The following is a 67,484-nucleotide window of genomic DNA, read 5'->3' as shown; positions in this document are numbered from 1 at the left end:
TTTAAAAGAGGGGCTCCTTTATTCATTCATCATTATAAAATCATATAAGTGCCTACATATTCCACAATGCACCAGTGCAGCACTTCTTTCACACATCATATGGTCCACTCCCCTCCAGACTCGATTGTAGTTTCCCAGCCTTGATGATGTCATCTGTTGTAACTCTTCTGATTCCTTCAGTATAAATGATAAGAGTCTGTTCCAAAAGAAATTGCACAGAGATTGAGTGAGAAGCTTGCATTCCTTTCATACAAGTGTAAAAATAAGTGAACACATGAAGAAGAGAGAATTGTGATCAGAATAAATGAAACACTGTGTAAATACTATTTGAAAACCTATTTTTTCATACAACACATCATTAAGACTGCTTAGAATGTTGTGTGGCTGTCATACTTCATAATGGATAGTGTTGAGTATCACAAATTATCATAATTAGTATATATTAGTATAACTTAATGGAATGCTTCTGTGACAATATTATATTAAGAATAGGAGTGGGGGGGGGGGCAAACAGATTGCCGAATGTTTTTTTTTCTTTGAGTTAGCTCAACATCATTCCATTAAGCGAGAGTCATTCACTATTATGCACTTTAACGCTCCCGCTGAGCAAAGTCATTTAATGACATTTTGGATTTTAAAAATAAACCGCAACCCCTCATATCACTTGTGGTGCAGCATCAGCATCACACGCACTCACACACACTTACACACACACACACACACACACACACATGTACGTACAAGAGAGCGACTATCACAAGCCTCCAAGGAAGAGTGAAACATTAAAGACATGCAACGTGAGAGTGGTCCTCCTCAATTATTAATCAAGATACATTTCAAATGTAACCCAAATGTATAATCAGGGCAACTGGGGATTGAATTAATTGCTAGTTAAGTGTACACACTATTAAGATGGCCTCATTGTGTACGTATGAGTGTGTGTGTGTGTGTGTGTGTGTGTGTGTGTGTGTGTGTGTGTGTGTGTGTGTGTGTGTGTGTGTGTGTGTGTGTGTGTGTGTGTGTATGTGTGTGTGTCTCAAAGGGCTTTCAAAGTAAAGATGTTTTCACAAATGGCAGGACATTCATGTTGGAGTGTGCCGTTTAAAGCCTGCTGCTTTGCTTGTGTGAACCACAAAATTGTGAATGAAATAGATGGATTACATTTTTTTCCCATAGGCATAACTGGAAACTGGAAACACAACACTACATAGTCCAGGTTAGGGTTAAATTGTCGCACCAAAACATTGGTATGTTATAGACGATGTTTTAAAGTCACATTTTAGCAGTAATGGTCTCACAAGTGTAAATTCATTTAATTTCATTTACCAAACTAGCCCATATAATTTTTTTCTCATTGGTCTGTGGCCCACACTATTTTTCCCTACAACTTATGCCTTGCATAAAATGATCCAATTTATTTATTTATTTATTTATTTATTTATTTATTTATTTATTTATTTATTTCATGTGTGGGGCACACTGGATTTTGCCCCACAAAGCCTAGTAAGTGAAAACATGACATTTTTATTTTAATTACCAAATGAACCAGATTGGCATATCCACATTTTTATTATTATTGGTGAGCACTGGGTAAAGTAGATAAGAGTTTAATGTAGCTTAGCTAGGTGGTTGGTGACCCACCAATCGTTTCCATATGAACCCTCACCATGTATATTGTGATAGCGTATTTAATAGCAATTTTTTTGCAGATCCTTATATTTATCACAGAGAGTATTTTGGGTCATGACAAATCTCAGGATTTGTGCTGCATATTTGTGACTTAGGACAATCAGACCACAGCTAACATTGGACATGTTTGTGCATGCTAGTAAAGATCAGCGACACACACAAAGCTCTGCCTCCCTCTCACACACACACACAAATAGTTGCGTGTGCATTTATGCATGATAAACCATACTCTTGGTGTAACAGTAGACTGGCAGAATTCCCACCCTGAGTTGCATTCGACATGCAAGATGAGCAAAGCTGTGTGTGGTGGACGCTCCCACCCGAACGACAGGGCACGTCTGAAAAAGCTGCAATCCACATCCCTGTCACACGATCACAATCGCACGTATGGCACTGGATGAAAATGATGCTTTGCGTGCGCGCGTGTGTGTGTGTGTGCGAGTAATGCTTCTTTCGGCCCATCTGTTCGCAATCCCTCTTTAAAGCAAGATGCCAACATTGACTGCTCACTTATCATATTACCATCTGCATTATTTAACGCTTCCATAAACAATTTTTTGCTAGATTGTGGTACACGCAGGATGGATATCTTGCCGTTCCACTGATAAAGCTCCTACTTTTGGCAAATTAACATGGAGCTTGAATTCACAGCAATGAAAAACCTTCTCAGGGACAAGTCATAGAAATAATTCTGGAAATGAATTATAATTGCAATGAGGAGAGGAAAAAAAAGAACAATTGCTAGTCAACGAGTTGTCATCCTCTGATCTTAAACCAATTTACCCATGGGAACTAAACGACTATTTTTCATCTGATTAACTGATCAAAATTGTTATTTTGGGGATGACACGTTAAATGCCAAATATTATTTTCTTTTCAATCACACTCGGAGTAATGCCTCATTTTCCACCCACGATAGTTACATTGATTAAGAAATACAGTAAAAAAAAAAGTTCAGTAAGGTATCAAAAGGAACCTAATAATGATCCCTAGTCATCAAAAGATCTTTAAAGACAACCCAGGGCATTTCATTTTCAAAAATTGCTTCCAGAAGATCAAGCAAATCAAAACTCAAGACAGTGTGAAATAATCTGGGGAAATCAATGCGGACCAATCATTTTGGCCCCATGCTGTGCATCAAAGGCATAACAGGGATGTGGCATTGGTCATAATGACATAAGTTTGTTTGACACGGTAGCAGTTGTAGAAACACCGGTTGAGTGCTTTGAGTTATGTACAGCAAGTGAGGTCAGTGAGCAACGCGTCAGCCAGACCAATCGTCAGTCACTAGATTATCTCGCTGTGCACTGTTGCCATGAGTACCAAGGCAAAGGGGCTCCTCACACATTCTCGTGCATCAGGATGCTCCCACTCTTTATACGATATGTATTATGATTTATTCCATTTTTTTAGGGTACAATTCATATCACTGCGGGAAAAAAGTACGATACATCTAAAAAGTGCTGGTATCTTGGTTTACGCTCGCAAGTCAAAGCAAAGAACCGGCCGGGTCACTTGTTTATCAAGGCACTGTTGTATAGATAAATAATTTACACTTGGTCTCACACCTATGAGTTTCATCAATGAACCTAATGTGTTTTTGCAATGTGGGAGGAATCCACAGTACCTGGGAAAAAAAAAAAAATCACACGAAATAAGGTTTGTAGTGTTATTGCTTGGGAATGGCGGATCACGGTACCCAATCCCTCCCCGCTCTTGTTTAGCGTCGCCTGCAGTCGTGTTGTGGCACTCTCGTCTGCGGCGGCTGATTGTTAGCCACGTGGCGAGGACTAAAACAATGTTTATTGAGCGGTCATTACCCCCCATCCCCATCCCTCTGGTGAGCCCACCCACCTGTGTCTCTCCATTCCACTAAAGTGGACTGTTAAAGACTAATCAGAGACGAGGACAATTAAGACGCTTTCCTAATGAGAGCGGGATTTACGGCGAGACGTGACGCGGGGAGACGGGGACTGATGATGATGATTGGAGTCGGGGAGGAGGGAGGGGTGTGACCACCTTGCATGATGCTATTCCTGCCAATGAATGCTCGCAGACAGGAAACAATACATGCACATATTCCTCAGCCCATATTCCCCCCTGCTTGTTGCCATGGGAACGGAAGCAGACGGAGTAGGTCCTGTATCCCTCAGGTCTCACACTCACACGCAAACACACACGTACGCTTCTGTGCTGTCAGAGCTGGCTGCTCCTGTGTGGGCCACTGATACACACTGATTAAAGCAAGTTATAATTTGATTTTCTCAGCAGGCGCCGTTTAATAGAGCAGTTTAACTAAAGCTGTGCCTTCCCCCGAGGCTTAGAGGGAAGGAGACGAGAGGGAGCGAGCGTAAGAAAGAAAAGGCAAAAGATAGAGAGAGAGAAAGAGAGTGAGGCGCTAATCCCAAACACTGTTTTCTCCTGTTTATTAATACTGTATGTGCATCCCTTCTTTCCCCCCCTGGTTGTAATATTGGTCCATTGTGGTTGTGGCGTTTAATTAAAGTCTCATCTAAAAAAAAAAAAAGTACTTCCTCCCGTCTCTGCCGTGTCGCTCTCTCTCTCTCTCCGCTTCCCACCTCTTTCTGCTCCCCTTCTCCCACTATTTCAGACCCATTTAGCGGGATAAGCATCTTGAGACAGACAGTTTTTTTTCCCCCTCCACCCTCGCCGCCACCCCTTTCTCGCATCGCTTTCAGAGCGAGGGATATGGAGACTGGCATCCCGGTGCCCGCCTCGGAATACCAAGCAGGGGCTCGGGCATGTTAATATGCAGTGTGTGGGGGGACAGAGGCTGAGATCAAAGAGGAGGCACAGACAGACGGACGGACAGATACAGCAAAGGATGGGCTGGGGGTGGGTGGAAAAAAGAGGAGTGAGACCTCCTTGCCTTCGCATCATCATTCCCACGTCATTCCCTTGACCCCCCCACCCCACCCCCACTCCTCTGCCATCCAAGCAAAGGCTTCATTACAAAGCGTGTTCCTACAATTGCATTGATGTTTTGAATCGTGGTCAGAATACATTTCTGCGTCCGCCTTGCCTCTGGTTCACTTAAGACGGTCGACGGCCAAACCCCGAAGAGGCATCAATGGGCGGAAATTTTAAGAAAAAGAGGTAGCACGTGTGAAACATGAATCATTATAATGCTGCAAAAATATGCCGTTAGCGTGGGTGAGGGTAAAGGAGGAGGGTGGTGATAAGGAGGAAGAAAGGGTGAGGAAGAATCAGAGGGCACATAATGAAAGATTAACTTCTCTGGCGGAGTGCTGGAATTGCAAAAGCTTTGATTCTTGCCTGAAAACGAAGGAATAAATGGAGTAAAATGTGAGAACAGCGGCTTCTCATCTGGATGTAAACATCGCCTGAATGCAAACACATTGCAGACAGGATTAACATAGACAGCGCTAGCGTAAATGTCAACCGCTAGACAGCTAGACTAGTCGCTAGTCAATCACAGGGCACGTATATGTCAAATGGCCATTCAGACGTAATGGGTTTCTTTTTCGTACACAGCGTTTATGCGCTCGTGCGTAAAAACTAGCCTCCTTTAGCATGTTTGGGAATTTGCATTGCATTTCTTTTACGGTACATGCCCTCGGCGCACCTACTAGCACATTATGCTACCGACAGACGGCTCACCTGCGCTGAATATTAAGAGAATGAAAGGAGCCACTTCCATTGGCTGGGAAGGAAGTCGGCTGTGTTCGTTCCCACTACGGCGCAAACGCCCGTTTCTAACAGTATGCGTCGACACACGTTTGTGTTCAAACAACTCCTTCCTTAACGGGCAATGACACGGCTACATCGATGCTAATTGTTAGTGCGTGTCCCTATGGAATTTCCCATTGAATGTTAACATTCCAGTAGCAGAGATAATGTGGTTGTTTTAAATGCACAATGTGTAATTGGCTGTTTGATGTTGAGTTTGACAGTAACCTTCAATTGAGAGTGGAAATAAACAGCTTGAGGCATCCTTTTTGAAGAATATTTACTCATGTTAGCTGCCAAACTGTTGCTTGCTGTGAAGTGAATTTAGTCACCTACAGCGTTCTCTCACTTTGCAAGTAAAAGAAGAAAAATCTACTGATTAATGGCTCATATCTTTATGTCGGCTAACTTGTATCTCAAGGCACCACTGTGTAATATTGTTGAGACGAGTGATGTCACACGGCTTGTTGTGAAGCATTTTGATTTTTTTGGCGTGGGGTGAATCATTTTCCGAACCCAATTCCGAAAGCTAACAACAAACTAAGGGGGCTCCACGAGTGCACTCAAGGCTTCTCGCTGAGGAGAAGGGAGAAGAGAGCGCAGATGAAGCGAAACCTGCTTCTCCGATTCCAGGATAATTTGTGGCAAGATGAAGAGCGGTGAGGATGAACCACCTACACAGCACATACACACTCTGATTTAAGTCTGAATGGCGCAAGGGCACAATGACACACAGCGCATTGACATTTCTTCACATGGATCTGCCTCACCCTCTGCTTGACTTCACATCTCTCTGTTTAGTTCCCTCCACTGTACTTGCTGTTCGGCATCTTCCCAAAGACACATCATGATGTCTTGGAGAAAGAAAAGAAAAAAGTTGTGATAGAATCGCAGTAACGGAAACAAGACGACACGCGTGGGGGCCAAGTCCTCCCTCATTAGCCCTGATTCCCCCTGAGTGACATCCTTAACAAAAGGATGCAGCCTCTGCCGCCATGGCAACAGCCTCCTCTATCTCTGCACGCTGCATGTGTGCATGATGAGATCTCACTCTTCCTCTCACTCCATCGCTCCTTTTTTCCCCCCACTCAATAGTTGTTGTTTTTTCCCCCCAACTCCTCTTTTCTGTTTACTCCTCCATCTCGACTCATTGGATGCCTACGGTGCGGTAACGACCAAAATCAATACATAAGACGCTTCACTTTTTTAAAATAATGGTTGTTCCCCATAGAAGATAAAAAAATACATGATTGAATTTTTCAGCATATTTCTGCACCATTTTATAAACCATTGCTTAATTACAGTGAAAGTAAAAAAAATATATATATATGCAGTAATATGTTGTAGGTGCCCCTACGAGTCTGAGCACGGCATTCTGATTAATATTGCATTTGTGGGATTAAAAAATAAACAAAAACAAATCCACCTGATAATAGTATCTATCTCAGGAGGCGGCCATTTTGCCACTTGCTTTCAATTGATCCTAAGTGCTCAGGTAACGACCAATCACAGCTGAGCGATTTTCAGTTTGGTCGTTTGATGTTTGCAAGCAACAGAGATGCTATTTAGCATTTTAAATAAAACAGTAGACTGAAATTTACTTGGTTGTTAATTTTTCAAGTATTTTGTGAGGCTCACAATGTTAATATTTGACAATGTTGTCTTTAATAGAGCTGTGTGCATGTGTGTAATCCATGCTTGCAGGGGACTCTGACATGGAGGCCTCTGGAGTCCAAGGCAGCAGCCAGTGTGTCTGGTGTCACAGCAAATCAACTGTCAGCTGTACACCACCTGCCCACCCACACGCACCCTACACACACACAGTCATACAAACTCTAAAGAGAGCGACTATGAATAGAACAGCCATAGTGTTGCCATTTTCTCCCTCCTCTTCTTCTCTCTAACCCATGCCAGTGTCACCATTGTCATTTTGCAAATGGCCTCCAACATGTCTTCCTCTTTTTTCCTTACCAATTCTTTCTTGCTTCTGACATCTGTCGGTACATACTACACTAGCTAAGGTCACCTTAAGACATCATCTGCAGCCATCATTATTGACAAGAGAGGGAGGGAGGGAGAGATGCTTTGAGTCAGATTTGATCCAGGGGGGCACTTGGGGGAGGCCTTGTCTGGGGAAGCGTCTCTGGGGAGGATTTCCAGTGGATGCGTGCCCATGTGCAACTAGAAGGTGTTATTAGACAGTTATTACACTGTGTAGCTTCCACATAATACTGTGTGTGTGCGTGCGTGTGTGTGTGTGTGCGTGCGATATTCTGCTCTGTCTGGTCCCTCTGTTTCTCTGCTGTCTGTGGCCTCCTCTTCCCTATGAATACTAATGCGCTTCAAACCCCAGAGATCAAGACTCCTCCTCCTCCTTCCTCCACGCGCCTCCCTCCCTTCCTCCATCCCTTCCTCCCCTCGCCGGCGCCTTCATCCGTCTCCTCCTCCTCCTTTAAATTCTCTCTCTTACTAGCCCATCTTCTTCTCCACCTCAAATGCCCGCCCAGTTCTTCCTTTCCTGTCCTACTTCCTCTCCCTTTCCTTTACATCCACTGTGGGCGAGAACATCAGCGTCATTTCGAGTGTGCGTGCACAAATGTAATTGCATGCGCATTCAAATCCTTCAAAAAAAAAAATCATCTCCCGAAGCTGTACACCAGTGGCTCAAAGTGCACTCTCACCCCCAATACATTGTGACATGCTGGAAATTATTCACGGCCTAATTCGTTTAAAATTGCCTAACCTGTCAGGCTCTTTATGTGTGATATAGAAGAGCAGCAGCACTTCTGTAGCACTTTTCTAGACTTTCTAGATTCCATACCAACACCAATTTAGTCTAGGAACGGAAACATGCGACCATTAAGTGGGAGATTGGGAACTTTACCCAAGTTTTGAGGAAAAATAAACATTTAAAGAAGGAGGGCAATTGATTTGCAAAGGGGCCACATGAGAAAATGGAACATTTGCCAAACAAGTAACAGATATTATTTTTATTTGGTTAGTGTTGGGAAATAAGACTTTAATCCAAAAGGAAATTGAGAGTGTCGGACAAATGGACTGCATCAGCAAATAGGAGACTGAGGAGTCGAATACTGCAGTGTGTACAGCTAAGGCTGTGTAAACCCATTTTTGCTATTTCAGCTTTTAGTCAAGAGGAGACTAAGGGGCGAAACCCATTTTTGCTATTTCAGCTTTTAGTCAAGAGGAGACTAAGGGGCGATGGAGAAACTGTGGAGACTAAGGAGTTTAATAATGATAATTTTTACTAAGTGGGAAGGAGCTGAGAGGAGCCAGATGAGGTGGCTCGGGCATCTCATCAGGATGCCTCTTGGAACACCTCCATGGGGAGGTGTTCCGGTCATGTCCCACCGGTAGGAGACCCCAGGGACTACCCAGGACGCGTGGACGCCTCCATGGGGAGGTGTTCCGGTCATGTCCCACCGGTAGGAGACCCCAGGGACTACCCAGGACGCGTTGGAGAGACTATGTCTCTCAGCTGGCCTGGGAACGCCTTGGGATCCCCCGGGATGAGCTGGATGAAGTGGCTGGGGAGAGGGAAGTCTGGGAGTCCCTCCTAAAGCAGCTGCCCTCGCGACCCGACCCTGGATAAGCGGAAGAAGATGGATGGATGGATGGATGGATGGATGGATGGATGGATGGATGGATGGATGGATGGATGGATGGATGGATGGATGGATGGATGGATGGATGGATGGATGGATGGATGGATGGATGGATGGATGGATGGATGGATGGATGGATGGATGGATGGATGGATGGATGGATGGATGGATGGATGGATGGATGGATGGATGGATGGATGGATGGATGGATGGAGCTGATATACTAAAACATCTGAACTGTGAAGCAGATGTGCTAACCACTAGTCCACCATGCTCTTTGTGCCAGTAACAATATTAGTTCCGCTGTATTGCGTTCTGTGAGGAAACGATTACAGCTGGAGTGTGTTAAGGTTGCAGGAGATACTCAATTTGGGTGTCAGCAATCTAAATATGCGGACATGTTTTTCCATGCTTGTGTCCATGGCGGCATTTGGGAATAATGAAGCAGGCGTGGAGGAGGAATTCTGCAAGATCTACCGACTGCATTCCTCCTGACGTAGAGGAGGGGTGTTCTTATAGCTACAACGCTACAGGTTGCCTCACACACACAACACACACTCGAAACAATAACAACCCCTACCAGGAACAAAACACACAGCCAGACACAACACCCACACATAATAATAATAATAATAACAACAACGAGAGCACACACAAAAACACACAGTAACACACGATCCAGATGCAAGCAAACAATTCACACTGCGGGACCACTTCGGGTTTCATCATCTTTCCTTTTTTTTCCCCCCCTTCCTCGGTTGCTTTCTTTCTCTTGAGAGCTGGGGAAGGGAAAAGGGGGAGTAGAGAAGAGGGGAAACGGGAGGGGAGGAGGGGTGTCTCATTCCCCATCTTTTGTTGCTTCTCGAGAGGGAGAGAGTGAGGACATATCCACACTCTTCTCCAGCCCCCATTCACACACACACGCACACAGGCACACACACACACACGCATGCACACAAAAGCGGCACTAAAAGCTCATTTGTGCCACACACACACTCCTCAACGCTGCTCTTGTGGAACCCCCCCTCCCGAGTCGCACTTGGTACGATCTGAGCATTCCTGCCAAGTAGCTTTCACACACAGAGGCAAAAAGCTTGTCTCAGGCAATTGCTGACAAGCTACAAACAAGGCGAGCCGCTTCTCCTCCCCTCTCACCCTTAGCGACCCGTATGTTTGCAGCTACCCATCCTCGCTTTTTTTTTTAACCCTTTACCACCCCAGCGCCGCTTCCACCACCTCCCCCATGCTCTTCCTCCTCCTTCCCACTGAAAATGAGGGGGCCCCAGCAGCATAAATTGTCAGCTGTTCTTGGGCGTACTCTCTGTAAGCCCACATATGCAGGCGCTAGTGCTGCGAGGGTAACCCGAGTAAGCAAGACCCTGCTGGTTTCCGAGATTTGAAAAGGTAGACGGAGGCCCCCCGAATAATGCGGCAGTGTGAAGCCACTACTTACAGTTGGGCCTAATGGCGCCATTGGCTGGCATTGTGTTGTTCACGCAAGTATCTACAAACCAAATATCAATCACAATACAATGTTTAGACTATTGCGGTGTCGCATACAACATATAATGAAGACAATTTCTGAGTTGACTTCTTTAAACAGTTTTGGTATCGTGATTCCATGCTTCATTTGAATGGACATTTTTGCTGCCTCTGGTGGGCGAAACTTCGCCAGCATGGAGCAATGTAATATATTCATAAAGCAAAAAAAAAAAAAAAAAAAATCTCAAGGTCAGTAAGATGCAGGAAGATGAGTCTTTTTACAGAGAATAAGGAATAAATTCCAATGAGTATTTGTATATTGTCTGTCTACAGGAGTTGCTGCACCATTTGTGTAATCTGGGTCACTTGAAATCCAAGTACCAGCGGAATTGTATAGTTTAATTACAGTGGAAAGTGCACCCCCAACTTTTTTTTTTTTTTTTTTAAACAACTCACTCAGTGATGACGAATGACCAAGTTGACACTCATTCCCAATCAACATTTTTAACTGTTGTAGACGTTGAAACATTATAAGACAACCATTGTGTTATAAAACAAAAAGCCACTGGCTCTTTCGGCAAAAACATGACAAAGCATCATGAAGACATTTGCAGAGCGGTACTGTCATCTAGTGGATTTGCACAGACACGGCTGTATTTACATTGTCAAACTATTTATGTGAAGTGGTGAAGAGCCAACCACTCAGTGAAAAAAAAATTACCAATATAAGATAATGTAGAGTGAATTATTTCCTTCCAGGGCCATCATAAAATTGAAACAGTGTATTTAAGCAAACATATTATAATCAACCACCATCCATCCCAATAAAAATAATTGAACTAGTTTAATAGAACAAAATAAAACTACTTACTCCTTGATGACAGATGTGAAGTGAGGAATACCGAAGAAGTTGACCTCTTGCATTCACCTCTGTTCTTAGCTGTCACACATACAAATGGAAAAACAGATTACCCAATCAGTAATAAAACGGAAAACTTGTAAGTAAAACTACTCACCTTTTAAGCAGCATATAAGCGCACTCTCATTTCGGTGCCATGGCAAACAACGCTACCACGTGGATACTTTAGGTACTGCAATGGTCGAGAACGTATCACATTTGAGCACAGACAATGTGGAGTCCAAAATATATTGCGGAAGTGGCTTCTGAATGTGTCATATTTTAAATATTCTAGTTCCTGCATCAATTTTTTTATGTCCGTATTTCCTCCCACATCCCAAAAAACTCGCATATAAAGTTGATTGAAGACTAACTATTCCATATGCACGTGGTTGTTTATCTATATGTGGTGGGCCAGCGACCAGTCCACGGTGTACTTCGGATGTTGCCCAAAGTCAGCTGGAATAGAATCGAAATACCCTCAAAGGGCATGAATCGCTTTACAAAAGCAGAATCTTTGAGACAATGTTATATACTCAGATTTATTGATCAGATTAGAACATCCCCAGAGCAAACACATAACCTTCCCAACCACAAGAAGCACAGGAATGGATTTAAACTCATCTCATTTTCAATAAAACTCGCAATCACTTACTTCCCGACAATATGTTAAAAGGTCCCAGCATTAATTATAAATACTCTTGTATTTTTGTTAAATATTCTATCATTTGTCATGCTGGCTCAACACATGAGGTTGAGACTATAGCAAAAAGAAAATAAAGGTAATTAAAGCAAGTATAATAATATAAAAGTCAAAAATGTATTCAGTCTTTTAACAGACAGTAATATTTTCAAAAATCAATTTGTGAACCATAAACTCTATGTGCACACATTGCATGTATTCAGTAGGAGGGAAACGGGCTTAGATAAAGGTGGAGGATAGGATGGCTCAAGTTGCCATTGTGAAGCAGTCACGTTGCGAAAATCCATACGAACGTACTGCAGATGCACATGCGGTGTTGTCGGAACGGTCGCGTACGCTCCTTGTACGGATTAGTAGGACGCGAGACAGGCAGATCAGAACGGAGGGTGGCGCCGGCGAGTGAAGTTATTACAGAGTTGAGCACACCAAAACGGACACTGAAACACCCAAAGGACCGCCTGAACCCCCCCCCCCCTCCCCCACCCAATAAAACACTTCAAGTATTCCCACCCATGGCTTCGAGTCTTCCCCACCTTCAAATTCACCATCAGCTCTTAGAATGACAACGTAAGTGCACTCACTCCAAATATCAACTGTACACGTAGGATTGATGACACTAGATAACGGGAACCAATTCAAACAATCACGGTTTTCATTTTTATACACAAGCATGTTGATGATGACGTGGGATCGATGTTACGCGGCGGCGGCGTCATGTTCCCCCGCCCCCTGAGTATAATATTCAAGTTTGGATCTTTTTTTTTTGGAGGGGAAACGGACAAACGGCGACCTTGGTTTGGCTTTCAAACACCACAAGACTTAGATAAGAATCAAAACAACAGTCACTTGTCTTTACAGACCCCGTTGTGCTTGTGGGTGACGGCTCCATTATGTACACGCTTCCGATTGCTCGTGTCACTTCCTTGTCAGACTCTAGGTGGGGGAAGAAAAAAAAAAAAAAGTTGTAGATGACCTCAGTGTGCCTCTCAGTCTTGAAAAGAGAGCCACCCACCTCACCTTACCTTGGTTCAGCAGACGCTTTGGCCAACAAAGTGGCCTCAGGAGCCAGCAACAATGCAGCTCCTGCATTTGTACAACTTGGGGTCATGGGTGCGGATGTGATTCCGTACATTCCTCAGTCGGAAGAAGGTCTTGCTGCAAAGCTTCAGAGCAAAAGGTGGTCAGACAACATAATGAAACGCAAAAAAAATATACTGTCTTGACAATACCCTACGACTTCAGTCTGTCGAACAGTATCATCTCCAATTTCTGTAGTCTTCTAATAAAAGCAAACACCGTCGAGGATGGAGAGAGTCAGGACTTACCAGACACGGCCAGTGCTTGCCCTCGATGTGCCGCAGGCGATGCAAGATCAGAGCATCGCAGTCCTGGTAGGAGGTGGAGCATTGCACGCAAGAATGGGCCGCCTTGGGGGCTTTCGGGGCCTGGCTGCGCGGGCCCCGCAGCTGCTTTAGCCTTGCCCGGTGAACAGAGTCCAAGACGACGCAGCCCCTGCTGCTCAAGGGGATCTCGGTAGGCTCTTGCTGATGGGTTCCAAGAAGAAAACAGGGAAAGATTGTTGGGGGAGAGGCTTACACAAGACTGTACATGCAAAAAGACTCAAACTAAGGCTGGACATTTTAAAAGATTGAACTGTGATTTTTTTCCTAACAGATCATGCAATTTTAATTCCTAATTTTCTTCAAATCTAGCTTGAGTGAAATATTCACTATACATAAAAATGAGAGAAAACTACATCAAGCCATTAACACTTAAGCAAGACCTGTCATTATGAACTATTGGCCACCCCCTTCACCTACCTTTGGTATGACAGGTGTAGCCTTTGTCCTTTTGGATCTGGCCGAAGGAGTCTTAGGTCGAGAGCTAGCCCTAGGTCTCTGAACCCTGTTCTGGCTCACACTCGTCTCCTCCCTCTCCCTCTTCACCACTGCCAAGGTGGGTGGTGGTCCTCTGGCTCTCAGTGCCCTGTGGTTGGACTGACCCGTTCCAAATCTTTCGTTGACTTGTGACACGGAGCGTGTCAAACAGATATCCACGCTCTCTTCCTCTTTCTTGATTCCCACCATGGGCGCCCCGGACGGCCGACAGAAGCTGAACAAAAAGCCAGAGTCCAGTAGTTTGATGGGAGGCTTGCTCTGGCGCTTACCCAGGTCTGGGGAGGGCGGATCCAAGAAAGGTTCGCCGACTGGCACGGGATCTGCCGGTTCCTCTTTGATGACTTTGTATAAAGGGTGGTTGTAGATGGCCGGGGGAGGAGAGTTCTCTGAGAACTGGAACCCGCCAGGTGGATCGACCTTTATTTGACTCCCTGTGTCGTCCATCTCCTCCCTCAACACTTTCCTGGGCCGACCCCGGGGCTTCCTCTCCCCTCTTGCGCTGCCCCGCCTGGGCTTGGCTTTTGTCCCCGGACGGCTGGTGTTGTAGCGCAGTGTCTTGACCGCCTCGACGGTGATGTTGTTCCTGGCCTGTGTTCTCTGAGAGGGTTGATTGACTGACGCGAGAGAGAGACCTGAGACTGAGTATTCGGCTGGTTCTGATTTGATCCTGACTTTGTTCGCCGCTGGAGTTTTGCTGGCCGTACGGCGCAGGGACTGCTGGACTGGAGGATGGACACTAGCACCGTTCCTCACAGATCGTCTGAGCTCTCTACCACTGAAGCCAGGCTGGCAGTTCGCTCGGAACATATCAGGTAAGACTCCTTTACTTCGCATGCTTCTGTCGCTAGGAGGGACTTGTTTGTTAGGATTACGTCTTTTTGAAATTGCTTCAGTGACAGGTGGGACACCGGATTTGGTCTTCCCACCCTTTTTGAGGAGGAGATTGTTCACAGGGTCGCAGAGGGGAAGAGAAAGCGTCACAGGCCTGTATGGTAGCACTGGCGGAGCGGGGCGGGGAGTCCGTCGCTTGGTCAGAGAGTAGTTGTTGGCTTTAAGCTTCCTGAGTCGTTTCTTCTGCCGCCAACCAATCAGATCTTCCGGCCGAGGGAGAAGGACTGTCCTCTGGAGGCCGAGAACCATCATCAGTTTGTACTTCTCCTGGGCTCTTGCATAGTCCTCCTCGTCCACTCCCAACTCTTCCTCTTCCTGCTTAACCCTGACGGGGCTGCAAACCGGACTGGACCTGGGGGCTCCCGACTTTCGGTTTTGTCGAGGGCTTTCAGGCATAGGCAGTGTTCTCTGAACCTCCTGAGCAGCACCGGGACGTGATCGGAGAAGACGAGTGTTGGATGGAGATATGGCTGAGTAATTTTTGGATTGTGGGGTGCCAACATTTCTGGATACGGCAATTTTCTTTGAGGAAGGAGATTTGAAGTCCATGAGCTTCATCCGGTGTGAAGGACTCATGGGGAGCCCGTTAGGAACTTTGGCATTTGGTGTCCTGCACACATTGCAACTTGGACCCACCTCCAAAGACTCATCAGATGCATCCAGTTTGAAGTGGAAGCTGCCATTGTTATCCTCTAATTCTCTTTTCCTTTTGGTTTCTATCTGTTGGTGATGGCGCTGACTGCAAACGTCGCCATAGCCCAATTTTAAGTCCCGGCTAGGATGAACAATGTTGCGGTGGTTCTCTTTCATTAGAGCAGAGCAGGCCTCCACAGCAGGCCACATGCCGAGGTGGCGGGCCATGGTGATGACTTCGGGAAGGTCCTCCCGGCGCACACACAGCGTGGAGGAGTAGGAGAAGTCCAGGAGAGACAAAAGACTGTCCTCGCTGAAGCCTGTGAGCAGGAGACAGACCTGTTAGTTCGGTACGAGCAGTCAGCGCTGATTGGTGAGCACTTAGCGGAAACAGGGAGCTAATAACAGCAAAAACATTGAAAAGTGCTTTAAGCCATTTGCTCCTTTATGACCTCACCTCATGCTAACATTCAAGAGATGGAGCCCCAAGGTATAAGATGAAAGTGAGCCTTTTCTTCCTAAATAAATGGACGCAATACTTTGAACAGCTAAAAGAATGGTCCATTTGAGCTGAATTGAGTTTGAACGGTTTGCGAAGGGTGGCTAAATCAAATGGACTGTGAACTATGCATATTCCAAAGTATGACATTTTTGACAGCTTTGATGACATCGTGAGCTCTGTGAAAATGTCATTTTACTTTGTAAGATTGTTACACGCTGAGGAAGATTAACGATGCTTTACCAATTTATCATAGGAAGCGACGATAACATTTTCAGTAATCCCCCACAAATATGTGAAGCAGAAATCTTAATTTGGGGAGGATTGAGTAAAATGTCTCATTTTTGTGCTCATTTATGGTCCTGGGTCAGAGCTAATCTTTTTTTATTTTGGGTATTTTAGATGCTTTTGCACGCAATTCTATTTTGTAGGCTCACTGGTCTGCAACCCCCAAAAAAATTCTCAATGTGTTTTTCAGAATGAAGACAAATGGGATGTTTTTATGAAATACTTAACTGTAAATCAAACAACACGACATATGCTGATGTTGACCTACCAGTGAGATCTATGTCCGCCTTCATACTGGAATCCATCTCGGTAAAGATTTCCTGGAAGTGGTCGCTGACGGCTGCCAGCACGGCTCTGTGCGCGGCGTAAGACTGCCCGTTAGTACGCAGAGTGATGTCACAGAACATTCCCGCCTCCCTCTGACTCCTCAGCTTGTTGAGCATGTCAGAGCTGTGCGTCGCCATCGTCTTCGTGACGCATCCTCGGCTGCCGAGCTCCTACAGGATAGGCAGATTTTAAGAGGATAAAAAAAATAAATAAAAACAACAGGGTTAGATTGTAGGAATGAGGTGAGAAAGGTGATGTCAGGGACATCCAAGTTGGACAGAAAATGAGAGCACGCAAGTATGAACCCAAACTGTGTCATAAAAAAAGAAAGGGAACATTTTGCATTCCCCACCCCCCTCAAAACTGCAATCCTTACTCACCTCTCTCTTTTTGTGTTGCTGGCTCTGACACTCAGAACAGTCCAGAACAAAGTCTCTGATGTGGAAGTACATCTCTGTAACAACAATAATGGAGAAGATTTTTTTTCTTCTTCTTGAGGTTGGTCCACAGCTTCTAACACGTCTTATTTAAAGGGTAAAAAAAAAATTACCCCCCAGAATTATCATATGCAGTTTTGCAATCTACAATTGCTATAAACAGAAACAGTGACTGTGATCTCATCAGCAAACGGATACAAGAATAGTGGATGACACATCAATGGGCTCTTTTAGAAAATACTTTTTTCCCTGCTTTTCCAGTTTCAAATATGTGATAAGATGCCAATTGGGTCACTTTATTTAGCTACAAAGAGAAAATATTCATACCGCACAGTTTTACCCTCATAGCAAACTACAGAGGCCATTATCCACCAAGGTGACCCAAACAGGGTGCAGTTCTGGGTTCAAATCTCAGCATACGCCTTAGTCATCCATCTATTAAAGTTGACCATTTGGTTATAAAGTTTGCCAAACTGTTCTGAGGTTTGAGGTTCGACCCTTGGCTCCGACCTTCTTGTGAGGGTTTTCGCCAGTACTTCAGAAGCCCATTAGTGTTAATGTGAGTGCGAATGGTTGTAGTCCCCTTGCTATTGACTGGCAACTGGTCCTGGGAGAATCCTACTGGTACTATTGAAAATGGATGGATGGATCCAAGTCTGTGTCAAAACAATGTACCTTTCTCCATCTACAATTTGTGTGATTCCTACGCTCATTCTGTGCTTCTTCCTTTATAAAATCACTTATTAACCGTTGTGAAACGTCAAGAAAGGCCGTGATTTATTTTAAAATAAACAAAGGTTGTTAAGATGACGTTCTTACCCTCCCACCAGTAGTTCTCGGCCACGCATTTGTATGTCTCCTCCAGGGAGAGGTGATGCTTGCCGGATGGTCGCCGGTGAAAGGTAGCAACCGTCTCCAGTCTCCGGTCCTCATCCAAAACCTCCCGGTAGTTTAGGAAACCCTTCTCCAGCTTCTTTCGGTAGAGCAGTCCGTCGATCCACTCGAAGTTCGACGACCGGCTCCTTTCGCCGGTAAGACTCGACCACGGCTTGAGGGGGCAAGTCGACCCCTTAACGGCCATCGTGACTTGTTATATACCCTGATAGCTCGGATGGAACTTTGCCCGTTTTGAGGAGAAAAGTCCCTCAAGTCTAACTTAACACACTTTGACACCCTGATGCCACATCAGTTGTCTATTGGTAAAAAGTATAAGAAAATCTCTCTTATATAAATATTGGTGGCGAAAGTGCCAAACGACAAAATTTTAGTAGATGCTCCTGATTTGGAACCTCGATGTCATCACGGGCATCCTTCGTTCTCGTCCAAACATCAAATATTTATATGGCTATAGTTCATGTTAAACGTTATGGTCACATTGTCGTTGTTGTTGTAACGTTCAAACGGCGACACACTTGTTTTGGGGGACTGTTCGCTCGAGTGGAGACAACAATTGCAGCCCAGGAGGGGGAATCGCGCCAATAACGCCAAGTGATGTAAAGTCAGCCGCCTCGCTAGACCCCCGGCCGTTAGCAAGCTTTCCCTACGGGCAGCGTTCCGCGTTGCATCTACCTCAGGTGATCGGGAGTGGCCCTCGGGACGGAATCACAGCGTACGGCGTTAACTTGAGATTTGTTTCGACCAACTCGAGTCGGAAGCAACATGATGACGCAGCTATCAGCTCACCATCGCTACCTCCAACGACCTAAAAAAAAAAAGCGAGGTTGCCCTGCGCTATCGGCGCTCTCTAATGTTACAAATAGTCACCTGGCCTCGCCGAAAAGCGTGCCAACAAGACTGTGTAACACAGATGCGAGTTCATACCGCTCCGGTTGCGGCAAAATCCAATCCGGTGGTCATATAATCCAAAATTTAAACTCGCAACCTTCTGTTTGTTGCTAATCAGCCTAAAAGAGCCAACTCCTCCCCGCCTTCACACTGCACATAACCGTTAAAGAGCCCGAATGAGCTCGATTATGATTGGCTAATCGACATGTCAATCTTTTATTTCCGTCCCCCCCCCCTTGAATCAAGTTCGGTTGACCGATATCAACATCATTTGGGTGACTCAAAAAAAAAAGCTTAGTTTAACGTTTAACAAATGTTTTTACAGTGTATATTTCACTGCTTTTAGTTTAGGGTTGAAGAATTCTCAAAGGTAAATGGAAAATCGGTGGATAAACGGAACATTCTTAATAAAAAAAAATCTAATTTGGTTTGGCTTTGTTCTGAATGAAGAAAAGTATTTCAATAAACATTAAACCTCTGACTATAAAAAATCTTTTACATTACAATTTTAGAGCTCAAACCCCATTCGCCAAAGCTAATCAGCAAGATAAGACTGAGGAAATATAGCATAATCAAAGTTAACACAGCACTAAATCAAGTGCTATTTTATTACTGCAAGTTTTTTACTTACACCATTCGGAATCTAAAGATCCAAATGTTTTGCGCTAATTGATTACATCACGCAGCAACTAATTATCATACAATACTTCTTAAAGTCATTCATGCAAAGTATTTACGATAACATTTGAATACATCATGCATGAATGCGTTATTACCCTCTCAATCACAATGCTGCTGTGGTATAACACACAAGAGGATTATTTGATCACGACGGTAGAGACAGTCATGCTTAGATTATGGCAGCACTAAGGCTGAATGATGCTGCTTGGCGCAGTGATGTTGTCGTCCGTCTTGGGTCGCTTGGACTCCGGAGGCTGGCAAAGGGGATCGACGGGAGGAGAAGGGCGTCCTGAAGAAGGTAAATGAAAAAATAAGAAAGATGAGAATGACACGGGACTATTCTAATTAATTATTTAAAGGAAGCTTCCAAAAGCAGAAGCAAAAAAGGGAAGAGGTGGCCATACTGTAACGCACACTGACCATGTTTAGCTTTCTCAGTAGATGCAGGAGAACTGAAGACCAAACTGGACGAATGCAACCCGACAGGAGTCAAAGAAACTCGCCTGGAAACAAAGAGAAATAAATCAGTTGCAGAAAGTCCATTAATCATCTATTCATCGTGTTCTTCACTTATTTACTGTCCAGCCATAAAACTATCAACAGTCAGCTGAGATAGAGCCGTTCCAAGCCAGACATTTAAATACAAAAGCTCGCACAGACCCTCCATTGTCTGTCAGGATCCAGAGTGATTATTTGATAATCAACAGGGGGTCCAACGAACACCCTAAAACCAGACAAGGCTTTTGTTCTGAGCTGAACACAACCAAAACAAAGCAATTGATGTCAAGGCTTCCTATTTTGACAACACTGACTACCATTTCAGACATTTTACAATCATTTCCACGCGTATTTACTATGTACAGAAAGTGAGAATTTTATGCTTCAATGCCGAGTAAAATAAACCATGAGTGACAATGTTTACTCAGCTCCATATTATTCGTCCTTCCCATTAAAAATCCAGAGACTTGTCGAATTGTACCAAACTTTGAATATATTTTTTATTGTAACTTGCAAAATTTGGCGTAATCTGATTATTTTTTCCCCTCAATATCGAGGGGGGAGCATGTAATCTGTGTAGTTCTCTCCTGTAGATCTTTTCTTTCGTACACTTGTTGATGCATCACATCATACTAAGTTGTTGTTAATATTTTGATTCCCTCATTTTGCCACACAATGACAAAATTTTAAGCACATCTCATAGTGTGATGCTCTACACCCAAACCTCCATTGAAGTAATAATCCATGTATTGTAGACCTTAATATATTAATATATATATATTTTTAAATTGACATGGTGTGCCATATTTTTGTTTGTTTACTTCTGTTAACAGTTCAGCCTTGGCAGATGTCTGCCCTATTATTATGATGAAGCAGATGTACTAAATCCCATTAGATTGTGCTGGACCACCTCATGTAGCAACTACAGCTATCTGCAATACTGTTTTTCTTAATCTTTTCATGGCTGTAAATGATTGAGGGCAATTTAATAGAATAAGATGGCAGACTCACAGTTTCCTACTTATATTTACCTTGGAGTGGGTCCTTTAGACGCTATGGTACCTTTGGGAGTGGTGGGCAAGTTGGTGCTGTTGAAGACTTTGGGTGTTGTGGGAGCGAGCGGGGTGAGGCGGAGGCCCTTCCGGGAGCTGGGTGTGAGTGTGTTGACGCGGGGTTGGGGAGTTGGGGGTGCACTCGTGGTTGCGGACGTTGGAGGAGTAGAGGGAGGTGTGTTTTTTAGAGTGGAGGGCTTCCCCCAGGCCTCCAGTGTATTGAGGGTGATCTTTCGAGGCTGAGGCTTGGACTTTGTCTTCGACTCATCTGGGGTTATGCCGCCGTCTCCTCCCGGGGTGACGTGGGATGTGGGAGTAGAAGCCGAACTTGGCGGCTGGGGCACGGGGGATGAGGTTCGGGCTGCTGGTGTCTTTTTGCTCTTTTTCTCAGCAGCACTGGTAGGTGTGAAAACTTCCAGAGTGGGGGGCTCCTTCAGTGGAGTTCCCAGCTCCCCTGGAGAGAAGGACAGGAAGGAGCAGTAGCCATCTGTGGAAGACACTGCCAGGAAGGAACCATCTCGAGACCTGAGACAAAATGGAAGCAACTCATAGAGTCACAGGCTGAATACACATTGCCCTTTTCAGCTATCATTACATAATATTTTTACTAAAATGTGATTTCCATACAAAACAAAAGTAATCGTGATGAGTATTTTCCATAATCGCCCAGACCCTAATGAAGAGACTCAATAATTCGGCCCTAGCAGTACCTTAACAGCTCACTTTACACCAAAATGGAAAAGAAACGAGGACAGATGTTTGGATTATTATGGAGATGATAGTTCCATTACCATGTAAGGTCACTGAGTGTGTGGTAATGAATGTTGGACACCAGGCCAAACGGGAGTGCCTGTTGCGTGTCGTACAGAAAAATGGAGTCCTCGGATGCCACGGCAAACACCATACGGTAAGGGAGATTGAACAGATTAGGAAGGGGCTCGGTTGAACCGTCTGTGATGGGAAGACAGAGAAACATTTACAAGACAAAATGGGAGATAGAAGAGAAATCAAAATTTAAAGTGACAGTCAAGTATTCTTACCTTCTGCCTTCTTGGTTCTCAGCTCAAAGTAGACTGGACAACAGCGCACAGCCAGTGTGGCTTTTGTTGGACATGGCAAGTGAGCAACTGGTCTAAACGAAAATGAATTCATGTACATTAGATATAAAACAAATACTTGTAACAATCTCAACTCGTGCATTTTACCTCTTGAGGCTCTTCCTGGAAAAAATGTAGGTAGTATTTGTGATGGTTTCCCCGACCTCCACACATCCGGCTGAGGAGGGCAGGACAGTGAGAATATTTCTGTTAACACCTCAAATCAAATCTCTCAAAATAACAAAACTATTACAATAACTATTGTGACAATTTTCCGTAGAACTACCTGGAGCGAGTAAGAAGGTGCCATCTGGTGTGAAGCAAAGACGCCGGAAAAAAGACCTCATACTGTCGTCATGGAAAATACGGTGCTGCTTGGCCTGCAACAATATGAACAAAACAATGTTACACGTGATGAGCAAATGTATCTGATAAAGTCGCACTTTGGACAAATTACACTGTAATTAAATTATACAAACACATTTCAGTAGGTAACTAACACATCAGGTGACAAAAACATGATGTGTGTGTACTAACCTCTCCATCTGCAGGTGAGGCCGAGCTCATTTTGCTTACACAGAAGGCTTTCTTCTTTGTGTGAGTGCTGTACACACGCATGACTCTGAAAAGGAGGAATATCAAAACATTTTAAAGGCTGTCAATTAATTGGACCAAATGCTTTTGAAGTGCTTGTGGGTAATGATGGCTACCTGTCACAACTGAGAGTGGCAACATACTGCCCCAATGGATCCCAAGTGACACCCTGCACATAACTCTTGTGGTCATTCAGAATGCACAGTTTTTGTCCTGAAAAAGAAAAATTGACAAATGACAATTTTGACAGAAATGTATTTTGATATAAAATTAATTTGGATGTTTTCGCAGCAAACCTTTGTTGATGTCCCACATGATCGCCGTGTTGTCTACCGACCCAGACACCATGCAGTTCCCGTCACGAGTCCAGCAGATGTCATACACATCCTCAATGTGTCCCCTAAAAACACCGTGCACAAAGCTAAGCTAGAAAAATCAACATACAGTGACATTGTGCTCTTTCCTGATTATTTTGGTTTGCCACATTTTGGGTGGCTGTGGGGTTAAAATGCATACAAAGCAGCACTTTCAGCCTTGCTGGGAATGAATGCCATTATTGTTGTTATGTACCTCAGTGTCTTGACAACAGACCAGCTCTCTTTGTTTAACTGAGAGTCTTCTTCCTCTTGGAACACTGGTGCCTGTTCCGGCTCCTTGTTGTCATTGAGCTTCCACAACAGAACGGCTGCGTCTGAACCAAGCCACAAACAGATCGAGGTTATTTGCTAATACAATAAAACTTCCGATTGTGAGCAATGTTGATTTCATTTTTCACAATAATATTATCTTCCTTTACAACGTAAAAAAAAAAAAAAAAAACAGATGCATGATGACAAAAACTATGACAATTTCATCAACATTAAAAACTATTACAACTATTGATAGCTGATCTATTCAGATAGGTAGTTATTTTATGCTTGTGTTAACATTATTCAAGACTCGAGCCAGAGAAACAATCACTCCTTTAAAATTTAAAAGACACTTCTTGCTCTGGATGTTTGTTACATCAGTGGACATGCAAATTCATGCAATAGACATACCATCTCCTCCTGAGGCAAGAAGCTCTCCACTGGGGCTAAAGCGGACCACATTGACAGCCTTTGTGTGTCTGGCTAGATTGGACAGAAATTCCACCACCGCTTTTCCATCTGGGCCCATGTCGACTCTCCATAACTGCATAAGTAAATAATAATAAATATGGTGTTGCAGTGTTCCAGTCTTTGGGACACAAGACAAATGTGTACCGTGACGACAGATATCTCCATCATATTGAATATTTTAACATTTTGCACGATAGAAATACTAGCCAAAATTAAAGCTGACACATTCTAAACATTATGTGGGACTCCCCTCCTATACTTAACTAGTTGAAAAGGGCACCTTGTTTAGTATCTTGGCAAAATAAGAAAATATAAAATGGAGTATCGATGACCATAAGGCCCAGCCTTTGTAGAAAAGGTTAACCTGTCCAGCACTTACCCTGACTGTGGTGTCGACGCCAGCCGTGGCCAAACGATGAGAGCGTCCATCGGAGCTGTGCTGGAAGTCCAGACTGTAGACCGGCTCTTTGTTGTGCCAGGCGATCTCACAAGTAACAACCTTCATCTTGTTTCAATCCAGCACCGACCTTCGAGGGAAGCCATTTTAAGAGACATTTCTTTCATTACTGTTTTATAAAGACAACCAATGGCTAATAAAAGTCGGCGGCGACTTAAGCAAGAAAAACATCTTATATTCGACCATGTAAATTAAACTAAGACATGGATGTATGAGCACTTTATGACAGTTCGCATACACGTACTGAAATTTATAAAAACAACGTTTTAATGGGGTTTCTCGGGAGAGTTCGGTATTTTACCTTTGCTGTCGTCCCGCTGAAGAATCTGAACAACTTCCCGCGTTTAGGCCGGTTCAAAACTTCCGGTCCAGTGCTCATCGGTGATTGGACAAAAATCCGGAAAAGGCGGTGTTGGGGGAGATGAACCAACCCACTCACGATGCGAGTTACACCCACGGACTTCAGTTCCTGTTTCTTTTTTTTTTTTTTTTTGTTATGGTTCATAATTAATTGTACTTCAATATATTTCAGATATCATCATCAATTTACCAGTGGCGGTAAAACTGATAATATAGAATGACTCACAAAACACTGCAGAACCGTGGTTTAATGTCATTAAATATGCCACATTACATATGGCAGTCCTGGAAACAAAAATGTATGACATGGTTTCTGGTCATAAATAAAAAATATTTTAAATAATAGTATCAAACATGTCACCGGGAAAATATAGCAACATTTGTCAAAACAAAGAACTCTAACAGAAGCAGCTACTTATTTATGAGCCCAAAATTTGTCAGCGTAAAAGTGAGACAGAGTTTCTCCTCTTAAGTCAATTAACTGACTGTTAAGAATACCATTGATCATGTTTTAGGGTGAAATGGGAGATCCCTGGATGACAAGCTCATCATTAGTTTCTTCATTGTTAGTTGTGGGAATTGGTCTACTCAGTAGTAGTCCCCTACACAAATGACAAAACCATATTTCTTGTAAAAACTGCTGCGAAGAGAACAAAAATAATCAATCAAAACGCTTGAAAAAGAAAATAATACCTTTTGGGGTCTGATATTGAGAAAACATCGATAATAACTGGAAGCCAGCTCCTGGTAGAGTCGCTGCGGGCTAGTGAGAAAAATGATCCTTTAAGCAGGGTGATAATTGGGCTTATTCTGATCACAATTACTCCCTTCCGATTAAAATCAGGATTATCAGATGTCTCAAATATCCTGAGTGATTATCCATTGGTGTAGGTTGTGCTGTTTTTTTTAATTTCCTGGTAAGTAATTTCAACTAATTTCTTGAAACGGCATTCCAATAACTATTTCCATCATTTTTTTGGGGTAATGTAATCAATAACTAATTTTCACATCACATACAAACTACTACTTCTTAAATGCACTTTTTCCATACCAGATGATGAGAGAATGTCAGACTTGAGCCTTTTTCTGCTATGTTCAACACTTGCAGACGAGGGGCATTTGAGTGTTTGTCCACTGGTCTGTCGACAAAAAAAAAAAGTCAATATCTATATAAGAGGGTTACGTTTTTCAATTAATCATTCCACCCTTAGTAAACTGTACACTTAAAATACGGTCATAAGGGTTAATAAATGCTAAATGGAGTGCACTTTGTTTTATGAGGACAAAAGTTTAGATCTCGAGGTGGTTCAATTAATTTCCTTTGTTGATACTATCTCAGAAGTAATTGAGTTCAACCTTGCACTTGGTGAACAAGAGGAGGGGTGAGCATACCTCTTTAGCTGAAGAATGCAAGGGAGCGTCTGTATTCTCTGTAGTGCTGGAAAGAATCGCTGGTTCCGATGTTTCTGCTTCCTAAGAAAACATCAATATTTAAGATGTGGTGTATAATCAGTTGCAGCTTCACTCTGTTTTGTAATTTCCTACGAATTTTCTGGGACAAGCGTGACAAACACATGACCATTTGTTTTCTGACTGATTACATAAAGGCCAGAGATGCCGGGCTTTTGTTGAGCATCAACAGAGTCATGAGAGGGTACAGTTCTGGGTGAATGTCAAATCAAATAATACACAGATCGAAGCTTATGCAGTAGCCACCTTATCGTTAGGTCCAGTACCTGCTGTGCCAGCATTCTGTTCCTCTGATGTCGAAGCTTTGCAGCTTGAGAGCGTTTTCCCTTGCGGGGCATCTTGGTCTTGCCTTCCTCTGAAGGCAGTAAAAATCAATAAAGTGTACCTGGTTAATTCATAAAACTCTGGGGTAGTGTTTCCCAACAACATATTCCGATAAGGAATTTTTTTTTTCCAAGAGTGCACAGCAGCCCACAAGCTTTTGTTATGGCACAGACTAGTAGACCAGTTTAACATCAAGACAATTTGGTGAGGCATAGAATAAAAACAAATGATTAATACAACGCGAAACTCTAAATGTTGTGATTAGTGGGAGGCTACGAAATACTTATTGCTCAATTTTCTCTTCAACAAATGTGACATTGTTCTGTTTCACTCTCCATCTTACTAACATTATGATCAATGTCGTAAAGCAACACAAATGTCACAATGTTGTATAAGTTCCGACTTCTATGATGAGTAAAGTTCTCCTTTGCAGTTGGACAGTCAGTTGTTGTCTGTGCATGATTAGATATTTTACCAAAGAAGGTGGGTGTTTCACTTTAAACTGCTGCCCTTCTTCCTCACCGCCATTTTCATGGTACAGCTGATATGCATCTTTTAATTTAATCTTTTAATTAAGACTCGTGGCAACGGACGCTAGCGAGCCAAATGCTATAGTCTTCATCAACCATCTTATTTTTGTACTGTCGGATCGCACAGACGTACAAAGACTGTGCTGACCTGTTGGCCAGATGCACAGAGTTATAGTTTGGTGACAGCAGCATAAAGGCGAGTCAAAAGTCCCTGTAAACTGGATCTGACTGGAAGATGAGATAAAGGACACTTAATTAGTCAAGTCAAGTCAAGTCAAGTCAAGTCAAGTCAAGTCAAGTCAAATTTATTTATATAGTGAATAGTGGTCTTCAAGTGCCAAATGTCGACGCGTAATACTGAAGTCGACTAATCGGTTCAACTCATAGTTCAGATTTTATTTGGGGTGTAAATATCGATGTGTAATCCTGAAATTGACTAAACGGTTCAACTCGTAGTTCAGATTTTATTTGGGGTGTAAATATAGTTGTTCAAGACCATAATTAGAAATGTGATTCCTCCCGAGGACCCAAACCTATTATCACACCATATCACTTACACACTGGAGATCAATTTAGGACATAAAACACAGAAACTAAGAACTGAAAACAAAGGGCACAAGGCTTGTTTAATTTGGACATTTGGGCAACCCAATTAAAATGAAGACAAAGGCATGTCCGTGAACTATAACAATAATATTTATTTCCACACCAAAACTTAACCCTTAGATGCATGAGTGACTGAACCCTACACTCTTTCTGGCTGTGATCATTGCACACAGAAGATTGCATTTCCCACACTTACTGCTGACCTTGCGGTCTTTTCTGCTTGGGCAGATGTGACACCTCTTCCTCTTTGGTTGGCCCAGGCTGCTACTTTCCTGTGTCTGGGTTGTGGGTTTTGTCACCCCACACCTTTCCATTGCTTCTATAATCGGGATTTGTAGCTGGGGGATGCGTTCCAGCCGACTCCTCATGTATGGTGTGCCAAGCTCCTTTGACAGCTCTTTGAGGAAGAGCCGTCGTGCATTGGTGATGCCACTCTTGAGATCTGGGTGTTGAGCTGTGAAAAAGGTGTAGGCATTCAGGGCGGTGATGTCCATCATATTATACCACAGCACCATGGGCCACCTCTGTGTTTGGCGCATGCAGGTGTATGTGCCAACCATCTGGTCAGTGGTGCTGACATCTCCTTCTGTCTTATTGTAAAATGTGATCACTTCAGTTTTTTTCTTCACGCTAGTTTCACCCACTACTTTGTCGTGGTGCATCGTGCTCAGGAGCACAACATCTTTGCTGAATTTTTTCCTCTAGCTGTTGCAACTCTCCGTCTTTCCAAGTTTGTGCACTTCATCACCTCTTGTGTTATATCATCAGTGATAAAGAGCTCCCATGCATCTCTTGGCGAGACAGTGGTGCTAAACCCCTGTGCAGGCCGTGGCCGACTTTTGAGGGTATTGTGGCTCTGTGTAGGTGGTAACTCGCTACAGTAAGAGCCCTTCCGACTCATTCTGCTAGATATAATTTGGACACTTTCTTCTTCAGAGGAGAGAGAAGAAGAATCTTCTGTGTCAGATTGATCCAGCTGGATTTCCTCATAATCTGAAATGTCAGACTCGCAGTCCAACCCCATTACTGCCTATCCATCATCATCATCATCATCATCATCATCATCATCATCCAGCATCTGTAGGGCCACTTCAGCTGTGTATCTAGCAGCAATGATAGAGGCTGAGGAAATATAGGAGTAATGTTCTCAATATATTCAGTAGCTAAATAAATACACACACACGTATACTAGAGTAAGGTTAGCAAACATAGTTAGCTATGAAGTGTAAGCTAGTTTTATTATATGAGATAATACTTAGATGTATCAGCTCTTGATATGTAAAATATCTTTGAGTGACACTTCTCATTTAGATTGTGTGGTCCACAGTAAATTTACTCCTGACAGCCACAGTGACGAGGATCAAAGGTTCCCATTGGATTCCATAGAAAATGCACTTATGGAAACTTGGGGTAGTAATACAAAAACTACAATTTCTCAAAATATATAATAGGTAAGTTAAAAATGTCAATAGCATGATGTCAAAAAATGTTTTTTGAGGAATTCCTGGAATATGAAATGATTTTAATTACAAAGATATTAAAAAAAAAACAAAAAAACGCACCGGGTCATTATGCATCTAAGGGTTAAGAAGGCGTCAGATGCGAAAATCAAGCTTGGTGTGGTCTTACCTGTCCGAATCAAGTTATTTTGACAAATGTTAGGACTTCCACAAGGTGGACGACTGCGTTTAAAGTTCCGCCAACAAGTGTTCTTCTTTTGTTTTCGATCATTGTAAAACTAGCTTATAGGTACATTACCGCCATCTATCGGAAGACTTGGAACGGCAGCATATACAAAATGGGAAAAAATAACATTTTTTAATATGAAATTATTTTTGCTCCTCACGAAAGCAAGTGACTGAGTACATTCAACTACCCTCGGACCTATCTGCACTTGTTGCACGATGTTCAATACAAAAATGATGCCATCCTCGTAATAGAATATTATTTTCATCCCGTGTATTTTTGTCCGCAGTAATTTTTCTTTTTGTGTGCCGTGCTTAGCTTTACCCTATTTTACATTTGATGTTAAAATTCATACAGTATTACATTAAACGGTTTGAGTACAAAAAGACGAAAAATTAAACGCTTAAAGCGAAACAAAATAATAAAAAAATACTCTTAAAATTGTGTTAAATGAACGGTGTCGGTCCAATGGCTAGGTGAGAGGTTTGTAAACACGGCACATCCTGGAATGTACCATATTTGGGAGAGGGGTTGTGACGACGTGTTCTACTTCAATTTAAGGCTGTGTCCTTACAAAATGCTTTATCTTCTATTAAAAGGCGACAATAAATATAAAATGTTAATGCATTACATTTTTTTTGGGTGGTTTTAATGTCAGATTTATTTTAGAGCACACGTCATCCGCTCATTCCACCCCTTGTGGACTCTGACATGGAACAGTCTGCTCGTCCACTGTGTATCAGCTGAGTTGAAGAATACCACTCAGTCATGACTGCCCTGATAGGACCACTTAAGGAACGCTACTTTTGATGCTCTCATCTACTGACGGAAACAAGCATATTTTACCTCGGTGTTTAAAAAAAAATACACATTGAGGCGAAATCATGTAAATTGCCTCGTCTTCGTGCTTGGCTTCTTCGAAACGACTGCGCTTGCACCCAAACCGCGGTTTATTCGGTGAGTCATTTTATTGATGCACCTGATACACGGCTAGGTTAGCTTACGTATACCCATCTTTAATACGCTCCGAACATTCACTCACAATTAAATGCGCTGAATGTATTTTTATGCTAGCTAAGCCTTCTACCGCAGTGTTCCTGTTATCTGCGGGGAGTGGCGTTTTTCACCCCCCGATTAATCCACATTGCAGTTACATAATAGACTCAACTAGGGATGCTGCTATGTGGCCAAAAGCTTGTCTCATCATAATGAATATTGTCGACAAGTGCGGTGGGAATTTAGTGTCAGTCAGGTGACAATGTCTGCTGCGTGGTGTTGTGGTCGTTGTGTCCTGAAACACTCAGGCATCTTTAAATTTATGGCAGTGGAAGCAAGCTGGCTAAACCGAGGCGTCAGGTTCAAACTTGGGTCCCTGATTGTATTTTTAAATATTCTCCCTTGTCCTCACTCGGGTCACTGGTAAACTAAGATTTAAGTGACCTCATGAATTAATAACAATAATTGATCATTTAAGTATTATTTCAGATAGATCAACTGTTTGCATCATGCAAATTGGATGGAACTTTCTTTGCTAATGATATCAAATACCATAAAACTACATAAGATATGCCAATAAACATAAAACATCAATCAACTTTTGCATTTCTTTTTTTTTGGGGGGGGGGGGGTCAACAATGAGTTAACCCACTAGTGCTTGAAGGAGCATTAAAGTACGGATTGCAAATCCACCAACTGAAAATAAGGCATTTGATGAAACACCAAGTTTTTATGAGCCAAACTGCATTTTTCTGACGTGATGCAATCACAAGAAAACTCTACACAGGCCGTAGCAGACATTTGAGCCTCGGGCAGACATGTACTTGTAGTACTAATGCTCCCCTTTATTATTTTATCAATAATACAGCTATCCATTTTCCATATTGCATATTCTCATTAGTATTTTGCATTAGCTGGAGTGTTTACCGGCTGACTTTGGGGGAGAGGCAGTGTCCACCTTCAACTGGTCGGCAAGGAACATATTCAATCATTCCCACTCGCTTTCTAAACTAATAAGAATTTATAAATATGTTTTTTTTTTGGGAGGGGGCAATTACGCTCGGAATTTGCTCTTTACTTCACGCTTGGTTCCCTTGTAGATGTTCACTACATTAACGGTCATGTAAATGTCATTCAATAGACCAATTGTTCTATTTCACAATGTCTTTCTCATAATCTCGTCCTTCTTCACGCTCCAATTATGAAACCTTGACTGGCCTGTCTTTGGTGTTGCTGTTTGTTCCTTTGTCAAATTTTCCATGAAATTCAATTAGGTAATTTTTAGGCGCGCATAAACATTTCAAGTCAGAAACAAGTTTCTCTGTTGTAAACAAAAACAGAGGGTGGCATGACAGTAATGAATTTAATATCATGTAGATTAAGGGATTATTTTTTTTGCCCCACATGAATTCCATCGTCTATAATTCGATTAGTCATGGTGTCATTTAATAAAACCACTTTGTCTTCCAATAGCCTCTAATTGCCAAGAATGTGTCTGTCAGAAGAAAACATCCCATTTGTGTCTTTGAATTGAATTTTCCAATTACTTACCCAATTTTGTTCAGGAAAAATACTGACTAAAAATAAATACAAATACTGAAAAAAACAAAACAACCACTGTTTGGTTTGTCGTTAAATTAGTTTAACCGGTTTTCCAAGATGGGATGGTTTGTCTTCTGAGGGCCATTATGGACTTCTGAAAAACAAAGAATTATGGGGTTGAACATGAGAAATGAAATTGTTAGCAAGATATGTCTGCATGGCAATAAACGGCATCAGTGGTTAAACTTATGTCATGTCTCTTTCTGCATAGCTCATCCCTGCTAAACCAAAGAGTCCAGATGTCCCTCTTTCTTTTCTAATCTTACACACACACACACACACACTCTTCCATCACATGCACTGCATAATTCTATTTACCATAAACAAGCCCCAGAGGCTTCTCAGAGAGACAACATGAGAAGTTGATTTTCATCCACGCCTAGTGGAAAAAAAACAAAAAAACTTTTACGTGCCTTTGCTGTTTTTGCAGAAACATTATGAGAACATGCTGCCGCCCGACTGACTTGTGACATGGATCCCGAGGAAGTCGAACTGCAGAACGACTACCGCTACCGCAGCTACGCAGCAGTCATTGAGAAGGCGCTGCGAAACTTTGAATCGTCAAGCGAATGGGCGGATCTCATTTCCTCCTTGGGCAAGCTCAACAAGGTAGAAATTCGTGTTACACTACCCGATTGAAAACAATGATTTTGGGAACCTTTTTCTAATTTGTTCTCGCTCCCTGCCAGGCCCTACAGAGTAACCTCCGTTACTCCCTCCTTCCCAAGAGGCTCATCATCGGCAAGCGTCTGGCCCAATGCCTGCACCCGGCCTTACCTAGTGGGGTGCACCTCAAGGCTCTGGAAACCTACGAGGTTATTTTTAAAATCATCGGGACAAAATGGCTGGCCAAGGATTTGTTCATTTACAGGTGAGTCGAAAAATTACGAGCGATAGCCTGAGGTGCTTTGTGAGTTTTGCTGTGACGCATTTTTTTTTTTCTGTATTCTTAGCTCCGGCTTGTTTCCGCTATTGGGGCATGCAGCCATGGCAGTGAAGCCTGTCCTGCTGACGCTGTACGAGCGTTACTATCTGCCTCTGCAGAGGGCTTTACTTCCCAGTCTTCAGGCCTTCATAACAGGACTGCTGCCTGGCCTGGAGGAGGGACTGGAGGTCAATGACAGGTATAGTGGACCAGGCTCCTATTTAGATCTAGATGAAATTAAGAGGTCAGATTTGTATTTGTTTTTTTATTTTAAACATAAAAATGATTTCTTTTTTTTTTTTATATCTGTTTATATTATTTTTCCTGATATAAAATTCTATGTAAGAAAAAACCTCTGCAAAATAATTTTATTAATCGCCCAGCCTAGTCTTGGGTATAAATTATAAATGTATTTTAATGAACACGTTTTTTCTGGGTCTGTTTTGACTCTTTGTTTGTCCAGGACTGATGCCCTGCTGCTGAAGTTGTCCCTGCTGGTGGGACAGCAGGTGTTCTATGGAGCGCTGTGGGGTTCAATTCTGGTCAGTCCTTTGGTGCGACTGCCCGCTACCGTCTTCATAGTCTCGCACTTTGACCGCACCTTGCCCCTGCAACAGCAGAAACACATGCTCGGCTATGACCATCGCCTGGTGGTAAGCGTTTCCCTCCTTGGTCATGAAATCATTCAGCAATTCAATGAGGTCAGCTTTTGTTTGTTTGTTTACCCCTTATGCTTGTCTTTGTCTAGATGAAGTCTGTGTATCTTTCCCTGCAAGACTCAAATGTACTGGTTCAGAGGAACATGCTGGAAATCCTGCTCTTCTTTTTTCCCTTGGCCACATCCCTGGTAAACAAACTCGAAACCACATTTTCTGATTAACACCAGTCTGCACGTTATGTGGATGTCTACACGCTTTTTTCTTTCTTTCTATTGTTGGTTCAGGACCCTTCAGAGGCCAGCATCGAAATGAGCATTGAGGACATGACCACAGTGGTTTCTGCTGCTTCACTTACATTACTCCGCAGAGACATGTCACTCAACAGGCGTCTCTATGCATGGCTCCTAGGTAAACTGATCATGAGAAAGTCTTAAGTGCTCTGTCGTAGTGTTTGGTCGATTTCTGGATTTCTCACTTGACTGCACTCTTTTATTATCTGTCCCCCTCCCCTCAGGCACAGACATTAAAGGGGAAATGGTTGCTCCGCATCCAACCATGTCTTCTTCGGCAGAGGAACATATGGTGTTTTACTTCAACACGTACTCCAAGGAGCTTATTGTGCAGGTAGCTCACACTTTTTGAGTTGTATCTAAACAAGTGAGGGTATCGCGGAATTGGTATTTATCGGCTACGTGTCTGGATTGGATTTATTAATTGCATATGAATGAAAATTCTGATAAGGCTAATTCCTTCACACTTTCTAAAAAAGCTAATAAGCACAATTGGATGTCATCATCTAATTTGCATGATGAATCTGCTTTTATGGACAGGAAGGTGTGTATAGGACAATACTGCCACCTAGTGGTGTTTGATAGGTATTTTTGGGGTTTATATTACAGAGGTGGGAAGTAATGAGCTATATTTTTACCACATTAAATTTACTCAATGTTTTAGTTGACTGATACTGTTGTGCAATATTTTAATTTGTATATTCTCATTTGAAATTTTTGTCTATTTCTTATGAGTTTGCTATTTACGTTTGTCACGTGTGTTGTACTGTATTTGCATACTGATTTACTCATGTTTGTTTCTCATTTGTGACTCTCCTTCCCATCTGGTGGTGTCCTTGCCTTCAGGGTCTGATTAGCATTCTCAAACAGAAGAATGTGCAGAGCAAACCGGAGAATGTGATTGGCTACCTCAGGCCTTTTCGCATCATTATCAGTTTGCTGGATAAACCAGAATTAGGTAAATCTGTCATTTAAAGACATTAAAATAATGAATTATGGGTTGTTTTTAAGAGTACTTACTGTGGTATCTGTGTCCAGGTCCCGCGGTCCTGAGCTGTGTGCTGTTGGAGGTGGTCCGAGCTTTTTACAGCTACTGTCGAGAGATGCTGGGTGATGATGCGTTCACCAGCTCAAGGCTCTCAGGCAACCAGTTAGCTAGGTGAGGGCAGCAGAGACAACTATCAGAACAGTCACAATATTTTTAGCAGCAGTATCTGTTCCATATAGATGTTTGACCTTGTTGAATTTTTACAGCATGATAAAAGAGAACAAGAACGCTTCCGAGATCATCAAGACGATGAATATGCTCGTGAGCTCCATGAACAGTGATTACCTTTGGGATTACATGACCGAGTGCTTCTGCAAGTCTCTCAGGCGAGACACACAGTTTCATTGTTACAGTTATTGAATGAGCTCTTGTTTACTGAACTTTTTTTTCTTCTCATACTTGTAGTGACGTGGGCGAGCCACCAAAGCCTCAGCGTGACAGCAGTTGTCCCGCTCCCTCTGTCACAGAGATGTCAAACCTTATCATTTTTCTGCTTGATGTTCTTCCCCTGGTAAAGAATCTCTAGTTGTCAACGGCAACATGACATGTTCATAAAGAGTCCTTTTCTTAGTCCTTTTCTTCTTTTAAAGGAGCTCCATGCTGATATCCAGTCACACTTCCTTCCTGAGATGTTGGGCACGATGCTGCGGTCTGTGCATGACCACATGGAGTTTGTTCGCTTGGAGGATGTCACACAGGGCCTGCGTGCTTGCTTCAAGGTCTTGAGTAAGATCCAGATGCCTGTGGCGTTCATGGACTTTGAGACAGAAGCCCACACAAAAGAGATGGAGGTACAAGCACAAGAAGAAGATGAAAGGATTACTCAGGTAGAGGTTTGACCATTCACTCAAGACAAATCAGTCAAAATTTAGTGTGATTAAGAAACTTTTTTTTTTTTTACGGTGTCTTTTATACAGCAATTTATTTGGCTGCCTCACTTTCTAAATTCTACTTCTCTCCAGGATTTAGAGAAGGTAGGAGAGAAAGAAGACAGTGTCGCTGAAGGCAATGGTCACCATGGAGACGACGAGCTGAACAGAGATGTGGATGAGGCCGAGCCTGCAGAGGAAGCCTACCCGACACTCCGCTCAGAGGACAGCGGGCTGGGCATCAGTGCATCGCCATCCGAGCAGCAACTTCCACCCTCCATGATCTCCGGCGGGAATGGAATGTGCAAGAATGGAAATGGGGTGTGGAGAAGGGGTGGTAGTGTCGACACCACAACCCAATGTCTGCAGGACATCCTCGCTTTCATAGCCACGAGGTAAACTACCCGTTATTTGACAACAAAATAAAAAATGTAAATGTAAAACCCGCTATGTGTTTTCCAGGTGAATGAATCTAAACAAAAAAAAATTCTGTGTTGTAGACACCTGCTGGTACAGGTGGAGGATGTTACAACACAGGACGGAAAGCCCAAGACTGACGTTCCAACTCCACCTGTGGAGAATAACACTTTATTACGAAGCATAGGAGGACTGGAAATTAAAGACAAACTCGCAGAGCTGTTCACCCCAAGCAAGTCAAAACATCAGCACGCATCTGAGGTCCAACAAGCAGAAAAGAAAAAAGAGCCCGGCACTTGTCTGGACTGGGCTGCTGGGTACCGGCCGCGAAGCAAAGCCGAGATCAACGAGGCATGTCGGCAGGCCTTCACTGCCACATGCCACCTGCTTCTGGAGTGCACCACCTTCCCTGTTTACCTGAGCGAAGAGGAGACCCTGGCTCTCCACACGGACATGTTTGACCTAGCAGGTTAGGTTTTCCTCTCCTTCCTCCACTTGGCTCTCAACCACAGCGAAAGCCTCGGCTGCGTTCAAATGCTTTTTGTGCTTCGCAGGTGACAAGAAACGTTTGTCTCTTTGGCTGAGGTCTTTGATGACACTGTGCTGCATGTCAAGGGACTACAAAATCCAGCACACTGCAATATCCTCTCTGTTGGAGCTCATTAACTACTCCCAGTCCCTAGCACTGGTCATCCAGGACAAGCGAAGGCGCTACCAGACCTGCGACGCCAATCCGCTGAGCGGGCAGCTGCAGATGATCACCGTGCCCCCGATTTATCCCGCTGTGCTTTGCAAGATAGAAGAGGACACTGACTTTCACCAGGTTAAAGGAAATGTTTGCGTTTGCCCCAAAATCTCAATAACGTACTGAAGATATTCTCATTTTGTGTTGTGCTGTCAGAGGCTGGCCGTGGTGCTTTGGAGCCAGCTGGACACAGAACGTAGAGAGCAGCACACTGCCTGCGTCGAGCTCTTTTACCGTCTTCACTGTTTGGCTCCGTCAGGGACCATCTGCGAAGACATTATCTGCCAGGCGCTGACGCACAGCGAGAAGGTGAAAATACCTGTCGAACCACCACTCATGCTTGTGATGACATAAGGAAATACAAGAAAATTAAACACCGGCTTTCGTCCGGCCCAGGCTGTTCGGCTCGAAGCCCTGCATCGCTTCTCGATCCTCTGGCACTTGACCCGCGAGATCCACTTAAACAGGAACTGCCGCTCTTTTGACAGGTTAGTGTTGCCAATATTTGGTAAAATGTATTCTTTCCAATTTAATCCCTAATGTGGTTGTCTCTTTTTCAGGTCGCTGTGTGTTGTCGTGGAGAGTCTCAGCTGCACGGACGGCTCAATAAGTGCAGCTGCACAGTGCTGGCTAGCGCGAGCTCTGTCCCTCAACGACGTGAACCGGATCCTAGAGCCCATCCTGCTCTTGCTGCTTCACCCGTCTACTCAGCGCTGCTCCATTCAGGCCATCAAACAAAATGTCACAGCTGGTTAGTCTGTTAGCCTCTGTTGTGTTAGTCAGCACAAGGTCTGTTTCACCTGTTGGCTGTTTTTGGGCTCTTCCTGAAATTCCCTAGGTTGCTACAAAATGGTGACAAAGATAAAAAAATCAAAATGAATGCTACCTAGCACTACTTTTGTCTAATAGAAGAGTAATGCTGCCAAGCCGCCTGTTAAACAGGGCTTCGGTATATGTGCATGTACACAGACACACTTTTCAGTTTAAACTCCTAATATGAGAAATTATTAACATTTCTTGAGTGGGCTTCAAATACTTGAATAATATACTTGATATGTTTTTATCCCTTTCACAGGCAACCTCAAGGTTCTAAATAACAGAAGTCGTTTGTCTGCCAAAGCAGTGGATGCCCTGAATACTGAAAGCAAGATCCTGAATCTCCGAAATGTCATAGACCGAGAATCCCTCTGGCTACAATTAGACAGCGGCGTCGAGTTGTCCAGTCTAGGCGACGCTTTGATAGCATCCAGGAGCGAGAGCGAAGAGACAGAGGAGGAGGACAGAGAGGAAGATGAAGACGAGGCCGTCAAGAGCGAGCTCACAGAATCGGCCGACACCAGCGGCGCCCAAGTGTCTACGGAGAATTCCGGCTCTGCCACTGAGGATGGAGGACTGGTCAACGGCCTGCAAAGAGTAGAGTCCGAGCGTACGCTGGCGTCCGATTCGCTGTCGAGCGAGGATGACGAGGATCTGGAGTTGGAGGCTATGGCCAGATCTCGTCTGTTAAAACAAGAGCGTGAGAAGAAAGAGGCCATTGGTTCACTGTTCCATCATGTGCTTCTGTATCAGACGGCGGGCGGTTGGCGCTATCTGCTCCAAGGCTTGGCACTGCTCGACAGTCTGCTGAGAAGCAGCGCCGAGTGTCCTCTAGTGGAGGCGCTCTCCTCCACCTCTCTGGACACCAGCTCTGCCGCACACCTAAACCTGGTTTCCAACCTCCTGCAGCGCCACGAGCAAGCTCAGGATGGCTTGAACTTCTACGGCGGTTTACTTTCCCCTTCGTCCTCCCACTCCATGCCCCCTTCTCTGCTCATCGAGCTGCTGATGAACTTGTGCCTGCGATTCCTCCGCTCCCATTACTTGTCCTATCAGAGCCTCGGACCTCTCGACTTGCAGGGCAATCGAGATGTTCAGGTGAAGAGTGTGGAAGTGCTGACGCGTATGGTGAACCAGCTCACTTGCATGGCACAAGGAAAGGAGAGCAGCCTGGAGCACATTCGCACACTACTCGCTGGTTGTAAAGTGCAGCAATATGCTTTACTTACACTTTCAGCTTCTATGTATATAAGCCAAAGAGGAACGGACAAGGGAACATCCAAGGGTCTTGAGATGTTGGATGAAGAAGGCGGACTATCAGAGGAGAACCTTGTGAACGTTGGGAAAGGAGAAGGGCAGGAGCAATATCCGTTACAGATGGAATTGCTCAAACTCCTTCAGGCTCTCATAATCTTGGAGTACCACGTGTGGCCCAGTGGCCCTGGATCCGGCGGGACTTCCGGTCAACCTGCGGAATCCCCGACCAGCAGTAACCCCCTTACCCGGGGTTGGCAAACGGCCGTCCTGTTCCAGCAGTCCATCAAGGCAGCCCAGTACGTCCAAAGCCACCCCATCACCGCCCAGGGAATGTTCGTTTCCGCCGCTGCCAGGGCTCTGCAGGCGCAATACGGCTATGCCATGCATCCCCACTGGGTGGCGCTGCTGTGCTCCTCCCTGCCTTACTTGGGCCGCTCATTGGGCATCATTGTGGCTCCCCTCATCAATCAGATTTGCAGGAACTTGGATGAACTGGTGAAGCTTTATGAGCATGATGGGAGAACAAATCAGAGGTAAAGAGAGACTCCAGCATACCCATGACCCAAATGATCATAAATACCTAAAGGCAATAGACAGATGGAGTCATTATTGTACAACTTATGGCCAGTTAGACTTCAACTCCATTCTTTGAAATGCATTTTTTTTTTCCACCTTCTTTAGTGTAACTGGAAAAAGACGGGAGAACATTGCACCAGACTACCTTCTGACCCTTCTAGAAGGCTTGACCACCATTACACACTACTGTCTTCTGGACAACAAGAGGGTGAGTCTCATGGGTAGCGTACAAGCAATTATGCCCAAGACCACTTTTTTGGTAATCCGTTTTTGTCTGTCTTGTCAGACCTCGGTTGCCTGCGATTCCGTTGACATCCGTAACGCACGCAGCGCCGTGCTGGAAGCGCTGCCGCACATGCTCAATAGCATGGCGTTGCTATGGGGAGTGGTTATGAAGGAAGAGCTCCACAAACGGGGGGCGTCCGACTCGACGCAAAGCAGCACGCACAGTTCATCGGTCTTCTTTAAGAGCACCAAGGTGTGTTGCTTTATGCTCATATATATCGTAAAGTTCAGACAACTGCAGCTTTTTTCGTTGTACGTATCAACCTTTTTTGGAATCACATTTGTGAACATACTCATTAGAACTCATTTGCTTCCTTGCTTAGATTTTACGTCAGCGGATATTACAGTTCTTGCTTCCTCTGACTGGCCAATATGGGATTCCGCTAATGGCTTCACTGGGGGCAGCCTGGAGTAACAGGAAGAGTAAAAGGAGAAACACAACCAATGTAAAAACTGCAACGTTTCGAGGCACCTGCAACAATTGACAGGATTGACAGTCGTTGATTTTTCTTTTTAGGTTTTACCTGTGGCCAACGAGTCTCATCTGACAATTGTAGAGCTGGTGAAATCATTGCACACCTTGCACACAGACATAATCTTACAGTTGGTCAAGGAAGTGGTGAAAAAGCCACACCAACTCAAAGGGGATCAGGTACAAAAAAAACCAAATTGGTTAGATATTGTATTATTTGCCAAGTTTTTCTAAAAAAAAAAAAAAACTTTCTACTGTCTGCCCTGAATTAGAAGTCAACCCTGGTAGACATCCCCATACTGCAGTTCACTTACACTTACATCAAGAGGTTAGTAGAAAACACCTGACCATTTTTATTATCATTTTCATTCATTCTTTTATTGATTTACTGTAAATATTATAGTGTTACAGCACAAGCCTTGCAGGAGAACATTGCCCCTCTCCTTAGTCTGCTACGGGAGTCCGTCCCCCTCAACCTGGCTCCCCCTGGTCACTTCTTACTCCTGGGGTTAGTTTTTGCGCCGATATTTACTCTTACATTTATCGTCAAGCTGTTATGGAATTTGTTTACGATTGCCTTCTGCTTCAATAACGTTTGTCACCTGCAGCATCCTCAATGAAGTTGTAAACCGGCTCCCCAACTTGGACAATAAGAAAGACACACGAGATCTGCAGGTATGAAGAAAATCCGGCGTTCCAGCACTTAAGTAACAAATGAGGGGAAACTGGCGGGATTGATTGTATTGGTAACAATTGGCGCAGGAGGTTACTCAGCGCATCCTGGAGGCCGTGGGTGGAATCGCGGGTTCATCTCTCGAGCAGACCAGTTGGCTGAGCCGCAGCCTGGAGGTCAAAGTGCAGCCGCAGGTGTGCGCTGAAACGGACGAGCCGGATGATGTGGATACGGATGTCGATCACTGTGGTAACTTAACACTTATCTGCCAAAATTCAACCCAAAATATTTTAAATGAGCGGTTTTTGCACTGACAACAAATATGAACCTTTTTCTGTGCGTCTTAAGACTTGAGAATATTTATATTGTTTATAACTCAAAGGCTGCATTACTAATAACAATTATCTTCTTAGTTAGAGCATAAGGAGTTTTTTTTTTGGTAGCGCTGCTTCAAACTTGAAAACCCAATTTTGTTCTCCCGACAGAGTCGATGGCTCAAGCCAGCACCATGGTTTCATCCTCGGCTCCCTCAGTGTACAGCGTGCAGGCCCTTGTGCTCCTGGCAGAGGTATGTTTTATGTCATACTAAATGTGTGGACATTGTTGTTTGTCCCTTTCAGGTGAAGAGAAAAAAAAAAAAAACTAAAAATTTTTTCACTGGAATAATGATTCCCGGTGGCCATGGCAACACCATGGACAAAACTGGCAGCGAAGAGACTTGAACGATTTTGAGTTTCAATAACGACGAGTGGGTGGAAATGTTTTCAAATTGAATCTGTTTTGCATTCTATCAATTTTATTTATTTATTTTTATGAATATTCGATCGACTGCCAAAATACATAAAACATTTTTGACACTTGAGTTACACTTGTAAATGTTACACTTACAAATTTATCCCCCATTGTACATTTTCATAATAATGAATCATCTCGCTCTCTCTCACTGTGCAGGTCTTGGCACCACTTCTTGATATGGTGTACCGCAGTGACGAGAAGGAGAAAGCGGTGCCTCTCATTTCTCGTCTCATGTACTATGTTTTCCCCTACTTGAAGAATCACAGGTATCGCTCTTATCTCCCAAGTGCCCGCACTTTATGATGATTCAATGCTGAAATGAAGTTCTCCTTTGGTTGTAGTGCCTACAACATGCCCAGCTTTGAGGCAGGAGCCCAGCTGTTGAACAGCCTGAGTGGTTATGCCTACACAAAGAGGGCCTGGAGGAAAGAAGTCTTTGAGCTCTTCATGGATCCACTTTTCTTCACAATGGATGCCTCTTGTGCACCCAGGTAAGTGGGATTGCAAAACGTATTACTTGAATGTCTTTCATTTCACATTCCCCCCGTAATGTTTACTTTTAAAATTTAATGGTATGACGATACGTCGATAATTTGTGTTGTGTCTTCCATCCAGTTGGAAAGCCATAATCGACCACTTGCTGACTCACGAGAAGACCATGTTTAAAGATCTCATGAGTGAGTACACGCACCTTGATGACAAGGCAGATGCCAGACAAAGACAATTGTGTGATCGCCACAATTGTTTTTGGTTATCGCAGGCATGCAGAGTGGCTCCCTGAAGTTGTTTGCCAATGTCGAGCAGAAACCAATGCTCCTCAAGCGCCAGGCGTTCGCAATGTTCAGTGGGGAACTCGATCAGTATCATCTCTATCTACCCCTCATCCAAGGTGTTGTTTCAGAAAAATTATACAATTATTTTGTGTGGCTTTTTTTATGCATTTTAAACTCATTCTTATTATTACCATAATCATCTTTCTAAGTGAGCAAACCTTTACATTTCCAACTGATGAGTCGTGATAATAACAAAATTGTTTCCTCCCAGAACGCCTCACGGAAGCCTTACGAATGAATCCCAGCCCCGCTGTTTCCGCTCAGATATTCCTGATGTTCCGTGTTCTCCTGCTGCGGATTTCGTCTCAGCACCTGACATCTCTTTGGCCGATCATGGTCACAGAGCTGGTAAATATTAATATTAATATAATTAACGATCTTAACTCACAGCCCACACAGTATAAAAATCGTAATAACTGTTTTTTCCAGATTCGCACATTTTCACGTCTCGAGAAAGCTCTGCTGGTGGATAAAGATGTCTCAAAGTGAGCTCATAATTATTATTTACCAATCCTGACCATGTCGGTATGGATAACTGCTCTAAATAAATGAATAAACTGTGCTCCCAGGCTGACTAAAGTCGTACGCGGAGCCCTGGACAGAAACGCTCCTGTGAATTTCTCCCAGGCAGAGTTGGACATGTACCTGTCAGCTTGCAAGTTTCTGGACACATCCTTAGCCTTCCCCCCAGAGAAAATACCAATCTTTCAGATGTAAGCGATCTTCATATTCTGTTGTTCCAAGTTCTGAGATTAAGTTCAGGGAAAATGTCTTCAAGCAATATGGTATTTCTTAAAATGCAAATACTCAAGATGCCACATTCTTTGTGTAGGTATCGCTGGGCGTTTGTTCCAGAAGTAGACGTGAACCACTACAGCGGTCCGGAAAGTGCGCTGATAGAGGGCGAACAGGAATGCAAGCCCCACGTTGTCCGAATCCTGGAAGGCATACAACAACGCTATGGGGTAAAATGACATATTGATCGCTTCTTTGTTGATAAATCCAAAAACACTTCACAGAGTTTTGTGCACCTATTTTGCAGGCAAGCAACGGGCTGAGTGAGGAATCTTCTACCGAGCACCTGGAATTCCCACTCCTCACCCAGTGTTCCTTGTCCTCCATCACACACTTGGTGCCTTTCCTTTTTACCCTGTGCTGTTCCTTCCAGGGCCCTCCCATTCACTGCCACTCACCGGCTCCGGTTCAAGTAGCAGACTACCCTCCAGCTAATTCAGACGCCGTGTTGGACAGGCTTGAGTGTATCATTGAGGAAGAGTTCCTGGACGACATGGAGAATTGAGTGGAATGGAACTCCATTCCAAGTGCATGAGTGTTAACTGCTACTTATGAAAGTTGGCTTGGAATTTCTTTTAAATGTTTTAACAAATCTGCACATAAATACACCGAATCTATATTTAAAAAGCAGAAAGGCTGTGCGGTAAACTACTCCATTGGGCTTTTTAGGTTAAATATATTTAGTCAGCTTATGTCACAAATGACCATCTGGAATGTTGCCCTCACCTATTTTTTATTTTTTTTTAAATGGAACCAATGTGGATTTGTTCTCAAAATGATCGCATAGTTGTATTTTGGCCACTCACACCTTTAAATTGTGGTGTTGGAGTGTGTGCACCTTTTGAATATTCTGTATCCGTGTACTTGAATGCAAATTGTGAGAGCCACCAGATTTCGAGACTAAACATTCATGTTCTAATGTCTGACCGTGAGAATGTTCTGTTTTATCTCGAGGAATCTATATCTCTTGATTGTTTTTGGACCTCAAACCCCCTAGTAGATTTTATGTTGTTTACATGCCATTAGGGGTATTAAGGGAAATCCGTTGTAAGTGTTCCAAGATAGCTCTTACAAATTCTTGCTATCTTTTACCCTTGTCTATGTTAAAATGTCATTGTTTAAATTATTCCAAATGTTGAAAGGATCTTGTCAAAGTTGAAATAAAAAACGTTATAAATGAAGTAGTGATGTCTTTTTTAAGCCGAGGGAGGGCGACTATTGCCCAGCACAGTTCAACATCACTTGTGTGTATGTGTGTGTGGGGGGGTTTGTCTTAAAACATCTCCAACCTCCAAAATCAATATCGGAATGCAGGGAAAGTGTTTTATTGCTATATTTTTCCTTATTCGGATTTGTTTTTTAAGGCTACAGTTAGTTAGACTTTATTTTGATGGTTAATTTTGTTGTTTTATCACAGTAGGTTGTTTTTTTTTTATATTTCAGAATCCAGCAGCCATTCATTTACAAATGTAATTGCACTTTCGTTTACATATTTAAAAGTTCAGATATTAGGATGTGATACAGTTTTTGCATGATTTGAATGAGGCAAAATAACATGCTTTTTCTCTCGAATGTATTATCATTTGTTTCAGATGTACTATAATTATTTTCTGTATAAAAATTAAATTTGGTTTTCAGAAAGTATTTTTTGAAACTCGAGTCTTGAAAAAGAAGGGGTCGTCTTACAATCAGGGTCGTCTTATATTCGGGCCAGTACGGTAATGCAGCGAGGGCGTGCATTTTGCGGAAAACGAAAGTAATGCAACGCGCGCGTAATATCGCATTATTTGGATCAAATTCATAATGTCTCCGTATATTATGTAAGGCACTTATTTTGTTCAGACTTTTGTCTGAACAAAAGAACTGCGTAATATACATAGTAATGTCGCATGATAAAAAGTCGTACTTATTTTGCTTAAACGTCACTTCCGCTTTCGATGAAACGTGATGGCTGTAGCGCAAGACCGTGGAGTTCCCTTGAGTACTGTAAGTAAAATAAGGGATTCTCTGCTGCACTTTTCTACCCACTGCAGTTTCAATAAATATCGCCGTTCTTCAACATTTCGGTTCCTTTAACTATGTTTAAAACGCTGCCCGATCATGCGTGACGTCTAAAATTACTACATAGCATTAGCGGTGAGGAAGAGGGAGGCACTCTAGCTGGCATGACTTGAATAACTGTAGTTGTAAGGATGGAATTTAAAACAACTGCAACTTTTAACAGGTTCTCCATCATGACGTTCAAATGTATTCGAAATCAAGCGTTTATTTGGCTACATTGTTGCTAGGGAATCGATAGTTTCACTAGCAAAAATAAAAGCAATTTGTGTGTACAAGTTGTCTGCAGATGTGCGGGGTATTAAGTTCAAAGTACAGCCGCTTATGTTACACTGACCGTCTATGCAAATATTATGCACAGTACAGGTCGTGAAAGTTGCAATGTCTGTAATTTTTAAAAAATGGGGAGAAGGTACCAACTCGAGTAACAAAAAATACATATATTTTCAAATCTGGGATATACTTGTATTGGTGTCAGATTTCTCAGTATGAAAACATTTCATTGTCATCCCGAGCTTTTGCCGTATCGTAATAACTTGTCAAGAACCAAAATTCTAAATAAAATGTGTTTTATAATAATGAGTCTCGGATGATGTCATGCCCACTTAACTTGTTTTTGTCATTGTATTGGCTTCACTTTCAGCTTTGTCCCAAGTACCTTCATACAAATTCTACCAGCCACACCTGGCCCTTCAGCGCCATTGCTGAACTCATTGGTGAGTCATCGACGAAGTTACACTCTTACATGAAAGGGAAAAATATCTGTTTGTCACGCAAAATAATTTCTCGAATTTCATACACATTTCTTTTCAAACGAATAGTAATCCAAAATCGGGGGGGTTACAGAGTTAACGAGTGAAAACTGAAAACAAAAGCCAATGAGTGAACCAGGCAAATATAAACAGAATATTTAAGGGACTCCAGTGTTTTGCAAAACCATCCATCCATCCATCCATCCATCCATCCATCCATCCATCCATCCATCCATCCATCCATCCATCCATCCATCCATCCATCCATCCATCCATCCATCCATCCATCCATCCATCCATCCATCCATCCATCCATCCATCCATTTTCTGAACCGCTTAGTCCCCACGGGGGTCGCGGGCGTGCTGGAGCCTATCCCAGCCGTCATCGGGCAGTAGGCGGGGGACACCCTGAACCGGTTGCCAGCCAATCGCAGGGCACACAGAGACAAACAACCATTAATGGTTTTGCAAAACCATTCGATGATTTCGACATCCCAAGTTGTCTTGAATCACGGACCAAAAACTACCACTGCTGTCATCCAATACATTCTCTGTGCAAATGTTATGTAATGAGCGTGTTATAATATCCCCACACACTTGTTTGACACTCATCCAGACATTCTTTTTTATTCCCCAACACTACTGTTCACAAGAAAAACAACTGCTCTCGTTCATTTTGACAGACAATGCCTGCGATCCAGATGTGTTGGCCAATGATTTCTGGATCGATAAGACTGTTGTCAAAGGACACGAATGCCTCAGTTTCATGGATAATGGAAATGGTCTGGACTCCGACGCCATGCAGAAAATGCTCAGGTACACACATGGAGAGAAAGAATGACATTTTGAGGAGTGGCTCTTGAATGAGCATGTTAATCAAGTTAATTATGTTCATCTTTCTGCATTTTCAAGCTTCGGCTACAGCGACAAGGTTGCCGTAAATGGCGTGGAGCCCATCGGGATGTACGGCAACGGTTTCAAATCCGGATCCATGCGTCTCGGGAAGGACGCCATAGTCTTTTCCAGGTCCAAGGATTCGTCATGTGTCGGGATGCTCTCCCAAACGTACCTGGAAGAAATCAACGCCCAACAGATAATTGTGCCCATCGTCAACTTTGAGTACACAAACCACAACTATATCCTTTTTTGCATTAGCACACGGTTGCCTCTTTCTAAAATAATTTCCAATTTCTACTCAGCTTTGTCTTTCATGCACAATATGTTTTCTCCTTGACATACTGTCTACTGTTTGTCAGAGAGGAGCAAAAAGCCAGTCTGCAAGACATCCTTCAATATTCTCCCTTCAAGACTGAGACAGAGCTGCTGACTGAGATCAGCGCCATCACGTCTACCTGCTCCACCACCACGACCGGCACGCGCATCATCATCTGGAACTTACGCAGGTTTGCAGTTCATGTGATTTCTTATAACCCAGTTGAGTTATTTGTCATTGAACCATGTGCGGTTTAATCCGATGATTCATTGCGGTGTATCTTTAACATCAGTCTTTATTTTTTTTAATGCGGCACTGTAAAAACATTGCATTGATTATAATACTGATACTTTTCCTTTCTGTCAGGACATCCACTGGGGCATTGGAGTTTGATTTTCAGACAGACCGTTACGATATTCAAATTCCATCTGATGTCTACGAAGAGTTAATCCGGCCTGGTGAGAGAATCCCCTCACACATACCTCCGAGTGTATACTCACTACGGGTAAGAGACATTGCTTCACACATTTTTTAATCAATAATTAAAATGCATGACATCAACCACTAACATAATACAGAATGTTTCAACACAACACACACTACGTTATGTAGAGTGTATCTGATTGTATATTTCTCTCTCTTTTTTGTTTTCAGGCATACTGCAGTATCTTGTACCTAAAGCCTCGCATGCACATTGTGATACGAGGTCAGAAGGTGAAAACTCAGCTGATTGCCAAGAGTCTGGCCAAAAGCAAAACAGATCACTACAAACCCCTGTCTCTTGTATCCTCTTGTCATTAAAATTATGTTTTATTTATTTATTTATTCATTCATTCATTCGTTTGTTCATTCATTTATTTATTTATTTATTTATTCATTCATTCAATTAATTTTTATACATTTTTATGATATGATTATGTGAGCTGTTCTGGTTTCAGTTACCTTAAATGGAATGACAGACTAAAAGAGTTCCCATTATTTTTGGTTACAACACCAAAAGCAAAGACCACTATGGTATCATGATGTATCACAAGAATCGACTCATAAAGGCCTACGAGCGTATCGGCTGCCAACTCAAGGTGAGTTTTGCGGCATCGGCAAACTTTGTACGATAATCGTCTGAATTTTAAGATACCACTTGAGTGGCCCCTAATTTTTTTATTCCTTCTGTTGACATGTAACAGCCTAATAGCAAAGGTGTCGGCGTCATCGGGGTCATGGAGTGCAACTTTCTGGAGCCGATGCACAACAAGCAAAGCTTTATTGAGAATGACAAGTACAGGTAAATGGCGCCTTCGATCTGTAAAAATGCCACCAAGCATCAGTCGATGTGCTTGTTTTTTTGTATTTATGATTGTTTTTTATTTATTCATTAACAGAAAAACTATGAGTAGTTTGACTATCAAACTGGACGAATATTGCAATGAAATCCGCTACAGGCTGACCGGAAACAACCCAAGCAAAAATTTGGAAGTGAGCGACATCAGGTTCGTATTGATACAAAATCGAATGTGTATAGCCAGAATGAGTCCCTTTAATTTTTTTTTAAAAGAACTTTTTTTAGAAGTCATCACATTGTCAGTTTTGTCTTTGTTGTCCATCCTGTGCATATATTGAGAGGAATTATTTCAAGGGTTAATGTATTAGGATTTCTTTTTTTTACATTTGAATGTTTGTCTCCAGATGATGCCAATCGTAATACATTTATGAAAGAAACATCTCTAGCAGGCAAAGACACGCTGAAGATCGCCATTGTATTTCTTCTTTGATCTACAGCAAGCGTCCGGACCAGAACTGGGTGATGTGTGACAATTGTAGAAAATGGCGCAAACTCCCTGATGGGATCGACTGCAGCAGGCTGCCCGACCAGTGGTTTTGTAGCATGAATCCTGATCCTCAATTCAGGTATTGACAGTTTCATTAACATTTCTACAGACAGGACATTATAAATTAATTAATTCCCCAAGCCACGATGACCTAGGCAGGAACTTCAAGTTATGTAATGAGAACAAAGTTCTAGTTTTATGTGATTCTTGTTTTTTAATAAGAAGTAAATTAATTAATTCCCCAAGCCACGATGACCTAGGCAGGAACTCCAAGTTATGTAATGAGAACAAAGTTCTAGTTTTATGTGATTCTTGTTTTTTAATAAGAAGTCTTCATTTTAAGAGAATGAAGTAGCAACAAAAGTGTTGCTATCTTAATTTTACAAGGCTTCCTTCCTAAGTCACTGAACCATTAAATGTCCCGAGTGACCTTCATTTTCTCTGCTGTAAATTCATTCACTTCAGTGATTTACTGGCGTGTTGTTTCCTCAAAAAAAAAGTAGCTACCTAGACTTTTCTGTCGACTAAATTGTTAATCCCACGATTTTAGTATACTATTTATATGCTTTGGCAGGATTTGTGAGGCGGAAGAAGAGGCTCAGGACTCTGATGATGACCAACGGACATATGAAAAAACCTACAAGAAAAAGTACCCATTTTGTTTTTTAATCATTAATTGATCAAATAGTGACCACTGTGATGTGTGTATTACAGAGAGCGGGAGGAAAAAATGCAAAAAAGTAAGCAAATGGTAAGGGCAAGTCCAGTGATCATCAGTGTTTGTTATCCATCCGCACTAGCATTCCAAGACTGTTTGCGTTTCAATGCGCTTTTACTTTAGCTTGAAGAGCAACGACGATGTTGGGAAGAAAAGCGCCTAAGGCAGCAGGAGAATGACCTCAAACGCCAGCTACGGAATAATGTGCGTATCCCATTCACCTCTCTGTATGCTTATTTTTTTGACTGTATACCATTCAGTAAAGTTCTAGAATATGGGTGGTAGGCAGATAGCAAAATATTTGCAAAAGAGACTAATTTATTTCTATGCAATCAATCCAAAGAGAATTTAACAAATTATTATGATTTTTTTTTTTCTTTTTAATTATTATTTTTATCTACAGAATGTCCATTCCCCATCAACTCCCACTACCTCACAGAAGAGGTTGAACATGGTGTCTGTCCAGGAATCTTCACCCTCAGGGGTTACCGCTGTGTGTGAGTTGTAATTTATTAAATTATCTTGGAAATCATGCGCTTATTTTTATGAGCGAACCAAAAGTCACAAGATTGTGTCGTTCGTGGCAGTTGGTTTTTGAACAGATGAAGGCTATTCAGAAAGTCTATTCAGCAAAGGAAGATGAAACTCAGGGAGAAGTTTCTTGTCTAATAAATGTTGGGTGGGGAGAAAGAAATTTCCCTCAATGCAGTGAATAAAAAAATATTGTCATTATCATATTGAATAATTGTTCGACTTGATGCCTAATGCTCAGAATCAACAGTCATTTTTTTGTTTTTTGGTAGACTTTCAAATTATGCTCGACTTGAAGGTTTGCTTGGTTTCAATACCATATTACATTATTACATTTTAAACCCAAAACAATGAAACAGATTTTTCCTTTTAGCTAAAAGTAAAATAGGCATTCAAATCCAAAGTCAACTTCTTGATTGGACAGCGTTTATGACGTATTGTATGTAAAAATGCAAATCTTGCATCCAAAAGCGCTGGCGGCTGACTTGACTATGTTTGTATTTTAACCAAAGCGCACTCTACAAGTCTCCATCCATTTCTGGGCTGCTCCTTTGTGTGTGTGTGTTTTTTTTTACGATAGCGTTCACATGTAACCAAACAAAACACACAGAGCAAAAGTTTGTTTTAGCCAAAACAAAATACCACAAAGTGTTAACACTTCCTTCCTTATTTTCTCTCCAGCTGGCAGCCCACCCAGTACCAATGGTTTACCAATTATTTCAAGCGTCTACTCCTTGTTTGAAACTCCAAGGTAGGCAGGTTTAGTTGTGGCCTTGTTATTTTCACAGAGCTGACAACTGTTATGGTTTGACCGGAAATCACTCAAACTCACCCGCTCAAACAGTTTCCGATAGGATTTATAAACTGTGAAAATTCAGAAAAAATGCATTTTTTTTTGTTGGTTGGTTGGCTGCTGTTTTCACATACTTCATCACATAATCCTGATTTTTGTGATTTTCTGTGTTTGACAGAAAAAAGAAAAGACTGTCCACCGAGACACAACACACACCTCAAAGTTGTCATGCAAACGTCTCACATCAAAATTCTTCGAATGCATCGTCCTCGGGAGATGTGACCCCACTCAGAATCGAGGTCTTTCAACCCCAAAATGGCAGAGCAGGATTTACGGGGTCAGCTGATGAAGGAAGCAGTTCCTCCCCCGCACCGCCTCCTGTCATCAGTCGTACGGAAGCGCCAAAAATAAAGAATGAAAAGGAGGATAGGGTGATAGAGAGCAAAAATCCAGAACAAACAGAAGTTGGGGTCGTTAAAACTGCCGAACGCTGGACTCAGTTTTCAAGAAGGATCAAGGAAGAAAACACAAACGGAAATCAGGTCACAAAAGAATCCAATCAGACTGTGTACATAGACAGTAGCGATGATGATGACGACGACATCTTCAAATCAGCACAATGGCCTTCAGAGGCACTGGAGCAACAAGATGTTGAGAAGCCAGGACAATTTTTTTTAAATCATTTTCACCAATCAAGCCAGACGGAAGAAACATGGCCAGATAAAGACTATAAAAGCTTGCTTGAGAAGGCTGAAGAAAAAATTTATCAACTTGCGAGAGAAAAAGCTGATTTATTGGCTCGGATCAAGACTAGAACTCCCCAGATCGAGGAGGATTTGGTTGACAGCACTTTGCAAGTTGAATCTCTTGTCCGGGAACTGGATCAAAGAACCACAGAGAGGAATCAACTGCTTTCTCAGGTCAGTGTTAAATTTCACACCTTACCTGCAAGTATTGCTCATGTGTATTCACAGTTAAGCATGAAACACAGATGTAGATTGAGCTCTTTTTAATTTTTCTTTTTTTCTTTTATTTGCTCTGCCCTGTCCATCAGTTGAAGAAACTTGAGGAAGAAAAGGCGAACCTGTCCAGCCAGTGTGAGGACCTCAGGATGAGGCTGCAGCAAGCGGAAAAAAAAGCGCATGAGAATGCAAGCAAAGCGCCGCTGCAGAATGAAGATTGTTTCATAGAAGCAGCAAACGGAGCTTCAAACTCAAACCACCTCACAAGGTTAGAAGGGAAAAACAACACTTATCTCCAGCACTGCTCTGTCATATCTTGGCGTCTCTCTTTTTCTCTCAGGCTGATTGAACTGCGTCACAACATTGGACGTCTTCTCGTCAACCGTGTGCCTTGCCTGGACCTGGCCCAAGTCAATTATGAGTGTGACGTAATTGATGAGATTCTGGAACAATATCTCGCTGAGAACTCCTCAGATTTTACAGAACTATAGCTGGTACAATTTTTTATTTATTTCGGTTTTTAATCTCCGAGAGATTCGCATTCATTCATTTTCGATCATTTCGAGCAGTGTTGATGCAGAACCTGCTCAATTTTACACAATGAGTTCTGTGTTTGTGTTTTTTAACCACCAAATCATCCATCCATCCATTATCTGTCCCAAGTGTCCCCACGGGGGTCATGGGCGTGCTGGAGCCTATCCTAATCGTCATCGGGCAAAAGCCGGGGAACACCCTGAACTGGTTGCCAACCCGCAGGGCACACAGAGACTATCAATCATTTGCACTCAGACCTACGGGCAATTTGGAGTATTCAATCAGCCTACCATGCATGTTCTTGGAATGAGGGAGGAGACCCACGCAGACAGGGGAGATCATGCAAACTAGGCTGGAGCCGAAATTGAAACCACCACCTGCGCCCTGTTCGAACCAGTCCGCCACCGTGCCCCTCAGATCCAAATCAGTCTTGTAAATCTATAAATATGAATAATTTTTGTCACTTTATATTTTTTTTTACTTATTTTTGTATTTCATTTAATTTTTTTTTTTCAAAGATAAAATGTTACAAATACCATGTTAACCCAGCCTGTGCACGTTTCTCATTCTATTTGCAACACCAAAGACTATAAGCTTCACTTGCTCGGACTGCAACCTTTTTATACACCCCATGAGCTAATATTGCGCTAATGGAAAGTATACCTAACAATAGAATACAGTAAAACCTTGTTGGAAAGTACCCTGCCTCTGCGCTCTAAAAGTAGGGTCGCAATAAGCCTTTTATTTTTGTATTAGTCTACTGTGTGTATCCAGTAATCCTGTCCAGCATTAACAACGGAAATAGAATTAGGACTGATGACGCTATCGAAAATTGTTCTTTAGAGACGGAATCGTTTTTACTACGCTGGGAGAAAAGCTTTGCAGGCACAGCATGATGGGATTTTCTCGCAAACTACCCCCTGAGAAAAAAGTGAACCACTCCTTTGGTGATTGTAGTAATCTGATTCCTGTGCTGCAGACAACAACACTGCTACTAAATGAGTTTCGGAACTGCAGCCAACAAGAGAAGCATTTTTACATCAGCCTCAGACACTTATACTGCTAAAATCAACAGTTACAGTTTACACTGCAAAATTTAGCGAAATTTTCATTTTGCTTTTTTTTGTGCAACATGCATTTTACTAAGTGTTGCAATTTATAGCTGAGAATTTCAAGAAAAAAAATCTACCTGTTTCAAATCCCACCCTTAATTCATGAATATTACAGAATATTATATTTTTAGTCTGAGGAAAAAAAAAAAGGTAAGGCACATTCGGATTCAGTGCAGATAATTCATCTCGACAAGTTTATTTTTACATCTCTGATTAAAAAAATAAAATAAATTGGCCTGTGTTATTCACCAAAACCATCATGGGTTGTTTTGTGGTGGTGTTTTTAAAGCTTTGACCACATTTGGCCAGTGTGCCGACAGCAGTGTTTCCCAACCGTAATTGCATCACCGCTCGATAATGATAAATCTTCCTCAGCAATGCCACAAGAGTTTTGAAGTTGGATCAACTTGAAAATCAACCGGCGTCAGGGGAGAAGGCTGGAATGTTTTATTAACACAACTACATCTTGTTGTTCCAGATTAATCGACTCGAATGAATTTTTGATTATCCCAGTGGCGACTTTTCAAGTCAAGATGAAACCATGATCATGTGCACGTGAAAAGACAGCCGAGGCCCCACTGTTGTTTCTAATCGGCCAAAGCCAAGTTGAACCACTGGGAGGTAGGAAACAATGGTTCCGTTGTTAGCACTGCCAAGGCACTTGTTTTCCTCCTTGCCGTCTCACTGTTTGTCTGTTACCTAAAAGGATATTTAACAGACCTTGGTGAAATGGCGCAAAGTGCAGTCGTTTGCACTTTTGTGTGACTCGAGCTGCAGCTGTATTGGATCAGACCTGCACTTTTTGTGTGTGGGTGTGTGCGTGGATGACACTTGCTGCAAAGTTTTACTGGGCTTTTTTTTTTTTTTTTAAATGTTGCTTAGCCACAAGTAGTTGGCTGGCTGTGAATATTGGCCACTTGAGTCCCAATGCAATAACAAGTATGTTTCGCAGATGTAACCGCACGCATCTGCAAAGTGGTCATGTATGTAACATAATGCAATGTATCATGCCATTCTGCGCTTCAGGGGTCGGATCTCACCTCCTCCTTGTGTGGAGTTTGCATGTTCTAACAGTGTCCCAGCACACATTCCTATGCATTGACACATCATTTTAGACTCTTAACTTGTCCACAGACGTGAGTGTGAATGATTGACAGTCCATATATGAACCCTTGGAATTTCTGTTTAGTGGTAAAAAAAAAATATATATAAAAGCACATGCAACCTGAACTAAAACCACAATTCTGGTTTCCTGTTGCTATTGGACACAAATAGCAAAATGTCAACTTCGGGGTTAAAGACTTCATGGTGGCTTCATGAATGCACAATGGAGGTGTTGGTGAAGGTGATCTTGTTCTTTAAATAACTCCAGTTTGAGTTGGCACTTTTGAAACCGTGCCTGAATTAAAACCATGACTTATCCACAAACAATGTCAGCAGACCTACAAATGAATTATTGGCTTGAATGGGGCTTGAATTAATTTGTTATTCATGACAATAAAGCCAAAGTATTTTACAAGTTGCATAAAAAAAATAGTAAAAAGTATAACCGCATACAATTATAGAGTATAAATATAATAACTCAATAAAATGTTGTTTTCTGATTAAAATATACAAGAGCTCTCTTACGACTACTCCTAATAAAAATATAATACAAATGGTATTTTTTAACGACCCCCGGCACCCCACCGCGGAACTTCCGCCAGTGGCCACTAGTATTTAACATTTATATTGTGTTTTTCGGTGAGATCTAATTTATGCTCCTATAGATTTAACATGCATTCAACGATATGATTGATTTAACTTGATTAATTGTACATGTTTCAAGAAGTGTGTCACAAGGTGTAAATTTAGCGTGAATATTTCCAATATTTTAAAAGGCCGAGTAACTTAATCGGTGGTCGCGCAACGGACATATACACAAACGTCACCGTCGCGCAAGGCTTCCTGGGAAAAGTAGTTTTCTTCGAGATGGAAATTTCCAACGTATCGGACCAGAAGAGCCAGTGGAAATTTACTCGGCTTCCCTCCCCCCTATAATATGCAGAGCCGTGTCTGCCGGTGCAGGATGTTTTGATGAAAGTCAACTGCCTTTGCTGGCCTTGTTATCTCACACTGACACTACATTTAAAAAATAATGATAAGATGACTGCAATGAAGATAGTCACATGCTTCTTTATCACATGCACTATGATTGACTGTATGTGCTTGTTATTCAAAAGTTATCGTGTAAATAGTGGAATTTTCCACTACGAGCAGAGTAATGTAGCAACCACATACAACGATGACTCAACATCTTTAGTACTGGTCAATTTGGGGCCACAATATGAATGGCATGTTTCATCTTTGTGCATTAATGTCCTTTTGCTGCCATGCTAAAAGATGCCTTGCAATGGTCTATTTATTTTGTTCTGATAACTCCAACAAACTTTTGGAGAATTTTCATAAGAAATCAAATCCAAACAAAACAATACAATGGCAATTGATTTATTTACTTATTATAATATAAAACAAGGATAGGAAATTTATGCCCCCTGGGCCATTCATACACCCCCATTCGGGTTGCAGGTCAAGCAGAGGTCATCCCCTTTTTGCAAAGAAGTGGGGTACACCACAGAATAGCTATCATATAGAGGCAAACAAATGTTCTCGCTCACACATATGGACAACTGTGACTCTTTGATTGCGGAAGCATGCATTTTAAATATTTTCTTTATTTTGCAATGTGGGAAGATGCTGGAATGTCCACACAAAGAAAGAACATGAACTTTGAACTCTTACATCTCAAAACTGTGCAGCAGACATGCTAACAACTAGACCAGGTATTCCTTATGGTGTTAAATGTGCTGCAGGAAGTTATCCAGTTTCACAAAATGTGTCAATAACACTGCACTAAGCCACTATGCTGCTGACATGTCACCCACTCTTCATAATGTATAATCATAAACTTATTCATACATCTAGAACGTTCTCCAGCCTTGATCCGAGGTTATGCGCCATCTAATGAGATTACGACTTCTCTAATCAGTCAGTTGCATGGAGAGTTCTGGTACTTTCTATGATTTCATCAAAGTCAGATTATTTTACGATTATTCTTTGAAGAAATAGCGGTGGTGGTATATGCATTTCACCCTGCCTTTAGTTGAATTAATTTTACAAATGTTTATGCTCATCTCTGCTTAAAACAACAAAAACAATTGAGGGATGTTGCATTCAGCAGTGTGTCTGAAAATGGACTTGCCAAATTGCTCTAAAAAGTGTTGGGATAATTGTATGTTCGTATAGTTTCTTTTTTTTTAATTGCGTATGTTTTTACAGCCCTCCGCGTCACGGGTGAGCCACACGTGTGGGGCGTGGCGTTAGAAATACGTCCACTCGCTATAAGGAGGAGAAGCGGCGAGCAGCTTCGACTTTTACGAGACAAGCCAGTCATTCAGAAAGCATCACATCCACAGAGAGGCGGAGGGACCACTTCTAACGGGGCCAAGCGACGACGCAACCTGGGCTTCTCCTTCTCCTCCTTTTGCATCTTGCTGTCCCATCCTCCTCACCTCCTCTTGGGGGTGTGTTGCCGTCGCCTCTTTGGCATCTTGAAAGGTACATGTTATTGTGTTAATCAATGTTAGCCTGATCACCACTTTTACTTCTATATGTGCATCTATTTATGCATATATTTAAGATGATTTTTTTAACTGCGTAGAAAAATTTATATTCGCTCGTAATGTAAAGCTGTTAGTTCCTGTTTCGAGTTGCCTTCACGTGTCTTGCAGAATGTACAAAATTCGGGACTTTACCGTCTTCATAGAATATCAAAATTTGATATTTACTATTTAAAAAAATATGTATAGACGAGTCTTTTATATAGATTTACGGAGACTCGTGAGATGCGCTGCAGGAGAAGCCGCGCTGTGAAGTGATTGTTCTAGAAATTTCTCACCTTCTACTACGCAGGTTCCCAACCTCTAGGGCCCGGAACTTAAGGGGTTCGGGTGTCAATTTTTGTTGAGTCAGAGAAATTATTTTATACAAAAAAAAGAAGCTGGTTTGTCTTTGATACATATTCACAGTTTTAAGGTTCTGGGTTTTAATTATTGCTTTTATCTTCCCGGGGTTTTAAAATTTGCTCAATGTGTACAGTATACTCAAGCTGTGGTTGTAGATTATTTTTTTTTCTCAACCTTACATAATTAAGGAAAAATATTTGTGATTTATTCTCATTTAACACATCAGACTCACAGCTCTGAGGTTTTGGTTTCAAAAATGCCTCTGACAGTGCTGCATGGAGAAAAAAATTCTCATCATGTATGATCATTTTAAAAATTCATGAATGTTGTGATACCTAAAATGTTCAGGCTGTCTTTTAATTATATCAGAGTAATAATTTGAAACCCCCCCAAAAATATGTCCTGGGTTCTACAGTAGACAGTCATCACATCCGCCTCACAATCTGAGGTTCTACATTCAAATGTCTACTTGGGTTTTCCTGCGTGCTCCCCTCAAAAAAATCTTTATGACATAAGATATGTAGACATAAATGACTGCTTTGAAACTGAGTGTATGACTTAAAGGTGCATTTGATGTTTGCTGTAAACTTGCATGACTATTTCTCCCCTTTTAATAGAAAGGTTCCCAACCTAAGGGGCCTGGAGCCAAAATGGGTCATAGGAACATTTTATGAGTGTAGCACGTCACCACCCCCCAAACGATATTTATTATTGCTCCTTTTGATTGTTTTGTTGCGTAATGCAATAAGTTGAGTTTTAGGGACCAACTTTTTAATTTTGTGTTTTGAAAGTCTGCAAAATGCTTTCACAGTCTAACAGGTGACCTTTAAACACAATAGTCAGTCGGTCACTTCACACTGAACTGAAGGAGCATTTTTCCATTCCAGTTGCCTTGCAACCCTGCCAGCCATTCTGCAGGAGTCAGCTTTATTATGCAGGTAGCCGGCCAGCGGGAAAAAGAAAGAGTTGAGTCGTCAATAGAGAGTAAAGTGTGGGCACATACATGCATTGTTGTACCAGTAGGTCTAATCCTCAGGTCTTAGTCAATCGACTTCTGTCAGCTTTGTCCAGACTGGTTTTGGTGTCTTATTGCAGTTTAGGAAGAATAATAGCTCCAGTTTCATAGCTCCTGTAAGTTATCAGATCCACCTGACTTTGTGCATCCCGTTTCTAAACGATTAGAGCGATACTAATTAATTACTGAGTTTAATTTAAATGTGTTTGCTTTTTTGCCCCGAGGTTATAGTGCCGGAAATAATTTAGTTGGAAACCGTCCAAACTTGTGCGGGCAGGGCTTTTTTTTAGACAGCAGACTAAAGTTAGATTTCGTTCCCCCCCACCCCATATTTGGACATTGGCTCCAAGTGGAAATATATTTTTAAAATTTTCAGGAATACAAAAGAGGAAAGCCATAAAAATGCTTCAAATTCTACTGAATCTGCAAACCAACAAAATAACTGACTTTGACACCTATGAGAGATCTTAGCTTTGATGTGGTCATGATGAAATGCTAAAAGGTAAACAAAGCTTGATTTTAGTGAGTCACACAAACCAGCACCATTTTTTTTAACACCACAAAACAATCATTTTATTAAAAAATAAAAAAATAAATTTGCTGCGGAAAACTCAAGACAACAAGCAGTTCAGTTGATTAGAATCAGTCAGGAACAGATTCACTTTTGTTTTGACTTGGGAAAAACAAATGTCATGTCATTTTCTGCTGATTTTCTTTTTTATAGCATTTGACTAAGAATATTTTCAGAGATTTCTTCCATTTTAACATTCCATGCAAGTATACATGGAACCAATGAATTTTTCGGCATGCAAGTTAGACCTCTCAATTTGTCCACCTGAGAATTGCTGCATATTTCTATTCCTATTTTGACTTTTTGACTGCTTACATAATGTTATTAAGCGTCTTTACAAGTTTACAGTGGCCGTGCTTAATCTGTTTTGCCAGAAAGATTAAACTGCAAATCTAAGCCAATTTAAACGGTAACCTTGCATTTTTTTTTTGTCACATTTGAGATAATGTCTATCTTCCATGCTATTGGTCCCCTTATGTTTTGTCAGTTTGTTTTGGATACAAAAATCCACTTCCATGTAAACATGTCCTAAACCTTGTCCTAAACCTTTCCAGCATAAATAAAATATCTAATGAGGTGTTTTTCTTTGCCTTTGCTGTCTTGCAGGAAGAAAAACTCTAGACTTTCCTAGACCAGAAGCACCACAGCATCCTCTAAAAGTAGGGCAACCTGAGTGCTGGTGGATAAGCATAGCTAGCAAATTAGACCTGATCGTGGATACTACAGCTTCCAACCAGACAGCAAACCAAAGCAGGGCATTTCTGCTTTTTTGGGGGGTGCAGGGTTTAAATAACTGACAGCATTTTTATTCCTGGCAAGAAGTTCTCATTTTCACGTGATCAGTAAAAATGGGTCCTGGAATGGAAGCGGCTGACATCGCCGTAGTTGCGCTCTACTTTGTCCTCGTGCTCGTCATCGGCTTTTTCGCCATGTGGAAATCCAACCGCAGCACCGTGAGCGGCTACTTCCTGGCCGGGCGCTCCATGACCTGGATAGTGATCGGCGCCTCGCTCTTTGTGAGTAATATCGGCAGCGAACATTTCATCGGACTGGCCGGGTCGGGAGCGGCAGGCGGCTTTGCTGTGGGAGCTTGGGAGTTCAACGCCCTTCTGCTTCTGCAACTACTCGGCTGGGTCTTCATTCCCGTGTACATCCACTCGGGAGTGTTCACCATGCCCGAATACCTATCCAAGCGCTATGGGGGCATTCGGCTGAAGGTCTACTTTGCTTCCCTCTCAATTCTCCTCTACATTTTTACCAAGCTGTCTGTGGACTTGTACGCCGGCGCTCTTTTCATCCAGGAGTCGCTCGGGTGGAATCTTTACCTGTCTATAGGTCTGCTCATCTGCATGACTGCCATTCTCACTGTCACTGGTGGACTGGTGGCGGTTATGTACACCGATGCGCTTCAGGCCGTGTTGATGATCGGTGGAGCTGCAACATTAACCACCATCAGCCTTCTTAAAGTGGGTGGGCTAGAAGGTGTCAAAACTAAGTACATGGAAGCTATCCCCAACGTGACCGCCATCTTGGCTTCTGGGAACTATACGTATTCATCCTCTTGCCGTATCCACCCCAAACCCAACTCTCTCCGCATCCTCCACGGCCCCTTGGATGAAGACATTCCGTGGCCGGGGTTCATTCTGGGCCAAACCACCGCTTCCATTTGGTACTGGTGTGCTGACCAAGTCATAGTTCAGAGAGTGCTTGCAGCAAAGAACATTGCCCACGCTAAGTGCTCCACACTCATGGCGGGACTCCTTAAGATCCTTCCCATGTTTTTAATCGTCATCCCGGGTATGATCTCCCGCATCTTGTTCGCAGACGAGATCGCCTGCATTGGGCCCGAACACTGCATGGATGTGTGCGGCTCTCAGGCGGGCTGCTCCAACATTGCGTACCCTCGTCTGGTCATGGCCGTGATGCCCGTGGGTCTCCGCGGTCTGATGATGGCGGTGATGATCGCTGCCCTGATGAGCGATCTCGACTCCATCTTTAACAGCGCCAGCACCATCTTCACCCTGGACATCTACCAAACCGCTCGAAAGAAGGCGTCTCAGCGGGAGCTGCTCATGGTGGGTCGCCTTTTTGTGGTGCTCATGGTGGTCATAAGCATCGCTTGGGTTCCCGTCATCATCGAGATGCAAGGCGGTCAGACCTACCTTTACATCCAGGAGGTGGCCGGCTACCTTACCCCACCCATCGCTGCCCTCTTCTTACTCGGCGTCTTCTGGAAGCGGTGTAATGAGAAAGGGGCCTTCTGGGGAGGCATGGTCGGTTCCATTCTGGGTACCGTCCGACTCATCCTGGCTTTTATGTACCGCCAGCCTCGCTGCGACCAACCAGACACCAGACCTGCTTTCATCGTTCAGGTCCACTACATGTATGTGGCAGCCGGTTTGTTCTGGATCTCAGGCTTTGTGGCCGTGGTGGTCAGTCTTCTCACATCTGCGCCGGAAGAGGAACAGATTCGCACCACGACGGTGTGGGGACTCCGTTTTGTGGAAAAATTGCCCGACAACCCAAAAGACAGAGAGCAAATGTACCGGCTGACCGAGAAGAACGCCTTCATCGGCGACGCAAGCCTGCACAAAACTTTGCCCCCGGATGTCAGAAAGGAGAAGTGCCTGGACGGTGCCGATATCAAACTCCTGGTCACGTCCACCGACCACGACCCGGCCACCCCCAGCGCGGAGCCATCCCCGGCGACCACTCCCGCGGACAGGTTCGGTAAACTGGACGACGGAGAACGCCACGAAGTCAGCCGCTGTATTCGCCTGCTGGACTGGGTTTGCGGTTTCAAGGAGCCGTCGCAGGACGCGCAGCCAAAAACGCCCCAGCAAAATGCGAGGGCGATCGCGGAGATGCTCCACGAGCCGCCGCGAGTCAAGCTTTTCCTCAATCTTGGCCTACTGTTCGTCTGCTCCGTGGGCATCTTTATGTTTGTTATTTTTTCGCTGTAGTCGACTCTTGGCAATCACCTAACTGGTACAGACTGGTGGCCGTTGCAGGGGACCTGTTACAAACAGATGAATTTATAAAGAGAAGCTCTCTGTAATATTTACAGTTGTCTTTTGTAGCTCTCTTAACAAGCTTATTCCAATGATTGTTTTTTTGTTTCTGTTTTTTGAATGATCGAAGCTTCCCCGTAAACACAATGGACTCCTTTTCAAGAATTTTTGCTTATCTGGCATTTGCCTGACCATTTTGTAAAGCGCTTGTCGTTAATCCTGCACTGAATATCTACTTGGATATTGAGGATCGTTGTACTTCAAGTGCATTTTCGTATTGGCCTTATTTGACATATGCACTTAGCTCGTTTTTTTTTTTTTTTTGTATTGTGACAAGTTCTGTGAATCGTTTTTCTTTTCTTGTTGACTGTGACGACACTTAGTTGCAACCGTAGCATTCATGTGTATTGTGGTAAGCGTTTATTTAAGATTGTAAACCACGAAAGTTGGGAGATAAAGCTCAAGCTGCTTAGATTTCAAATTAAAGGGTGTGTCTGGTAATCTTCTTTTGGCCATTGACAATTAGCATACGTCATGAAGATAAATCCTAATCAAGCCTCTCTTCTTTATGGGGGGAGCATTATGACACTTTAATCCTAAAAATGTTGCCTTTCTATGGGTGTACACAGATAATTAAAAACTTTTGATGACATCCCATATTAAAATAGAAAGCACAAATTTACGAGATTGTTTAGTATGGTACTTAACTGTGTTGTTAAAATGTGTTATTTTTGGATGTTTTGATGATTAAAAAAGGTTTTTGTGCACTACTATAGCTAGCATAATTGAAAAAAAAAATACTAATGATTCTGTATCCATCTATATTTTATTCATATCTCATGTTACGTTCAAAAGTGTGTTGAGTCTGTTGACTTTTATTCAAATGGCTTGTTTTCTGGTTGTTTCTGTCAAATACCATTTTCAAGTCCATCTACTGTGTCCGCGTGTACAATTGCAACTTTTGTACAACCTTTTACCAAATGTGTCTTAGTGTGAGTTTCTAGACTGGAAAAAAAAAAAAAAAAAAGTCAAACAATAGAGAAAACAAAGTTTTACATTCGAATTTTTGTGTTGTGTCATTAAAGCCATCTAAGTAAACAGCTTTCTTGTGTTGTAGCTTTTCCATTAGCAGCATCATATTAATACGCTCGCTGTTGGATCGAGTTTAATTGAATATGGTTCATTGTCTCTAGATACCAACAAAAAACAACAACAGACATGTTATTGTGTTGTTTAACAAGAGTTAATTTTTTTTATTCAAAGTTAAGTGTGACATCAACGTCAGGCGTAAATGATGGAAATTTGTTTTGTGACTGTTGTAGTGATCATCACTGGGAAAGAGCTTTAAACTTTTTTTTGAGAAAGAGACATTGTTATTTTTATGGAGTTTGAAAAGATTTTAAATAAAGAATTTTGTGGAATAAAACACGATTCTTCTTATTAATACTTGAGTATATGATAGCGGTAGACTCAAAGCAACTGAGATATGAACATAAGTTTCCAACATCCTGTAAAAAAAAAAAACTCAATTTAACCTCTCCCTGTTTACATATACCAAAAAGTAGCACTAATTGAAAAATTATTAAGCTTTTCTGCTGCAATAAAAATGATCAATAAAGTTTTGAAACGGTTCTAAATACATAATACACTAACTCTAACCCAAGCCTATATTCTAGTTAAGCCGGTATTTGGCAAAAACGACTCAAGGCTCATTGAGAGACAAAGAAATTTCTTGATGAATCATGTGGTCAGCAAAGCAGTGAGTCATGATAAATCCAAGCATCAATTTGAACATGTCCAAGACCAAGTTCTAATTCGATCCAGATGACCTGAGAGAAATAACTCATTTTGTTGCCATGTTTGACATCCAATATATTTATTCTTTGTTGCATTTCAGTTGCCGTTGACAAGGATTACATAATACCCCGGTGAGGTTTTAATAATTTGTTGCGCCCTTTACACTGGATGCATCCCACTGGGAAATCTCCAATTCATGACCTCACTTGATTTCTTAAAGCTGATGCACTTCTGCGTTTGACATTTGAATGTCTTCGTAAGGTGACATTTTAGGAAGAAGCATTAGTAGCGGGTTTTTACTTACAAACATGAGGAACACATTATTGATAATCGTCCTTTTGACACTTCCCCTTTTCATGAAAAGTTTAAGGCAAAAAATAAACAGATGAATAATAAAACCACATTTTTTGTAAACCTCTTCCTCATTTCCAGTGAGGAAGTGTGCACTCTATGGTCCTTTTTCTGACCCTAACCACATGACCTCTTGCATCTTCCATCATTCTTAAAATCACAGGCTTATGACATGCAGACGTTGAGCGATATATTCTCAATATAATTTAATGCAGTTGAACGTAGCAGTTAGCGATAACAAAAAATGTTAAAAACGGAGCTTTATCTCTTTAATGTTTGACATTCATATTTGATTTCATTCAAGTGAGCAAGTACACCTATTTTGAATCCACTGAGTCTTGACACAAGAGGTGTAACCCCAGTTGAAGGGTAAATAGAACATTTAGATGCATTTGCTTTTCTAATAAAAAAAATTAATGATTAAAAGAAAAATGAACACTGGAACTCAATTCATCCATTCCATTCTGAGATGCTGTTTCACCCGCTGATGTGCTCATTATTTTTAAACAAAACTAAACTTCCCATCAGATATAATTGAAATAATCTATAAAATACATGTAGCTCATTTTTGGACTTAATCCCACAAAATCAGCAGCACAGGATCAGGGGTGCTGTTGCACCTTGTGAAGAATCAAGAAAATGCTAACGTCAGCAAATTTGAAGGCGAAGAGTTTCGGACAAATAGAAAAGGTCACAATAAAAAAATTGCACACAAGGTACAATGTGTAGAAACAATCGACAATTACAGCGTTATGTCATGAACTCCTGTGAGGATATTTTTGTTGTTGTTGAAAATGTTGACTGATATATCACTTTGTTTTGGAGAGAGTCACAACACCTGTAGAAGAAAAATACGGTTGGCAACAATGCCCTATTGTAATGTTACGTTTTAGTTTAATATCCCTCAGGAAGAGATACTGCTCGTATCCCCATGAGCAGTATTATATCTTGTTTTGACTGACTTTTATTTGGACTAAATTCACAAGAGTCACTCAGCCCAGCACCTCTCCTACACATTTTGACCTCCGCCCTCCCTCTCTCCCTGACTCTGTGTCTGTGTCAAGAGGAAACTCCATGATATTGTCCTGGTGGAAAACTACTGGCATTCAGGCCCCAGCTTTGTTCATTGTCTCATGTTGAACGGGCCCAAAAACACGAAGCGTCTTCTATAACGAATGCAGCAAAAGACTTCACGCTGTTGCGTAAGTGCTTCGAATCAAGCAGCATAAACTTTGGAAGTAAGACAAATAAAAATAAAGTGTAGAGATTGTTATCGACATAGTAAACTCAAGGCGACTCGTTTCCGAGCCTGAAGGCCCACTGAGTAGGACACTTCATCATAGAGGTCGGCGATGTTTTTGTTCAAAACCTCGGAGCCAGTGCTTCTTGTGATGTTATCTTGCTAATTTTATGGTTTTTAAATCGATCGATAGATGATTCAGATGGCGTTACTGTCTGGGTTCAGGTCCATCGGTCCTCATGACAAACAAAAGGAGGCTGCGCGGACTGTATTTCGCGGGCTCTCATGCATACCATCGTAGGCCGTGTTTTTTTCAGTTTGTCATTTGAGTCACGTCAGGAATGAACTCGGACAAGGGTGCAGATTGTAGTTCAGATCAAAATGGCAATCGTTTTCTCAATCAGACTATATTATCATACACACATCAATTTTTGTTAGGTTACCAAGCAACAGCTCCACATTCTCAAGGTAGATAAGCCACTGTCTTCTTTGGTGTATTCTCGGTGAACAGTAAAATTCATACATCGATTTCTAAAGTGCTTGTTCTCATTAGGGGTCAAAGGTGACCCAACGTTCTGATTGTTAGGTCATCACAGGGCACCTCACGGTCATATTCACACCTATGGACAATTTAGGGTCTTCATTTAACTTAATGCTTGTTTTGGAATGCTGAATAAAGTAAAAACATCTAAATCCAGAACTGTTACACCACTTGGGTGACAATTGATTTCATGTTATCCCAGAATTTATTTACAAAGTTAGCACAGATGACCAGTGGGACATATTGACAGGTGGGATGGATTTTAAATCCGAATCACAAGAACCCTATCAGGGAATATTTCATAGATTTGTAACTACATTTGTCTTTAGTAAAAGGAAGTATCAGCCGGGGGGGAAAAACTATTTTTGAAATCATTGATTTGTAACAGGGTTTAAAAAGGAAGCAGACTAATTAGTCGTGTCATCACATGGTGGTGTGATGTGGGGGTGACTTATTCAGATTGTCCTCAAGCTTCTCCTAGATCTTGGATGTCGGTCAAGAGTGTGGCAATGAGAGGACGTCTTCCTTCTGTCATAAACTTTTTTATTTATGGGAGTGGCAAATTTGTGGCCAACACGCGTTTATTTTGTCCCCAGGGGAAAAAAAAACACAAAGTGAGCCTTGACGGTAAAAGAAATTATGGAAATATGAAATAAGCAGGAAACTCGAGATGCTTTGTTCAATTTCTCGCTTTGTTGTTCGAAAAATGTGTCATGAATTTTGAACGATGTAAACAAAGCCAAAATTAGTTTTTATCTCGATGGCACAGGAACTATAAACTCATAACGTGAGAATGTAGGTGAAGGTGAATGGAAAACTTTAAGACACGTGTGCGACTCCTCAGGTTACAACAAAGTCTGTTTATGTTTCATCTGCCTGATGTTTGGACCCTTATCTTATCATTTTCTTTTTGTCTTTTTGACCCATCAGAGCACTGAAAGCCTGCCACTGGTGCTAGCGATGAACTTAGCAAGGCTCGTCAATTTATTCAATATTATTTGCATTATGCTAATATCAAAGCATTTATCGCAAACATATGAACTGGAAAAACAAGAACACTTATCCTAATAGGCTTAGGTAAAC

At 42.4% G+C, this 67,484-nt stretch overlaps 5 protein-coding genes across 12 annotated transcripts; 3 read left to right on the top strand and 2 right to left on the bottom strand.

Moving 5' to 3' along the window:
* Positions 1-11,931: 11,931 nt before the first annotated feature.
* On the bottom strand, positions 11,932-19,026 carry si:dkey-229b18.3 (uncharacterized). Of its 2 annotated transcripts, none has more exons than XM_049729103.1 (7): positions 17,899-19,026; positions 17,023-17,096; positions 16,584-16,812; positions 13,927-15,848; positions 13,432-13,650; positions 13,119-13,269; positions 11,932-13,039 (listed from the first exon to the last, which is right to left on the bottom strand). In XM_049729103.1, exons 1-6 carry the CDS (start codon positions 18,158-18,160, stop codon positions 13,165-13,167), a joined length of 2,811 nt encoding a protein of 936 aa, XP_049585060.1. In that variant the 5' UTR covers positions 18,161-19,026; the 3' UTR covers positions 11,932-13,039; positions 13,119-13,164. The 2 variants fall into 2 exon arrangements, with proteins under 2 accessions (XP_049585060.1, XP_049585058.1); XM_049729101.1 differs by having other exon boundaries at positions 13,129-13,269.
* A 410-nt stretch (positions 19,027-19,436) lies between these two features.
* On the bottom strand, positions 19,437-29,403 carry chaf1b (chromatin assembly factor 1, subunit B). 4 transcript variants are annotated; one of them, XM_049728507.1, is made up of 20 exons: positions 29,263-29,394; positions 27,837-28,087; positions 26,440-26,528; positions 26,096-26,176; positions 25,755-25,842; positions 25,397-25,466; positions 24,645-25,305; positions 24,266-24,413; positions 23,827-23,959; positions 23,357-23,477; positions 23,083-23,186; positions 22,903-22,999; positions 22,730-22,814; positions 22,479-22,572; positions 22,301-22,370; positions 22,136-22,227; positions 21,887-22,046; positions 21,075-21,620; positions 19,966-20,048; positions 19,437-19,834 (listed from the first exon to the last, which is right to left on the bottom strand). In XM_049728507.1, the coding sequence occupies exons 8-20, from the start codon at positions 24,389-24,391 to the stop codon at positions 19,731-19,733; spliced, it is 1,815 nt and encodes a 604-aa protein (XP_049584464.1). In that variant the 5' UTR covers positions 24,392-24,413; positions 24,645-25,305; positions 25,397-25,466; positions 25,755-25,842; positions 26,096-26,176; positions 26,440-26,528; positions 27,837-28,087; positions 29,263-29,394; the 3' UTR covers positions 19,437-19,730. The 4 variants fall into 4 exon arrangements, with proteins under 4 accessions (XP_049584464.1, XP_049584465.1, XP_049584462.1 ...); XM_049728508.2 differs by having other exon boundaries at positions 29,196-29,351; XM_049728505.1 differs by lacking the exon at positions 27,837-28,087 and having other exon boundaries at positions 29,263-29,403.
* A 652-nt stretch (positions 29,404-30,055) lies between these two features.
* dop1b (DOP1 leucine zipper like protein B) lies at positions 30,056-44,553 on the top strand. 2 transcript variants are annotated; one of them, XM_049729064.2, is made up of 38 exons: positions 30,056-30,276; positions 32,348-32,526; positions 32,607-32,788; positions 32,871-33,041; positions 33,306-33,495; positions 33,591-33,689; positions 33,786-33,909; positions 34,016-34,125; positions 34,638-34,749; positions 34,830-34,950; positions 35,046-35,165; positions 35,245-35,350; positions 35,433-35,666; positions 35,802-36,103; positions 36,209-36,594; positions 36,680-36,948; positions 37,027-37,179; positions 37,267-37,358; positions 37,431-37,621; positions 37,946-39,476; positions 39,625-39,727; positions 39,806-39,997; positions 40,128-40,250; positions 40,322-40,456; positions 40,549-40,604; positions 40,680-40,784; positions 40,885-40,951; positions 41,039-41,198; positions 41,435-41,517; positions 41,901-42,010; positions 42,086-42,235; positions 42,360-42,421; positions 42,505-42,633; positions 42,789-42,925; positions 43,007-43,062; positions 43,147-43,290; positions 43,410-43,542; positions 43,620-44,553. In XM_049729064.2, the coding sequence occupies exons 2-38, from the start codon at positions 32,389-32,391 to the stop codon at positions 43,875-43,877; spliced, it is 6,834 nt and encodes a 2,277-aa protein (XP_049585021.1). In that variant the 5' UTR covers positions 30,056-30,276; positions 32,348-32,388; the 3' UTR covers positions 43,878-44,553. The 2 variants fall into 2 exon arrangements, with proteins under 2 accessions (XP_049585021.1, XP_049585020.1); XM_049729063.2 differs by having other exon boundaries at positions 35,430-35,666.
* A 575-nt stretch (positions 44,554-45,128) lies between these two features.
* Positions 45,129-54,492, top strand: morc3a (MORC family CW-type zinc finger 3a). 3 transcript variants are annotated; one of them, XM_049729068.2, is made up of 20 exons: positions 45,129-45,358; positions 46,074-46,146; positions 46,866-46,998; positions 47,095-47,318; positions 47,429-47,585; positions 47,762-47,900; positions 48,050-48,178; positions 48,355-48,474; positions 48,580-48,677; positions 48,775-48,882; positions 49,172-49,300; positions 49,796-49,870; positions 49,936-49,972; positions 50,063-50,143; positions 50,343-50,436; positions 51,152-51,221; positions 51,442-52,183; positions 52,318-52,493; positions 52,566-52,719; positions 54,350-54,492. In XM_049729068.2, the coding sequence occupies exons 1-19, from the start codon at positions 45,320-45,322 to the stop codon at positions 52,714-52,716; spliced, it is 2,775 nt and encodes a 924-aa protein (XP_049585025.1). In that variant the 5' UTR covers positions 45,129-45,319; the 3' UTR covers positions 52,717-52,719; positions 54,350-54,492. The 3 variants fall into 3 exon arrangements, with proteins under 3 accessions (XP_049585025.1, XP_049585024.1, XP_049585022.1); XM_049729067.2 differs by lacking the exon at positions 54,350-54,492 and adding an exon at positions 52,889-53,303; XM_049729065.2 differs by lacking the exon at positions 54,350-54,492 and having other exon boundaries at positions 45,130-45,358; positions 52,566-53,303.
* slc5a3b (solute carrier family 5 member 3b) lies at positions 54,350-63,898 on the top strand. Its single transcript, XM_049729069.1, has 3 exons — positions 54,350-54,492; positions 57,190-57,468; positions 60,068-63,898. The coding sequence occupies exon 3, from the start codon at positions 60,310-60,312 to the stop codon at positions 62,422-62,424; it is 2,115 nt and encodes a 704-aa protein (XP_049585026.1). The 5' UTR covers positions 54,350-54,492; positions 57,190-57,468; positions 60,068-60,309; the 3' UTR covers positions 62,425-63,898.
* The last annotated feature ends 3,586 nt before the right edge of the window (positions 63,899-67,484 follow it).

Source organism: Syngnathus scovelli, chromosome 8 (genome assembly GCF_024217435.2).
Source record: "Syngnathus scovelli strain Florida chromosome 8, RoL_Ssco_1.2, whole genome shotgun sequence".
Taxonomy (NCBI): Eukaryota; Metazoa; Chordata; class Actinopteri; order Syngnathiformes; family Syngnathidae; genus Syngnathus; species Syngnathus scovelli.
This window is presented reverse-complemented; position numbering and strand designations above follow the sequence as displayed.

Coding starts and splice junctions, on each gene's coding strand:
- si:dkey-229b18.3 (XM_049729103.1), bottom strand. CDS start 18,160: ATGGCCGTTAAGGGGTCGACTTGCCCCCTCAAGCCGTGGTCGAGTCTT. Junction 17,097..17,898: donor CGAGAACTACTGGTGGGAGG/GTAAGAACGTCA, acceptor TTGTTGTTACAG/AGATGTACTTCCACATCAGA. Junction 13,270..13,431: donor GCAAGCACTGGCCGTGTCTG/GTAAGTCCTGAC, acceptor TTTGCTCTGAAG/CTTTGCAGCAAGACCTTCTT.
- chaf1b (XM_049728505.1), bottom strand. CDS start 24,391: ATGAAGGTTGTTACTTGTGAGATCGCCTGGCACAACAAAGAGCCGGTC. Junction 23,478..23,826: donor TCTTGCCTCAGGAGGAGATG/GTATGTCTATTG, acceptor GGCTTGGTTCAG/ACGCAGCCGTTCTGTTGTGG. Junction 20,049..21,074: donor TCTAAAGGACCCACTCCAAG/GTAAATATAAGT, acceptor CTTTGTTTCCAG/GCGAGTTTCTTTGACTCCTG.
- dop1b (XM_049729063.2), top strand. CDS start 32,389: ATGGATCCCGAGGAAGTCGAACTGCAGAACGACTACCGCTACCGCAGC. Junction 37,359..37,430: donor AACTGCCGCTCTTTTGACAG/GTTAGTGTTGCC, acceptor TCTCTTTTTCAG/GTCGCTGTGTGTTGTCGTGG. Junction 42,634..42,788: donor CTATCTACCCCTCATCCAAG/GTGTTGTTTCAG, acceptor GTTTCCTCCCAG/AACGCCTCACGGAAGCCTTA.
- morc3a (XM_049729068.2), top strand. CDS start 45,320: ATGGCTGTAGCGCAAGACCGTGGAGTTCCCTTGAGTACT. Junction 47,319..47,428: donor TGAGTACACAAACCACAACT/ATATCCTTTTTT, acceptor CATACTGTCTAC/TGTTTGTCAGAGAGGAGCAA. Junction 48,179..48,354: donor ACTACAAACCCCTGTCTCTT/GTATCCTCTTGT, acceptor ATGGAATGACAG/ACTAAAAGAGTTCCCATTAT.
- slc5a3b (XM_049729069.1), top strand. CDS start 60,310: ATGGGTCCTGGAATGGAAGCGGCTGACATCGCCGTAGTTGCGCTCTAC.